Source organism: Rhinopithecus roxellana, chromosome 19, assembly GCF_007565055.1.
Source record: "Rhinopithecus roxellana isolate Shanxi Qingling chromosome 19, ASM756505v1, whole genome shotgun sequence".
Taxonomy (NCBI): Eukaryota; Metazoa; Chordata; class Mammalia; order Primates; family Cercopithecidae; genus Rhinopithecus; species Rhinopithecus roxellana.
Genome location: NC_044567.1, coordinates 80,125,198 through 80,196,917, shown reverse-complemented (window position 1 = coordinate 80,196,917; position 71,720 = coordinate 80,125,198). Strand labels below are relative to the sequence as shown.

The 71,720-nt window shown below is 47.7% G+C and overlaps 1 protein-coding gene across 1 annotated transcript; it reads right to left on the bottom strand.

Annotated features, from left to right (window-relative positions):
* Positions 1-16,589: 16,589 nt before the first annotated feature.
* Positions 16,590-69,014, bottom strand: CACNG5 (calcium voltage-gated channel auxiliary subunit gamma 5). Its single transcript, XM_010379984.2, has 6 exons — positions 68,537-69,014; positions 24,758-25,056; positions 23,236-23,322; positions 21,609-21,749; positions 17,405-17,547; positions 16,590-17,093 (listed from the first exon to the last, which is right to left on the bottom strand). Exons 2-6 carry the CDS (start codon positions 24,951-24,953, stop codon positions 16,836-16,838), a joined length of 825 nt encoding a protein of 274 aa, XP_010378286.1. The 5' UTR covers positions 24,954-25,056; positions 68,537-69,014; the 3' UTR covers positions 16,590-16,835.
* Positions 69,015-71,720: the final 2,706 nt, after the last annotated feature.

Sequence of the window (71,720 nt, the reverse complement as noted above, 5' to 3'; positions counted from 1 at the left end):
CTAAAGAATTTAAGGATGACGGGGCACCAAGCTGGCAACTTACTAGTCCAGAACCACGGTTCTCAAGTCATGTTCTGAGGTGCCCCAGGGCACTGCAGTAAACTTTCAGGAGTGCCATAGGATACTTTATTTTATTATTTTATTTTATTTTATTTTATTTTGAGACGGAGTCTTGCTCTGTCGCCCAGGCTGGAGTGCAGTGGTGTGATCTCAGCTCACTGCAACCTCTGCCTCCTGGGTTTAAGTGATTCTCCTGCTTCAGCCTCCAGAGTAGCTGGGATTACAGACACACACCACCATGCCCGGCTAATTTTTTTATATTTAGTAGAGACGGGGTTTCACCATGCTGGCCAGGATGGTCTCGATCTCCTGACCTCATGATCCGCCCACCTCAGCCTCTCAAAGTGCTGGGATTACAGGCATGAGCCACTGCACCTGGCCAGGATCCTTTAAATGTTTGACGGAAGCATAGCAACATCTACCAGACGACCACTATTAAGCCTCCCTGAGAATGGCGTCTCCAAAACCTGACAAGGAAGTGGTCATTCTCAAGCCATTTAATCAGGGCCGACTGCATAGCGGGGAATGTGTGATGTGGTTGTTTCGTGGCCTTGGAGCAGGGGCAACGCACAGGGGCCAGAAGCATAATAACATGAATATTCACGACTTCCAGAGTTGTGTCTAAAATGAAGATAAAAGAGTGGCTTCTGGAGGAGGGCGGGTAGATGCTACATGTGGATGTTTTTGCCGGAAACGATCCCCATGACCCTCCACTGGGGCCTGGGTGCTTCCACACAGCAGACCGTGTGCAGTTCCAGGGTAGAATGAGGACCAAGGCACAGAAAACTAACTACAGATGCTCCTTGTCTTACTATGGGATTATGTCCCAATAAACCTGTTGTAAGTTGAAAATATCATATGTCAAAAATGCATTTTTACTATTTATCCTTTTAATCAATTCTTAATTAGAGACAGGGTCTCACTATGTTGCCCAGGCTGGTCTTGAACACCTGAGCTCAAGTGATCCTCCTGCCACAGCCTCCCAATGTGCTGGGATTACAGACGTGAGCCACCACGCCCTGCTGAAAATGCATTTAATACACCTAATTTGATGAGCATCATTGTTTAGCCTACTTCAAACATGCTCAGAGCACTTACATTAGCCTACAGATGGGCACCATCATCTAATAAAAAGCCTGTGTTAGGATTAAGTGCTGAATATCTCATGTGGGAGTATTGTACTGTGCATCCCTGGCGGGGAAAAGATCAAAATTCCAAGTATGGGTTTGACTGAATGTGTATCACTTTTGCAGACACCACCGTAAAGCAGAGAAATCATAAGTGAACCATCGCAAGTCGGAGGCTGTTTGTATTTGATAAATAGAACTGTTAGGTGCTTTTGGCCTAGGGGTGCTGGGAAAAAGTTTCTGAGGCCCGAGGGTGCCATTTACCGTAAAAGCCTGGGAGCCCTCCTTTATAAAAGAGTTCTTTGTTCTGGCCTTGCAACTTTTCTGTAAGTTTGTTTCTATAAGATTGTTTCAAAATTAAATAGGAAGCACCGGAGGCTGATTCCTAGTCCTTTTGGAGGTTCTTTGTAGATAAGTTTCTCCTGCCTTACAGGGCAGCCACAGTTGCCAAGCATAGTGAGTGGATGGCTAGGGCTGAGGAGCCAGGCTCCTGAAACTACCCTCACCGGCCACCTTATTACAGGTTCTTCTCCATTTCCAGCAGCAGATGGGAGCTATCCTAAATGAAATGTGTGCTACACGATGTCCAAACCATGTAGGGAATCCGCTTGTCCCATTCTGTTCCAGGAAAATAGGTTAAAGAAGAGGAAGATAATAAATTGGCCATAAGAGGACAGAATTGTTAGCTTTTTTCCCTGATAAAATTGGGTAAGCATATGCATTTGGGAGAAAAAATGACTCTTCGAGGGTGCACGTGTTGTGTTCCATGGTCAAATGTATAATTTGGTAAAGGGGTAAATGTAAAGTATTGACTTTTGGCTCTGCAAACCAATTTTCCATGCACAGGCTGGTGAAGAGAGCTTAGGCACTGCTGACCTGCACAGCACCTGTGCGTTGGAGATTACAGGTTTAGGTCATTTTCTTAATAAAGAAAATGAGCAAATACGTGATGCCCACATCAAGAAACATGAGAGTCCCTGGCATTTGGTGCTGGAGTTTTGAATCAGTTCTGGAAATTATATTTTAGAGACATTGCAATCTGGAGGTTCTATAGAGGACAGTAACCAGGATGATGAAACATCCGGGAAGCACAGCACCCACAGGAGGGAAAAGAGGGAGGGGACATGTTTGGCCACTCAGTGAAGTCAGGTAACTACCCTCAGGTGCTAACCTGAAAAGCAAGGTCTACTTGGTGTGGTTCCTAAGGGCAGAGCAAAATCAGTAGATTGAAGTGACTTGAGGCAGACAGAATTGCATGCGGGAAAGGTCAGCTGCTTGGAGCTGTCTGATTCCAGAACCACTTCTGTGTGGAAAAGTCAACATGACATTGGGGAAATCAAGCACAGGCTGCCTGAGATGCCGGTATAGGGAGGCATCCGCCTGGCATGTGAAATCCGTGCAGGTTGAGTTGCCGCCGTTGAAGGCTGGGGAGCACCACCTACTCAGCCTCCTCTTCTCAGCCTCCTCTTCACCTCCTCCTCACCCTCTTCTCTCCAGGGACCCCATGAAGGTCCCAGAGCCCCTCGGAGCCCCATGTGAAAACCACTGGATCCCAATCCCACCACTCATTAGCTATGTAATCTTGGACAAGTGACCTCTTTAATCCTGAGAGATGGGGACCCATGACTGATGTGCTTAGATGCAGTCATGTTCGTAAAAGGCCTGACCTGGTGCCTGGCACTGCAGGAGCTGCCCAGGCTTACCCCTCACCAGCAGAGCCGGGATGAGGAACTATAACCCAGCCTGAGTCCTTTCCTCACTCCCTGGCCAGAAGAAGGGGAGAGGGGCCCTCGGGCAGGCAAAAACTAAAGATGTTCAATATGGCATGTTGCTGCAGCTGCCTGCAATTTCTCTCAACTTAGGCTTACCTGCAAGCAATCCTGGGCGACATCATCAGCACTTACATAATTATAGTGATAATATGTTGCAGGTTGGATACCTCAGAAAGCAGGCACAGAGAAAGAGCTGGCAGGGGATTGGGGATGTCCTGGAGCCAGGCACTTGGGAAAGGAAGGGTGGGAGGGGCGATGGGCAGGGGGAGGAGCCCAGCTGCAGAGCAGGCCCCACTCCTAGGGTGCGCTGGAGGCAGACCAGCCCTTCAGAGTTATCCTGAGTCACCTGAGATCACCAGGCCTTTATTCCCAGCCCACTGGTCCCTAGATGTGGGCTGCCCAGGGCAGGGGATGACCAAGGGTGAGGTGGTGCTCTGCAGCTGAGGCAGCTCCCAGGGTAAGGGCTGATGGCTGAGGGTCACCTGAGGACAGGCCTCCCAGCAGCCCAGAGTGCCACAGCCTTGACTGCAGGGACATCCGGGTGGGCTCACGGCGTCGACCTCATGGTGATCACGGGAGTCATCGGGGCAGCATCATGGCTTCTCTGCTCGCTGGACAGCTTCTTGAGGACAAAGGGGCAAGACCTGGGCTTGACTGCTGTCTCCACACCCAGCTTCAGCCCAGAGTGTGGCTCCTGGGAAGGCCCTTTATGGCTGTATCCCCAGTGATATCCCTAATGGGCACCTGTCACATGCATCCTTTGCATAACGTGTGACGTTTATAGCCTGACACAGAGGCAGGCATCATGCGGAGATGGAGGTTCAGAGAGGGGGACTGATCCGCCTGTCAGAGCGAGAAGCGGGCTGCTACCAGGACTGGCCCCATTTGCTGCAGGACACAGGCTCCTGCAATCATGTGCGCAGCCTGGCTGGAGAGATGTTCAGATCTGTGCTTGGGGCTCCCCCTTCCCAGGTTTCTCACCTCCCCCATGACCTTGTGTCCTCACGCCAACTTGCCAGGAAGCTGGCCTCTGCTGGCACCTCACCCCTCCTCGATCCCCACTGTTCTGCTCTCCTGCAAGGGACCCTGGCCCAAATGTGGCCCTGGGCACTGGCCACCCCGAGCAGGGAGATACGGAGCTCCACGGAACACAGTGGCTTTCAAAAGCCATGGTGCCATGGGCAGGTACTTTGAGGTGAAGCGTCTCTAGAGAGACAGAGGAAGATACTGGAGAGAGGAACATTTGGAGCAGCAAGGCAAAGGTCACAGGTTGCTCAAGCCCAGGCATTCATATCCTCAAGCCCAGTGACCGCAAGGCAAGTTACGTGGCCTCTCTTGGACTCAGCTTGCTAATCTGTCTAATGGGAACAACAGCATTCCCTTCAATAGGTTGTAAATCGAGTTCCATATGTAAAGGGCCTGGCGCTTAGGTGTTGAACAAATCTTAGCTCCCATGATTTTATCATTTCCCAAGGAAACAAAGAGGTTCTGGGAGCTTGCTCAAGGCCTGTTTGCTCTGCAGCATCTTGGAGAGAAGGGAGGAGGAAGGACCACAGGAGCAGAAACAGCCCTGTTTTCGGGGGGGGGGGGGGGGGCGGCGGCGAACAATAACACCCTGAAAGTTCCAGATTGAGCTACTGTATGGGAGTAATTATGGCTGCTATTTTTGTGCATTTGTTTAATAACGTTAATTTGCCGACAGCCTGATATTATAACATCCTCTCCCACACAGAGGTGGCTTGAGTTCTCTATTCACCAGAATCCATTTGCATTTCTTCTGTGGGGTTTGGGGCTCAGGAGCTGGTGACTCACAGCTGGCGGGGGCTTCCAGGAAAGGCCCCTTTCCACATAGGAGCAGAAGTGGGGGTGTTAGCTCCCAGCAACATCACTCTGTTCCAGGGCAAACCTGAAACCCTCCCAGCCTCCCTGGGAATGACCTCCAGCCTTGCCCTGGGCCTCTCCAAAACCTAGCAAAGAAGTGGCCATTCTTGAGACATTGAATCAGGGCAGACTTCTTAGGGGGGACATCTCGATGTGGTGGTTTCATGGCCTTGAAGCAGAAGAAAAACACAGGAGCCAGAAAGGATAAAAGGACACAAATAGTCACGATTCAGATTTGTGAAAAATGAAGATGAGAGTGGCTTCTGGGGGTGGGGGCGCAGGCAGAATGCTACAGGTAGATGTTGTTGCTGGAAACCACCCCCTTGTCCATGCACTGGGGCCTGGGTGCATCTGTAGGGCAGTTGTGTGCAGCCACAGAGTGGAATGAGGACCGAGGCACAGAAACTCAAGAGCAGTTGAAGGGAGGTTTCTCTGAACAGCAGTACTCCAGCTCATAATGAAGAAAGAAGGGTGTCAGAACATCACCTCTGTGCAACCACTAAGAGTAATGAACCTGGGCCGTGACTATCAATGACTGCTAACTTCCTGGAAGAAAGACAGTCATGGCGGAGTGTGGTGGCTCACACCTATAATCTCAGCACATTGGGAGGCTGAGGCAGGAGGATCATTTGAGGTCAGGAGTTTGAGACCAGCCTGTCCAACATGGTGAAACCCTGTCTCTACTAAAAATACAAAAATTAGCTGGGTGTTGTGGTGGGCATCTGTAATCCCAGCTACTTAGGAGGCTGAGGCAGGAGAATCGCTTGAACCCTGGAGGCGGAGGTTGCAGTGAGCTGAGAGGGCGCCGCTGCACTCCAGCCTGGGTGACAGACCAAGATTCTGTCTCAAAAAAGAAAAAAAAATACAGCCAGATGGCCAGGTGTCACATGCTTCCTGAAGGAGTTTCATTGTCAACAGGTCAGACCTGCATCCAATCAAGCTTCGAGATCCGTCTACCAAATCACAGGAAATGCAATGGAAAGAAACATCCACCAACCCCAGGGTGATACAGTCAGAACATTCTGGGCTATGTGATACTATATGGGCCAACTGATAATCGGTAAGGAGGAGAAACTCATGGATGAAATGTAAGAGACCTGAAAACAATTGCAAGGCCAGGATATTATATGGGTTTTGATAAACCGTAAAGCACAGACACATATGCATGTTTTAGATAATAAGGAAAATTGGCTGGGCGCAGTGGTTCACACCCATAATCCCATCACTTTGGGAGGCCGAGGCGGGTGGGACACGAAGTCAGGAGTTTAAGACCAGCCTGGCCAGTATGGTCAAACCTAGTCTCTACAAAAATTAGCCGGGTATGGTGGCAGGTGCCTGTAGTCCCAGCTACTTGGGAGGCTGAGGCAGAAGAATGGCTTGAACCTGGGAGGTGGAGGTTTCAGTGAGCCAAGATCGTGCCACTGCACTCCAGCCTGGGCGACAGAGTGAGACTCCATCTCAAAAATTAAAAAATGGGAAAATCTGAACATTGAACTAGACATTTGACATCAAGGAATTATTAATGTTTTAAGTGTATTATTGACACTGTGATTTTAAAAGAATCCTGATTTTTTGCTGATACGGCAGGAAATCATTGTAGAAGAAGTGATCCAATGTTTGGGATTTGCCTCTAAAGAATCTGGGGTCAGACATGAGTTGGTCCTCGTGGAAGCTGAGTGATGGGTATCAGGGAGTTCAGCGTACCATCTTCTCCTGGCCGGGTACTAACCAGGCCTGACTCTGCCTCACTTCTGTGATCAGGTATTTTGAGGGTAGTTTGGCTGTAGGATTGCTGGGAATGTAGAGGGTGGAACCCACTAGACTGACAAAAAGGAGAAAGCTAGGGAAGCCTAAGTAGCTCACAGCTGGAGACAGTTTTCTGCTCAGGGGACATCTGGAGATTTTGGTTGCTATAAGCAGAGGATACGGATGCTACTGGCATCCTGTGTGTAGGGGCTAGAGATGCTGCTGAACTTCCTGCAATGCAAGGATCAGCACCCACAACAAAGAATGTTCTGGCTCAAAATGTCAGTAGTGTTGAGATTGAGGAATGCTAGGCTGTTTTAGTGGGGATGGGGGACACTGGGAGTATGAACTAGAGCATCTGTGTTGGAGAACAATGAGAACGTGTTGATTAAATTAAGTGTACACATAGCCTGTGATGCATTACATCCACCCCTCGGTATAGCCATAAAAAATGGTTGCCAGGTCTGTAAGGGGAGACAGACAGCTGTATTTTCAGCAGTGCTGTTCGATGCGTGTGTTGTGGGGCAGTTGGAAGCAACGTCACCTAAGAGAAGTGCTGGGGGAATTGGTGTCAGATCCTAAACATGAGTCATGTCAGACTCTGGCCTCCAAATCCCACTTTCCTGGTGTTAATTACTGGGATTTTCATGGGGGGTTAGGTAAAAAGTAAAGGCTGTGGAATACTTGGCAGCAGTTAGAAGCAATGAACGATATGTTCATGGAGGAAAGCAGAATGTTGTAAAAGCAGTGCTGGATGAAAAATAAAGAGAGATGCATATATAATGCAGTACCCTTTATTTAAATTAAAATACACATGCCAGAAGACAATATGCATTTAAGGAGCACATAGAAACAAAAAATATATATATTAACCACATCTGAATGGTTGCTCATGGGGTAGAGGGGGAAGGAAAAAAAAGGATGAATGAATAAAAAATCAAGAGCCAGGCCTTGTGTGAACGAATAATGGCTGTACATCATGAACTGGAGAGAGTAACTAACTCAGATTCTGCACTAGGATTCAAAGCAAATAAAGAAAATGAAATCGCACTGGATAACAGCCCAGGACAGAAGCTGTTATGTAATAGGTGCTAAAGAAATAGTAGCAATAACCAAAATAATATATTAGTACTAATTTGTTAGTAATAGGATCACAGGGTAAATTATTATGAGTCCTTCATTTTCCCCATCTCTTTTTCTTCCCCTAATCCAGGCAAAAAAGCCCACCATTGAGTTTCTAAGGACCCACTGAGGAAGGATGTGCAGGACCCTCCCAAGGGGGTGGCAGATTGGAAGGAGTCCTTGAAGGAGGTTGGGGTAGAGCAGTCAACCCGTGGGGACAGTTCCCACACCTGGAAGGAAATGAGTGAGGAGGTACAATTGATGGGTTCCTAGAGCAGCAGAGACCAGAGTCCTTGGCAGGGTCTGAGGGGGTGGCAGGATGGTGTTTGCGAGGACACAGGACACCAGGTGTCAAGAACCCTGGCACCTACACCACTGGGCTTTGGATTTCTAGCCTGGCAGCCACTGCCATCCCCTCCCCCATTGGATTCCCATGCAACCCTGGGGAACACTGAATTTCTCACCACTCAGGTGAACAGGGGCTCAGACAGATTTAATTTGATTTAGCACAACAAGGTGACACTTCTTGCATCTAAGTAAAATTCATTCTCACTACACTTTTTTTTTTTCTTTGCACCTCACACAGCCATCAACCCAGGAGCTCACACTTCCGGTGCTTCAGGAAACATCATGAACAAATGAAAACACCTCTTCCTCCTCCAGCTGATGGGCTTCTGAATGCTGGGGGGCGTCTCACCTCCCATGGCACACCCACTGGCCATTTGCTCCATGGTGCCCGGGGAGTCAGCCAGGAAAATGGATTCTGGAGGCCAGAGTCTGACATGAGCTCATCTCTAGGATCTGAGCCCAGTTCCTCCAGCACTTTCCTTAGGGTTACATTGGTAGGATGCACCAGATGACCCCTAACCACACACTCCAAACAGTGCCATGGCCAAACATGTGTCATAAGTCTTTCTCCATTTGCTCCAGTTTCTCCAGAACAAGAGTGTGGTGAGGTTCCACCACTGGCTGACCACAGTTAGGAAAATCCAGAGTTTTTCTGGAGCCATTTCCATTACTCATGATGCCATTGGTTGGCATCATGAGTAGAGATGGGAGAGAAGAAATCAGGATTAATGTGTAGAGGCTTTCAGGAAATGATACATCACTGTTGTTTGCATTTAGAGCTTTCCTTCCCCCATTTATCTTTGGATGGGAACCTGGATTTCTCTGATTATAGAAGAGGATACATTTACCATGCTGAACATTTAGGACTGTAGGTGCCAGGCTCTTGGGGGTGCATTTGAAACAGGACTTGTAGAGCAGAGCAGTGCAAATATTACCAGCTGTGTGGTCATGAGCAAGTCCCTAAACTTTTTTAGGTCTCAGTATTCTATGTACAGGATGGAAAGGGTTACATGAGATAATGCTTGCAAAATACCTATTATGTGCCAAGGATTCTCATAAAGACTTTAGATGCATGTTGGTGGTGATGACGTTGGTGATGAACTGCTGGGTTTGAAGCTGAGGTCGTAGTATCTAAATCAACATTCGCAAGAGACTGTGTCTGGGTTGAAGATGGTGAATCCATTCTTGGGTGAATCCCAAGCCTGTGAACTGACCTTGTAGGATGCTCTCCAGAATTGATAATTTAGGACACTGAGAATTGCTACAGATTGAATAGCTGCTACTCACCTTATGCGGTTAATTTAATTTAGTCTCTTCACCATTTTGTTAAAGAAAATAATTTAATCCAAGGAGGACTTTACAGTTTACATGGTGTTTTCACACACATTGTTGTATCTGAAATAGGGTGGGAGGTGTATGAGTGTGGGTGGATTTAAAGTAAAAATTGACCCAAGTTAGTCAGCTGGGAACATCGTGATACGTGGTTCCTTTATTGCCTAATCAGAAACCTCTAAAGCCTTTGAGCCTTGTTCTTTTTTACAACTGCTGAGCACAAAATGAATTATTCAAAGACCAGTGATGAAGATTGACCTGAACTTGATAGTCAGAGCCCGAGACCAAGAGATCATTTCTGAGGATTTATCATCCCTGCTTACAGCCCGAAGTTCATCCTTGGCCCTGACAGTGGGCTGGAGGGCACGTTGGCTCCAGAATGCTGACCTCTACTATCCTCTTTCCAGGGGCAGGCTCTAGCTGCATACCAGTGAATACCAGCTCCTTGAGGAAAGGGCTCAGGAACAGAGAGGCTGGGCATGAGCCCATGAAGTTGGCATTTGCCCCAGGCACAGCCTTGTCGAAGGAGGTGGGGCCTGTGCAGGCTGAGACAGAGCAAGGGGGGGGGGTCCCTGGGCCTTCCACCCCCTCAGGGGTCCACCCACCACCATTCTCCCTTCTTTTTCTGCATTTTGTTTGGGATGCTACTACTCCCCAGCCAGACTCAGGAGAAGGTGGCCTTATCCCCAGCTACAGTGATAAATGCCAGTAGATCTAAGCCAGTGGTTCTCAACCCTGGTTTCACATTAGAACCATCTGGAGAGCTTTAAAAAAAATTCCGAGATCTGGAACTAAACCCCTAGAGCCTAGAGCCTGTCATGGCCTTGACATCGCCTAGAAGCTTGTTAGAGAAACAGACCCTCAGGGCCCACCCCACAGTAACTTCAGAATCTCCAGGCTGGGAGAATAACTCACTGGCCAAAGCCAATCATGGTGCTTGAGACTGTGTTTCTCAAAGATGGTTGCTACCATAGATCCCATCTCTCATGCACTCCTCACAATGGAACTCTGACACTCCTTACATCTGAGATGGTGGGATCTATGTTCTCTTCTCTATAAATCTGGGTAGTCTGGGGATTATGATGGAAATGACATCAGGTAATTTCAAAGGCTGCTTCCAGAAAGGCAATGAAGCTTCTTCCTGTCTCTTGGGACCCTTACTCTTAAAACCAAGCTGTCAACCTATGAGGAGGACCAGGCCTTAAGAAGAGACTGTGTGCATAGGTGGTCTAGTGACAACCTTAGCTGAAGTCCCAGTGGACACCAGTTGCCAGACCAGTGAGCAGGGAAGCCTTTGAAATGACAGCCACTGTCTGCTCCTACTGCCTGGGAGAGCCCAAGTGAGAACTGCCTTGCTGAGCCCAGCCAACCCCTAAAGCTGTCAGAAATAATCATGATATGGGCCGGGCACAGTGGCTCATGCCTGTAATCCCAGCACTTTGGGAGGCCAAGGAGGGTCGATCACAAGGTGAGGAGATCGAGACCATCCTGGCTAACACAGTGAAACCCCATCTCTACTAAAAATACAAAAAAAAAAAAAAAAAAAAAATTAGCTGGGCATGATGGCTGGCACCTGTAGTCCCAGCTACTCGGGAGGCTGAGGCAGGAGAATGGCATGAACCCGGGAGGTGGAGGTTGCAGTGAGCCGAGATCACATCACTGCACTCCAGCCTGGGCAACAGAGCTCAAAAAAAAAAAAAAAAAAAAAAAAAAAAGATTGTTGCTGTCTTAACCTACTAAGTTTTGGGGCAATTACTTGTATATTAAGAAATAACTGGAGCACATGGCCACTCTGTTCCCCTTGCCAGATGGTGGTTTAGGAATGGGCATGTGACTTGGTTTTGGCCAATGAGACATGACATGAAGTCTGCTGGGGTTGCTTCTGGGAAAGTTGTCTTTGTTCCTTAGAAAAACATAGAGAAAAAGACCACCCTTCTCTTCCCTCTGATGCTGTTGCGTCTTGATAGGATGTTTGGAATCACTGTTGCCATCTTGCTACCAACTCGTGGATAAAGGCAACAGAATTCTGCCTTCCTCCCTCTCAACCGTCTCCCCACTGCTACTGCCTGCCATGTGCACTCTGTTATGCGTAAATCTTATTCTTCCTTGGAGTGCCGTGAGTATCTTATCTCTTAGCTAAATTCCACATTCTTTGGGGTGTTGTCATCTGGGTGCCTCCATCAGGAGGCAGGGGCTGGGAGGAGTCTACTACTTGAGCTTGGCTGCATTTTGCTTGTAAAACTTACGGCCTCTAGAGTTGGGGATAGAGTCTGGGGACAGAGCCTGATGAGGTGATTTTACCTATACCCCACCATTATAGGAATGAAAAGACAGAAGTCTGGAGGGCTGCTGGTAAGACACAGAGCTCAGCAGCACCTGATAGAACTCAGGCCTCTGAACCAGCAGGACAGGGAGCCCATGCATGCAAACCTTCAAGGACGGGGCCACCCAGGCAGAAAATCTTAGCCTCACAGCGAGCACACAGGGAGTCCTGGCTTCACACACCAGAAAGTGGAGGCAGGCCCAGCAGGTTGTGACGTGTCCAGGGTCACAGAGTAGAGGCCCAGGATCCTGGTTCAGGGATGTCAGACTCCAGAGACCTCAGCTCTGCCAGTATTAAGGACATGAGGCCCCATTGCCTGTCCTGGGAGACGTGGATGCTAGAGGGGCACCTGCTCAGTTCCTATTCACTCATCTGCATGCCTGGAACCCAAAGAGCAAAAGCAGCCCTCGTGGGGGCTCTGGGTGGCTCCAGTGTACCACCCTCCACCCCCTGTAGTGGTGACCACCGAGCCTCATCTTTTCTATGGCACATGGAGCAGCCACTGCTGCCGTGGATGAACCCACACTCACAGTGCTAGCCAGGCCCCAGGCACAGGCGCATTAGGCAGAATCCACTCATCCATCCACTTGTGCACCCACTCCCTAGGCAGAGTGCTGTGTTCCAAAGGCAAGTTAACTTCCAAGTGTCACACGAGCATATGAGAGTGGTTCACTGAGTGTGGGGAGAAAGTCAAGACTTGCAGAGCTGCCAGTGGGCCTTTGTACCCAAAATCTAGGCAGCTGGTGAAGGAACAGCCCAGGCACCAATTTGCTCAGGCCTTGGTGGAATGTGGCTCCCCTGGCCTCCACTGTCCTTTCTCCACTTACAATGGTTAGTTTTATGTGTCATTGTGGCTGGGCCACTATGCTGCCCAAATATTTGGCCAAACATTTTTCTAACTGTCCTGTGAAGGTGTGTTTTGGATGACACTAACATTTAAATCAGTGGACACCGAGTAAAGCAATTACCTTTGCTAACGTCGGTGGGCCTCAACCATTGCACTGAAAGCCTGAATAGAACAAAGGCTGACTACCCCTGAGCAGCCAGGATTTCTGCCAGGAGACTGTAAGTTTAGACTCAAACTGCAAGTCCTCATTGGGTCTCCAGCCCACCAGCCTCTGCCATCATATTTTGGTTGTACTCACCAAGCCTCCACAACTTCTTGAGCTAAGTTCTTAAAATAAATCTTTCTTTCTATATATTCATCCTATTGATTCTGTTTCTCTAGAGAACCCTAATAGACCCCCTGTATCTAGGGAGAAGGGAGAGTTACTCAGACATTAAGGAGGGGTGCCCCCCACATGCAGTTCTCTAGGGACATCACTGATAAGCCTGTGGCACCTGTGGATTTCCCCCACACCCCCACCCCAGCTCTGCATGCAGCTCTGGTAACACATAATTCTTCTGAAGGTCACTAGTGGGGCTGGGAGGACATCATTGACTCACCCATGGGACAAGAAAGAGGGTAGGGGACGGGCACAGTAGCTCATGCCTGTAATCCCAGCACTTTGGGAGGCCAAGGCAGGCGGATCACTTGAGGTCGGGAGTTCAAGACCAACTGGCCAATATGGGGAAACCCCATCTCTACTAAAAATACAAAAATTAGCTGGGCATGGTGGTACATGCCTGCTATCCCAGCTCCTTGGGAGGTTGAGGCAGAAGAATTGCTGGAGCCCAGGAGGCAGAGGTTGCAGTGAGCTAAGATCGCACCACTGCACTGACAGAGCAGGAGCTTCACCATCTTATATAAGCACTGCCATTTTAAAGTTCACCTTGATCAAAAACCACCTAAATCCAAAGGATGTCAGCCTAATGGGTAAGGTCAGCATGACCATAAACCACAAATGACATCTCTGACTAGAACTATTCCGAACCCCTCCCCGACCAGAGACATGCCAGCCCTGAGATAACTTCCCCTCCAGCCAGAGAGATGTCAGCCCCAAGATAACCTCTTGCTGACCAGAGACATTCCAACCCTGCCATAAACTTCTCCCCCACACAGAAACATTCCAAGCTCTTTCACCGATAAATACTCTTAGTCTGACCTAAATCATCCAGAAGCCCCTCTCAGGTTTATTCTCCAAAATAAACCTGTCTTTGACTGTTGAGCCACTTTTTGTGGTTCTTTCCTCTTTCTTTAACTCTTATATGCACTCCAGCCTGGGTGACGGAGCAAGACATGGTCTCACAAAAAAAAAAAGGGTAGTGAGTTCCAGGTGTGGGGGAGGCAATGTCAGATTGTTCCCTGTTACCCCAACTCATTTTATTCCATAATTCATAACACTTGGGTTTATTAGTGTTATTAGTCCCCTCCCATTTTTTACAGTGCTTGAGGAAACAAAAGATCAGAATGTATATTGAAGAAGAGACCCTAATTTATGATTTCTGAGTTGAGTTTGTACATGTTTAATGCTTGGTAAAAATCTCCTGATTGAGGAGAGGCTGCAACTAGGCCCTGATTCTGAGATGAATTTATAGACAGAAAGGAAATTGTGATGGTGGTGTGATTATTGACACATTCACCCACCCCCAATGGGGAAAAAAATGGCCCAGAACCTGTTCCTAAGATGTGTGTAAACCACATCTTCCCAGGCTAAGGGTTCCTTCATTTAGCAGCTCAGCATCAGGGCCAGTAAAGACCGAACCTAGTGATGTCTGAGTCCACAATCAGCTTGTATTTAGGAGTGGATTCTATTTTCTCCAGGTGCACAAAAAACAAGCCTGGCACAGTGACAGAGAAAGAGTGTTCTAGAGAGAGAAAAGTGCAATTAGGAGCTAATTACATTGATAAAAATTGGAGTAGAGCTCACCTAAATGATTGTCCAGTTTAGAAATGCTATCTAACTGTCTCCAAGCACAAAAATGGATTCCTTTACTTTGTTGTGGGGAGAACATGGTTTCGGTATTATTCTGTAAACAGTAACTGAAGAATACAACAGTCATTGCAAGGGTGCCAGTGGAGAGGGAAGGGGGCCTCGCAATTGCTATCAGTTTATAGGTAAGGATTGAAAAGTCACAAAAGCAACAGGGAGCCTCCCACAGGAGGCTGAGTCATTGGCGTTGTGGGTGGGTAGGAGGAGAGTGGGCTTGGAAACCATTTAGGCCAAGCCCCTCAGAGTGGAAGGGTGTTGCTCAAGGATTCGTGGTGAATGAGTGGCTAAATTGGGACCAGAACGGGCTTCTCTTATCTTTCTCCTCTACCATGCTGTGAGACACATGGAAGAATCCAACAACAAAATACCTGTTATGGGCTAAACTCTGTCTTCCCTAAATTCATTTGTAGAATGACCCTCAGTACCTCAGAATATGACTATGTTTAGAGATAGAGCATTTAAAGAGGTTATTTCATGAAAATTAACCAATTAATTGGGGATGAACCCAAATCCAATCTGACTGGTGTCCGTATCAGGAGAGGGAATTTGGACACACTGAGGGACACCGGGGACACGGGCACACAGACCACATGAGGACACAGCAGGAAGGTAGCCATCTGCAAGCCAAGGACAGAGGCCTCAGAAGAAACCAATCCTGCCGACACCTTGATCTTGGACTCCGGTCCCCAGAACTGTAGGAAAATTCATGTGTGTTTTTAAGCCACCCAGCCTGTCGTAGTTCATTATGGCAGCCCAGCTGCCTAACACACAGCCCCTCCAAGGCTGCACACACTGGACGTGCAGCTTTCTGGACTACATGCTGGAGTCCACGTATCACCATCATGGCTTTCTGTTCTCAGAAACTAATGGCGTCTTAAAGAGGGCAAGAGGAGAGCAGGCAGAACAGCGACACACAGCATTGTTTTGCTACTCAAAATCTCAAAACCAAAAACGTCTAAGCTGAGCCGACACTTGGAGAGCTAAGGGGTGCATGGCTTGCAGTGGCTTCTGTGGACTTTCGGAAGGTGATTAAAACCCCCCTAGGTCCAGTTTCCCACCAGAAGAATGGGTGTCACACTGCCTGGTCTTCTGAAAAAATCTGATTTGCCTACATCTGTCCTACACCCAGGAAGCAGACACTCCTCTATATTAGGATTAAATTGGCAACCCCCAAATGTTCACAGGCAGCCTTCGGAGAGCAGCTGGATTATTCCAAGTCTGCCTTTGTTTGAACTCAAGACCACCAGGTGTCATCAAATCCAGCTCCCACTCCCAGGCAACCTCTTCAAAGGCTACCTTCCACTTAGGTGGTTTAGCTGTCTACAAGATTCCGTCTTAGGGCCTTGGTCCAGAAATATTGACCTTGTTAAGGGGACAGTATCCCCAGGACCAGAAACAGTGTCTGGTAATAGGAACTCAGACCAGCCCAATTCTAAAATTCTCATTGTCAGAATCAGTTATTTGGGTTAAGGCATAAAAGGCTCTTGTAAAATATGTTATCAAAGGGCCATACATATTACGATGTCTTCAGCCATTAACACCTCTTTGTGACTTCATCAGTGTGACCTCAGAGCCACCCTTAGTCCCTTAGGGCCAGGGCCCAGGGCAGCTGAGTTCTGGTGTGAGGCAAGGAGAAAAGGTTCACAGCCTGTGTCGGGGAGGGAGGAGCACGGACAGGTGTGTCACGTGGAGGGACATGGGTGACAAAAAAGGAGAAAGGGTTCAGAAGGAACACTGCCAGCTTGACGTGTCTAAGCCAGCCAGACCTCTGTATCAGAGTCACCTTTCGGCCGGATGGTGCAGATCTTGAACGTGAATGGCCAGGCCAGTTGGCAAGTGCACAAGTCCAGCTGCATCTGTGTAAGGAGCTTGGCATCTCAGAGCTGGCCCTGACCTAGGGCCATGAAGTTGGGGGTGCAGGAAGAATATACAGAGGGAATATCAGTTTCTCCTGGGCTTGCGGGGAGCTGCTGGCTTCCTGGAGCCACTGCTGTGATTGGCACTCACATGGGCGGGGCTTCTCCCATGTTCCCAGACAATCAGCTTGCCCGCAGACTCCAGACTCCCACACCCACGCTGGGGCGGTTAGAGCCCTTCTGGAGAAGCAGGGAGAGGACTGGGGTCAAGTGACAACATCTAAGCGTGGGTGGCCTGGGCCTGTCAACCACAGGCCTGGGGCTCAGGGGTCACCTGGAGAGAACAGGAAGGGTTGTTTGGCCGCCCACAGTCCAGGGAGGGGGGAGGCCGAGGCTCAGCAGGGCGAAGAGGACATCTGGTCATAGTCAGGGCACTTGAGCAAGGCGGGGTAGTTGCTGTTCATCTGAAGGGAGGCCTCGCTGGAGATGTCGGAGGGGCTGCGGCCCCTGACCCAGGCGTCTGGGTGTAGGAACTGGCCTGAGTAATCGGAGCAGTTGCTCAGCCGAGGGCGGTAGAAGCCAGGGTGGGGCCTGTACATGTCCTCCGCGGTGTACCGCTTCATGAACAGGTACACAGACATCACCCCGGCACTCTACAGGGAGAAGACAGCAGAGGACGGCTCGCTGCTGGGGCCTGCCTCATCTCCCCTGGCTGGGGTTTGCACAAGACACAGCTTGAATAGGGTGGAAAGTGAATGTGGGGACAGGAGCAGGGCCCTGGGTACATCCTGGCTGGAGGAGACCCAGGAAGGTAAGACTGACACATTCTGGGATGAGGAAGGGAAGTAGGGTGGGTGGCCCAGGGTCCAAAATGCTTGTGGAATGTCCCCTCTCCCCACTCTCCCCGGCTCAGTGGAGCGATGCCCAGCCCCAGCCTATCCCTACTTAGGGTGATGGGCTTTACCTCCGTTAAAAGGAAGGAGATGGCGGCGAAGGCAAACGACCACCCATACTTGTAGTTGAAGGTCTCTGCGTCCTTGGTCCTGTTGAGCATCTCGTCGTTGATGCTGGAGATGTAGAGCACCAGGCCCACCACGAGAGAGAGGCCTGGTTGGGCAGCAGGGAAGAGGGGATGCTCAGCCCAGAGGCCCTGGAAGTTTGCTGAGGTGGCACCCACCTCCCTTTGCAATTCAGGAGCAAAGCCGCCGGCCTTGGGGTAACGATGCTCTCAGTGGAGTTCAAAGGAGAGCAGAAACTTTCCTCCCAAGCACCCTGTTTAGACCAGCACCTTCTAGACAGCAGATAGTTTCAGGGAAGAAGCTCCTATATACCTGCCCTCCTAAGCCATGGGCTAAGCCCAGTGGTTCTCACCCTGCTGTGCGTATCTGTCACGCAGGCCTGAGCCCCAGCTGTGGACATTCTGATACACCTGGTCCGGGATGGGGACCTGGCACTATATTTTCTTTTTTTGAGGTGGATTTTCACTCTTGTCACCCAGGCTGGAGTGTAGTGGCGTGATCTTGGCTCACTGTAACCTCTGCCTCCCAGGTTCAAGTGATTCTCCTGCCTCAGCCCCCAAGTAGCTGGGATCACAGGTGCCCGCCACCATGCCCAGCTGATTTTGTGTTTTTAGTAGAGATGACGTTTCTCCATGTTGGCCAGGTTGGTCTTGAACTCCTAACCTCAACTGATCGCCCGCCTCAGCCTCCCAAAGTGCTGGGATTACAGGCGTGAGCCACTGTGCCTGGCACTGCATTTTCCTTTTTTTTTTTTTTTTTTTTTTTTTTTGAGACGGAGTCTTGCTCTGTCACCCAGGCTGGAGTGCAGTGGCCGGATCTCAGCTCACTGCAAGCTCCGCCTCCCGGGTTTACCATTCTCCTGCCTCAGCCTCCCGAGTAGCTGGGACTACAGGCGCCCGCCACCTCGCCCGGCTATTTTTTTTTTGTATTTTTTAGTAGAGACGGGGTTTCACCGTGTTAGCCAGGATGGTCTCGATCTCCTGACCTCGTGATCCGCCCGTCTCGGCCTCCCAAAGTGCTGGGATTACAGGCCTGAGCCACCGCGCCCGGCCAGCACTGCATTTTCTTAAGAGGTCTGTGAACCACTGAGCTAGAAAGTGGCTTTTACAGAACTGAAGAGTAAAATAGGCCCCCTGGGCAGAGAGAGTCAAGATGGTAGGTGGCACCTATCATTGTGGTGTGCCCCCATGTGGCCCATGGTCTGTGCAACCCACCTGACCACAAGGTGTGGCCTGTCTGAGATCTTTAGGTAGGGGAGGTTAAAGTGAGTTTGTCCAGATTTTGGCAAGCTTTAAATCAAGAGGCCGGGGGGGACCAACCTCCTCCTGCCATCGTGCAAATGACTGCCTCAGGCATCAGTTCTATCAATTAGTAGCTGTAATTGAATCAAGACATAATTAATTACTCTATTTTGAGCTGTTCAGGTTTAATTCCACTCACATTATTTTATGAAACTAGGGCATCTGGAAGGATGAATGCTAAAGGAAAACTGGTGTGACTGAAACCTTCCTGGCACTTATGTTTGAATCATTGGTGCCCTAAATGAACCCTCTTTATTGTTATCATTGAAATGACTTCATGTGGCCCATCTCAATCCTAGATTTCTGATCCTGTAGCCCACTGCTGAAAAACCTCATGTATGTCAAAGCTACTGTTTATAGCTTTGGCTATCATGAAGTTCACAGAAGGAAAAATGAAAAGCTTAACCCTAGGTCTGTACCTCTTGGACTGTGTGGAAATACCACATTTCCACATAGGAAAGGCTGGGCTGATGACATTGCTGGTGCTCAATAAATATGTGTTGGGTTGATGCATGGAAGGGTGGAAGGATGGATTGATAGATGGAAGAATGGATGGATGATGGGTTGGTGGGTAGATTGAAAAATGGATGGACAGATGGATGGAAAGAAGCGTGGGTAGGTGTGTGGGTGGGAGGATGGATGGATGGATGAATGAATGGAAGGAGAAAGAAAGAGTGGCTCTTGGGCATCAGACTTTCTGACTGCCATCTGGCTCCCAAGCTACGTTGACAAGAAAACGTTGGGAAAAGGATCCTAAAATTACTTAGGAGTCAGGTGGTAATCAGAATGCTTGGTATCCAATAGCTGTTTTTCCTTTCTTTCCATCCATCCATCAATTATTCAAGCTATTCACCCATCCATTTTCCATCCAGACATCTTCTCCCCAGGATCCCTAACCAGTCAGTCAGTCCAGGGCACCTAAATTACATGCCCCAAGAGCCACTTCTTTGGCCCAAGTCATTATCTCCAAAAGAAAAGGTCTCCACAGGTCACCTTGAAAAGGAGAAAGAGTCCACCTTTATTTACTGTTTTCTTTCCCCTTCTCACTCTACACACCAGCCATGAGTAATCTCATCCATGTCCATGGATTCCTTTCGCACTCCCTAGGCTGGTAGCTCTCCAATCTCTATCTTTGGTCCAAGCCACTCCCATGAGCCCCAGACGCTGACCTCTGGCAGCCTTCCGGACACCTCTTCCCAGATGTCATAAGGATACCTCAAACTCAGCATTTCCTACACTAAACTCGTGATCTGCCCAAATCTGCTCCTTCTCTCTGTGATCCCTGAATCAATGATGTGATATGCCATCCACCCAGTGCTCAAGCAAGAAATTGGCACTCACCTTGACTCTTCCCTGGAAGCCTCATCCTAGTTCTGTTGAGTTCACCTCTCAAATGTCACTCGAACCCTCTCATTTCTTTCTTCTCCACCATCAACCCCCTGTTTGGGCCATCACCTCTACTATTGGAATAGCCTCTTGCCTAGTCTCCCTGCCTCCATTCCCCAGCATGGTCATTCTAAAATCCAAACCCAATCGTGTCATCCCTTGGCTCAAAATCCATCTAAGGCTTCTCCTAAAGTCCGAAATCCATAAGATGACCTCAGATGCCTTCCCCAGTCTCTCTTCTCACTACAGTTTTCCTTGCACCTGCCATGATGAGCTATGATTACACTCAGTTCCCCCACTGCTTCATCCTCCCTCTTCCCTCCAGGCTACTTTTCCACCCCCACCCCCAACCTCACTTCTTTGCCTAATTCTTACTCATCCTTTAGCTTGCCTCCTCCTGGTAGTCTTCCATGACCAATCTTTGCCCTGAGTTTCAGCCACTGGTCTTGACCCCCCACTGCAGTCCTTGCTGGCCACCATTCATAGTCCTATTCACACTGGGTTCCTATCTCCTGTCTACTGTTTGTATCTCCCATTACACTGCCCTTTTTGTAGGCAGTGATGCCAGTAGCCAGAATAAGGCCTGGTAGATATCATGAATGAATAAAAAGAGGAAAACTGAAGTACAACCTGACATCAGTCCAGGAAGACAAGTCCATGTTGAAGGGGTCTAGGAGGGTTTATGGTGTGGTGTGTGACTGGAGAGGGAAGGAGAGAGCAGGAGTCTCGGGAGGACAGCTGGGGGATGGGGGGGGGGGGGGTGAAGTATCCATTATTCCAAAGGCAGATTGTGTTTAATATTCATGCACAAATATGAAGACATAGCCCTTCAAAAATAGGAATACTCAAGACAGTGGGAATTAAAAAGTCCTTAGGGGTAGTGATGTGTGGAGTGAGGAAGGAACCCTGGGTTCCAATCCCAGATTTGCCCGAGGGGAGCCTGTGCAGTCACCCCTCCTGTGGAGCCTCTGTTACTCTTCTGGAAGGTAATAATGGGCCCAGGGTCCTCAGATGTTTCCTCCAGCTCTGACTCAATTCTGTCTGGATGACTGACTCAGCCTGTCCTAATTCCAGGAGTTCCCAATGCAGAGTTGTTGGGAGTTAAACAGCAAAAGTCCAGGGTTGCCGGGCATGGTGGCTCATGCCTGTAATCCCAGAACTTTGGGAGGCCAGGGCAGTTGAATCACTTGAGCCCAGGAGTTTGAGATCAACCTGGCCAACATGGAAAAACCCTATCTTTACCAAAAATACAAAAATTAGCCAGGTGTGATGGCAGGCACCTGTAATCTCAGCTACTTGGGAGGCTGAGGCAGGAGAATTGCTTGAATTCAGGAGGTGGAGGTTGAAGTGAGCCGAGATCATGCCACTGCACTCCAGCGTGGGTGCCAGAGCAAGACCCTCTCCAAAAAAAAAAAAAAAAAAAAAAATGCAGGGTGCAAGAAAAGAAAACAACACAACTTACCTGAGAGGATAAAGAAGATGCCAGAGACAAAGGCCAGTATCGTCCGGTGGGGACGGATGTGTCCAATGTTGCTCAGGATAAACCCAATGAACATGAAGAAGAGGCTGACCAGAGGGAATGGTGTGGCTGAGCGGATCATCTCTAATTAACAGGACAAAAGGGCAGCCTGTTAGTCTCCAGGCCTGACTCATTCCTCATCATTTCAAGTTGAGTGTTCCTGGCAGTATCTACCAACAGGTCCTCAAATCTCCACCCCTGCAGGGGTTCCCCAGACTCTACCCCCATCAGGTGGCCTGGGGATCTCCCATTATTAGCAGGACTTTTGTCCCTGAGGTGGGCCTGGAAGGTCTGACTTCAAGTGTCAGCATCTTCAGGGCCTCTGTCATTTCCCCCGGGCATAAGCTACTACCCTCCTGGGGGTCCACACTGTCTACCAATATGGAGTCCATCCTGCCTGCAAATACGGCAGCTGTGGAAGGGCCAGGTCATTCCATCTTGCTTCCTCTTCCAGGCGGATTCACCATTTCCTTGGGCAAGAGGTTGCTCTGAATGGTGCAGGGGACGGTTACAGCCTCTGTTTTCTTCAACTTGTAATTACTTGGGTAGCAGTTCTGTTGGGGCTAGTCTTTGTCCTTGGTTCCTGAGAGGTAACCTCTAAATTCTTGGAATTTTCCAAGGATGGGAGTGTCTTCATTATTCACGGTAGGTCTCTCAACCACACTTGAGTTTTTGCTAACCAGGTGGCTCAGGATGGGGGCTAGAAACACCAACCACGGGATTAGAAGATTGGGGTTTTGAGCCAGGTTATATCAGTCTGGCCTCTAGGGAAGGTAAGGGGCTGGAGGGTGAGTTCAGTCACATGATCAATAATGTAATCAATCATGCCTATGTAATGAAACCCAATAAAACCTCTGGACACCAAAGCTCAGCTGAGCTTCCTGGCTGATGAACGCATCAGTGTGTGAAGATGGTGACACAGCCTGATTCCATGGAGAGAAGACTCTGAAGCTCCACATTCAGGACCCACCCCCAGACCTTGCCCTATGTGTCTCTTCATCTGGCTGGTCCTGATTTGTGTCCTTTGTAATAAAATTGGAATGGTAAGTATAGCACTTTCCTAGTTCTGTGAGTCATTTTTGCAAATTATTGAACCTGACGGAGTTACGGGAGCTCCCATATTTGGAGCTAATTGGTCAGAAGTGCAGGAGGCCAGGGACCTCTGAATTTGCAGCTGGCATCTGAAATAAGGGTAGTCTTGCTAGGGGCTGAGACCTTAAACCTGTGGAGTCTCTGTTAACTCCAGGCGATTAGTATCAGAATTGCATTGCAATATCGCAAATTCATACTGGGGGCAGAACTGACTCTGTTGAGGTCAAGGCCATAAAGTCAGGCTCCCTGGGATCCAGAGAGCTCAGTTCCCTGATTGATGCCTGGGTCAGTAGACTGGGAGACTCCAGCAACCTGTTTTCACTACTGGAAAATTAAGCTGTAGTGAACTCAGGTCAGCATACCCAGTGGAGTCTAAGGGCATTCCTCTTGAGAAATACGCTGGCACCCTGACTCTTCCCTCTGCCCTGCTCCTCTCTGTCCAGCCAGTGGCCCAGGTTGCCAGACTCAAGGCACTTACTCAGAACATTGACCGTGGACTCAGATGTCAGCTGGGTGTTCATGGGCATCACATATTCAATGGTGAAGCAACGCCCCCGCTCCTCACCTGTGGAGACAAGAATCGTATTTCCAGGTCCTTCTTGAATATGGATTTGAAGTTAGTTCATTCAAATGGTATTTCCAGGTGTTTTTAGCATCTTTGACCTGCTGTGTCTTTGCACCTGAGCTGGATCCAAACCCTATGGGGGTCCTGTCCCTGGCTCATAGCCCACAGCAGGGGTGGAGGCATGTCCTGACATGACAACCTTCCTGGAGAAGCACCTGTGTGAGGATGGACCCAAGCACCAAGAGTCACATGAAAAGAGGTTGGTATTGCAAACTCTCCATGCTGAGTGAACAACTGGTGCCATCTCATAGCATTTGGCCAGATGGGGCTGACAATGGTGCATAGCTGACTTAGATTGTCCAGTGTGGGTGTCATGGAGCAGAACTCCAAAAGCCTTGTCAACTGCCCTGGAAACCAGATCCTAGTGACTTCAAACTCCAGATTTAAGCACAGACCAATGCCACTCAGTCTGGGGCAGAAGAAGTCAGAGTTGGATGCCATTCCCATGGCAGACTCAACACCTTGAGGTATCTTCCCTGCTAAATACTGGTGGGAACCAATACCCACTCCAACCCCCAAAGCTGTACTATCAAGCTGGGAGGAAAAAGGCTGGGAGAGCCAAACTGTGTGTCTTCCCAATGCACACATAAGTTACAGGTCCCTACCAAGAAAAGCCCAGTGACCACACTGTGGCAATCCAGGCCAGCCCAGGCTTGCAGCTAGTCTTGTATGACTTGGAGATGCTTTTCTTGTGCAGGCAGGTCTTGGGCCATAATAAAGGGATAAGGGATAGAATGCTTGGGGTGGTAACTTGAAGGGTTACAGAGAAGCCCCTAGTGAGTGAAAAGGCAGGTCCAGATAAGTGGGGTCAAAACCTCTACCATGCAGCAGAAGCTGGAGGGACCTGCTCATGCATTTCCTCTGTGCCATTTTATGGAGGAACAGAGAAACTGCCAAGTATCTTCTATAAACTAGTGAATGCAAGGAAGCTGAGTTAAGGAGACTTAACCGCTTTGAATCTTCATTTCTGCATTTGCAAAGTGGAAATAATGAGTCCTGTGTTGCAGTACTGTTGGGAGGATTATATGGGATCAATACTTCAATGAGCTAAGGCATGCATGAACATTTGAGATCTGTGCAGTGTCATTCGTATCTAGTCCTGGGAGCAGAGTGTGGGGAAGGCATAGTTACATGCATCTTTCAGGAAGGAAGACCTGGGAGGTGAAAAGACTGGCTCAAATGAACATCGAGAATCAGGACTTGAGTTTGGAACAGGGTCCCAGTCACTGCAGGGAGCACCACCCGCCATATATAGGGATCATCCATGGTGAACGGTCTCTTTCCAGTATCTCTTGGCCATCTCTTCCCAGGGAGGGACCTCTTGGGGCAGGTGATGTCAGGGGGCAGGGCTGTCCCCAACCTTGGGTACCTTTACCTGCAAGGAAGCAGACCCGCCAGAGGCCTGAGTGCAGAGACATCTTGATCTCAGTGCTCTGGTTCTGGGGCACAATCACACCCTCTTCCAGGTACAGCCAGTAGTCAGTGCTGACCGCGATACCCAGGAGGCCCAGGCCACAGACAGCAAAGACGCTGCTCAGCAGGGTCAGGGCCTTCCTCCCGCAGGCACTCATCTTCCTGGACCGTTGCTGGGCGGCCAGTTGTCACACTCCCACCAGCACGGACTGTGCTCTGGGGCCAGGGAGAGTGGGTGAGCAGGTGGCAGTGCTCACGGCTCTGAGAAGACAAAGATGAGGAGCCAGTAACTAAAGTCAACCCCCAACCTGGCTCAGTGGATGGGTAAAGACCACCAGGCAACCCCCAGGACACCGAGTCACCGCAACAGAGGTGCCACCCTCTCCCCAACCCTGCAGCAATTCAGAGCATTCTTGGCATGCCACTGCAAGGACCCCCTTGTCCTCTCTGGGAGTCCCCTTGCTGGGTACTTTCATTCATTCATTCATTCATTCATTCATTCATTCATTCAGCAACCCATTGTGCCAGACATTGGAGATACAAAAATGAACATGACACTATCCTTGTCATTGAAGGGCTTCCCATCTAGAAGAACAAATGCACCCCCAAAGCAATTAAATGCAGCCCTTTGAGGGCTGTGGTAGAGACCTGTCCAGGAAGTAGAGAGGAAGAATGGAGGAGAGCACTCTGCTGGGTGAGCTTCTCTGTGTTGAAAAGGATTCTGAGACTCCAGTACACTCTGTGAGAGATGCTGGCTCCAGACAGGACACTGGCAGCAGCCTTGGGAAGGAGTAGAGGGGCAGGGAAGACTTCTTGGAGGAAGGTATCCTCCTCATGTGACACTAAGTTGCAGGACTGGGTCAACACAAGTAAAGAAGCCACACCACAGTCCAAGTGCAACAGCCTCCTAAATCCACCTAATCAGAAATGGGCTGACTCTTGCCTGCTCAGCACACTATGTTGGCAGGGGCCAGCTCTGAACAAGAAAAATAGAAGCTAAGTGTCTATGCAAGGTCAACCACAAGCCCCACCTGCTGATACCTGCCAGGGTCAGGCACTGGACTTGGAGCTAGAAAACAGTGGACAGCGAGGCAGATGGATGCCAGCCCCCATGGAGCCCATAGCCAGTCTCAGGGCTCCTGTGCTCTGGCTGTAATCTAGAATCACCTAGGAAGTGTCTAAAAATCCCTGATACCCTGGCGCTGCTCCAAGAGATTCTGATACAGCTGGGCTCAAGTGGGGCCTGGGCAATGGTATTTTTTAAATGCTGCCAAGTGATTCTAATGTGTAGCCAAAGTTCAGAACAATTGGTCTTTGCTACTCCAGGTATGGTCCCTAGACCAGTCACACGGGCATCACCAGGCAGCTGGTTAGAAAAATAGATTCTCGGCCGGGCGAGGTGGCTCAAGCCTGTAATCCCAGCACTTTGGGAGGCCGAGACGGGTGGATCACGAGGTCAGGAGATCAAGACCATCCTGGCTAACATGGTGAAACCCCGTCTCTACTAAAAATACAAAAAACTAGCCGGGCGACCTGGCGGGCGCCTGTAGTCCCAGCTACTCGGGAGGCTGAGGCAGGAGAATGGCGTGAACCCGGGAGGCGGAGCTTGCAGTGAGCTGAGATCCGGCCACTGCACTCCAGCCCGGGCGACAGAGCAAGACTCCGTCTCAAAAAAAAAAAAAAAAAAAAAAAAAAAAAAAAAGAAAAATAGATTCTCTGGCCTTTCCAACATCCTAAATTGAAATCTGCATTTTAACAGGATCCAGGTGAGTTGTCTGCCTACTAAAATCTGAGAAGTGCTGTGCCAATCAAACAGGTGATGGCATTGTAATGTAGCAACTGCGATGATGGGGGAAAACCCAGGATACGACAAGGGCCCAGAAGGGGTCATCCAGTGGGGTTGGAGGGGGCAGGCAGAGCCATCTCTAGAAGAGGGTGAGGCCTGGGGCAACTCAGAAAGGTTGTGTCACCCAAGCCAGCCGTGGCTGCAAGTTCGCTATACACTGTCAGCATCTTTCACTGGCTCCTTGCAATATTGCAAAGTCAGAACTTTTGAAACAGGATGTTAGTGATGTTTAGGAAAGAGGTGCAGCAGTGCTTTGGTGCAGTCCACCAATATCAGGGCTCCAGTGGTGTCCTAGGGCCCTACCCCAGGGATGGTATCATGTCCCAGTTGAGATCCGAGGCACGGGTGGGTATTGAGACAGCTGAAAAGGGATAGAAGCCAGATTTGTCTACAGAGTCTGAGTTTAGGAGGAGAGTGAGAGAGATTAGAGCCTCTTTGTGAGAAGGGGTTGGGGGGTGCACGCTGGCCCTGATTCCACAAGTCTGCCCTGCCCTAGCAGTTGATCATGGGAAAGTTGATTGATCTACAGAGTGAGCCACACATTGGCTTCCCAGAGGCATGCATGAGTCTATGTCCACGTTTGCAAGGCTGAAGAGGACAGGGCTTTAAGCCACAATGATCCTTTCTGTGTTGGCTTTGACAAAGGAGGAATAAATGAAACGCCAAACAGTCAGCCCTCTCCATGCAGCCAAGTCATTCTCCATGCAGGCAGAGGGGAGCAGGACAGCTTGTATCTAGCACAGGTATCTAGTAAAGTGCCTATAAGCCCTGTGCTTGCGGCTGCGGAAGAGGTGACAAAATCAGAGGTATTGCTGCTTGCAGAGTTTGCGAGCTGGAAAAATGGGAAACCACAGCATCCCGTTCTGACTGAAGGTAGGGTAGCATCGTAACAGGCAGAACCCAGGTCCTGAGGAAGAGAAGCCGACTCCTAGCAGAGGCCCCGGGCAAGGCTGCTGCCAATTGGTGGGAAGCAGTCGTGACATTGTAATGATAGTATTTTTATATTAATAGTAGTTAGCCAAATACTGTCATTTACACTTGAAGCTCACAAAGTCCCAACATCTGCCAAAGGAAATGGAATTGAAACTCCAAAGATGGTTAGCAGGGGTAAGGGGAGCAGTGGAGAACAAAGGGATATGGCTCCCATAGGCGAACAGAGCCTTGAACTTACTACACTCAACCATGCTACTAAACGTCCATGTAAGGTTGGGAAATTAACCTCTCTGCTATAGTTTGGATAAGGTGGTTTTTTTGTCCCCACCAAACCTCATGTTGAAATTTGATCCTCAATGTGGCAGTGTGGGGAGGTGGGCCTAGTGGAAGGTGTCTGGGGTCATGGGATCCCTCAGGAATGGCTTGGTGCTGTTAATCATGGTGGTGAGTTCTCACCCTGGAAGACTGGATTAGTTTGAGGGAATGAATTAGTTCCCTTGAGACAGAGTTGTTATAAGGCCTCAGGTTTCCTCCGTTTCCTTCTTGCCCTTCTCTGTTGTGTTGTGATGCCATATGAAAGCCCTCATCACAGGCCGGGGATATGGCCTTGAATGTTTCAGCCTGCAGAACCAAGAGCTAAATAAACCTCTTTTCTTTGTAAATTATCCAGTCTCAGGTATTCTCTTATAGCAACACAGAACAAATGAAGACACTCTCTGAAGCCTAATTTTCTCCTGGATAACATGGAGGAAGAGACTAATAATAAAAGCTAAAGTATATCAAATGTTTATCATTGTTAGGCATCCTGTTAAGTACTTTACTCCCTATTCTAATCCTGGCTATTTTATTACCATCCCCATTTTACAAGTGAGCAAACTGAGATTAGAGAGGTTAAGAAGCTTACATAAGAGCACTCAGCTGGCAAACGGTGTTACCTGCATTTGAACCTTACCTTGCCCTACTCCCAAACCCTTTTACAAGGCTTGCATTCTCAAACTCCGACCCCCATGAGTTTATCCAAAGTGGGTTATATGGAGCAATAATTCCATGGAATATTCTAGAAAAAGTGACTTTGGTTAAAAGGAAAAAAAACCACCTTGTGAGAAGCACTGCACCTAGCTCTTGAAGAACTGCATTGCACATTATGGTAAAGACTTTGAAAAGCCTGATTAGCTTTGCTTATTTCAGTATTTTCCAAACTTAATTGAGAGAAGAAAAAAAAAAAAAAAAGACATCATGTTCTGTGAAACCCGCTTTGGGAACCACACTACCTGCCAGAAAGAATAGGAAGACCTGCCTTGCTCACTCCACAAAATTGCTGGTGTGATTAAACGTGACAGCAGATACCACTATGCTTTGAAAAAAATCTAAAGCATGATCCTGGCATAAGGTATTGTTATTAAGCAACAGTGGACTAAGCCCCTGCGTCTTGCAAAGAGAATGGATCAGAGCTTCCGAAGCATGACTGCTGTTGCCTGGTTGAAGCTGAGCAGCCAATCTTAATGCTAAGCTTGGCAGAGAGATGAAAAAGATTCATGTCTTGGAGATTTGAAAAGATGAAAGTGGAGAGGAGATTGGATCTTAATCTACAAAAGCAAGAAATAAAGGAAGAGGCTGAAAATGACCTTGCCTGCCAGACTCTACAACAGCAGATCCTAAAGCCTGGAATAGACCTAGGAAAACCAAAAAGTTTCATCTATTTCCAGAGTATGTAATACATTTATGGAATGCTACCTGGGGTGAAAAATAGCAATCTTATTCATTACAAAATTATGCTTCTATTATGTAAGCCTATTTATTTATAAATAAATAATGTTATTGACTGAGTGTGGGTTAGTCCCCAGGCACTGTGCAAAGCCCTTCATGTACAGGGTTTCATCAGGACCTCACGATAACCTCATGAGTAGGTGGGATTAGCCCCACTTTGTGGATGGAGAAACTCAGGGTTAGAGATGTTGAGTAGCCTACAGGAAATCATAGGTGAGCGGTAGGCTGGTTTTAAACCCAGGTCTAACTCCAAAGTCTATGCTTGGACTACATTATCTCCCTGCTGAAGAAATATGGGTTCAAAGAGTGTTGGGAAGAAGGAAAATCATCCAGAGTAGGTCACTCAGGCAATCTAGAAATGCATGAGACACAGTATTCGGAAATGTTTCTTTAGAAGTGGCCAAGTGTCACATAAAGGCTTCTTGTTTGATACTATAGGGCATATTGTTGGGAGTCATGCAGCCATATCTTCTAGTAGCTTCTTGGAGGTGCACTATGACCCAGGATTTCTACTTCTGAAACCCACCTTGTGGGGTGGCAGGACTAATATTTCCCTCAAACCACACACAGGAAACCAAGGTCCAGAAGGGAGAAGTACCTGGGATTACCCAGCCAGTTACTTGGAAAGATAAAAGTGTGCACTAGAAGTATTTTAGATCCTGACCCAGTACTTTTTTTTCTGTATTGCACAGAAAATTATATAACACAGAAAATGAAAATTACCTGCGCTTTCCCACTCTGAGAACACCATCATTATTAATATCTTAGTTCATTGCCTTTTAGTCTTTTTCCTACATAGTTGTGCATATGTTAAATATTCTCCCACCCAGTGTCTTCAGTAGGGACAGGAGTGACCTTGAATGCACCCTAGTCTGGACTGCATTCCTAGGCCCTTGTTCGAGCTTCTGCTTTTACACGGTTCCTTCTCTATCCCACGAATCTCACGTTCATTTGATTTTTCTTATAGGAGAGGAGCCATTTTTTATAAGTTGCTACCACAAGATAAATGTTTACACTATAATAGTAAATGAATGAAGTTGAATGCAACATCACGCTTTTAACTTAACTGTAAACAAAAATCACAGACTGGAAAGAAATAACCCAAAATGTTGATGCTGGCTGCTTCCAGGTAATTAGGTTATGCATTTTTTTTTTAATACTTCTTTGTGCTCAACAAAGTTTCTCAAAGAACATGTATTGTTTCCAGAATCAGAGAAGAAAACTAAATCAAAGATTAGAGTGATCTATTCTCCAATCACTGCCCTTGTATACAAAAGTGCAGGGCTCCAGCTAAACTCCTGGGGTAGAGATGCTAACATGTAGTGTCGTCCTTTGAGGACTGGGTTCCAGAAGCAGGCAGCCTTCTTGAGCTTTTTATTTTTATTTTTATTTTTATTTTTATTTTTTTGAGACAGACGGAGTCTCACTCTGTAGCCCAGACTGGAGTGCAGTGGCGCGATCTTGGCCCACTGCAAGCTCCACCTCCCAGGTTCACACCATTCTCCTGCCTCAGCCTCCCAAGTAGCTGGGACTACAGGGGCCCGCCACTGTGCCCGGCTAATTTTTTTTGTATTTTTAGTAGAGACAGGAGCTTTTTAGGATGATTATCAAGGCACCATTACCTCTAAGTATTAGCTTGTTAATTATCAGGAATTAACAGTTGCTAATTATCATCCATGACTAGCAACTAGGGAGAAATGTCTTGTGGAGATTAATTCATTAATGGCACATTCCCCTGCTCAAGTCAATAATAAAAGGACTTGCAATGAAGTGCTTAGGTGCCCAGAGGTAGATAGAGGTTACAGGAGCAAGTGAGAGCCCAGTTATCAACTGCTGGGAAGGATGGATAGGGTTTAACTGGAGAGAAGGAGGAAGAAAGTGGAAAGAGAGTCAAATACAGACACCCTGATCTCAGTTTCCTACTGGTCCAGAGAAAACTCAGAGTGCTTTGATAAAGTGTTCATGGTGTAGGGGTTCTTGACAAGGCTTTGGAGTCAGTGACAAGAGCTGCTCCTGGGAGCTTGTCCAGTGACTCAGTGTCAGCGTGGCCAGTGTCCAGCAGGATGGGCTGGTGACCAGAGGAAAATCCCCAGTGCTTCTCTGGCCCTGCCTGCTTCCCACCATGCTGATCCCCATTATCTTCCTTGGTTGTGAAAAAATGACCACAAAATCTTTGACACTCCACTCCTCTCACTAAGAGGAGGGGGCCCTGTCTCCTGTACATGAGTCTAGGCAGCATTGTGACTGCTTTGACAAATAAAGAACACAGAAGTGATGCTATGTGACTTTTTTTTTTTTTTTTTTTTTGAGATGGAGTTTCATTCACCCTGTCATCCAGGCTGGAAGTGCAATGGCATGATCTCCACTCACTGCAAACTCCACCTCCCAGGTTCAAGAAATTCTCCTGCCTCAGCCTCTCGAGTAGCTGGGATTGCAGGTGCCCACCACCACGCCCAGCTAATTTTTATATTTTTAAGTAGAGATGGGGTTTCACCATGTCAGCCAGGCTGGTCTCGAACTCCTGACCTCAAGTGATTTCACCCGCCTCGGCCTCTCAAAGTGCTGGGATTACAGGTGTGAGCCACCATACCTCACATTATGTGACTTCCGAGGCTGGGTCTTAAGAGGAGGTGTAGCTTCTACCAGGTTCTCTCTGGAGTTCCCTCAGGGGAAGCCAGCCTCATGTAAGAAACCTGACACTCTGGGACCACCATGCTTTAGAACAGGGTTTCTCCACCTTAGCCCTATGGACATTTGTGGCTGAATATTTCTTTGTTGTTGGGGGCTGTCTTGTGCATTGCAGGATGGCATCCTTAGCCTCTATCCACCAGATGTTAGTAGCACTCTAGTTGTGATAGACAAAAGTGTCCCTTTGATGGGAAAACCATCTCTGGTTGAGAACCACTTGTTTAGAGAGTATGTGCAGGTGCTCTGCTTGACAGCCCAACTAAGCTTCCAACCAACGGCCAGCACTAGCTGCCAGCCATGGGATTGGGCCATCTTGGATGGACGTCCAGCCCAGTTGAGCCTTCGGATAACTGCAGCCCCAGCCAACATCTGACTGCATCTGCATGAGAAACTCCATGTAAAAACTGCCTAGTTGAGCACTTTCCAAATTCCACACCTACAAAATCATGAGCACAATAAAACAGTTGCTGTTTTATACCATTATGTTTCAAGATAATTTGATACACAATGGAAGTTACCCAAATAACTTCTTTACTCACTAACTTAGCTCCTTCTTACTACCTTGATGTCATATAAATTCCAGGCATGGCCTTGTCCAGAACGTGACAGTGACGGAGGGCCTGGGGGTCATAGTTTAGTCCCCAGAGTTTACAGCTATATGGGGGAGTGAATGGCACATGGAAGTAGGCAAATCTGGGATGTAATGCTGGCTCTCCCATGTACCATCCTGGGCCAGTCACATGACCACGCTGAACCTCAGTTTCTTCATCTGTAAAACAGGGATAACTTCATAAGAGTTGTTGTGAAGACTTATGAAAGACTTGTCAAGTAAGTCTGGGTTACCTCATGCCATCTCAGTACAATGCTGCAATAAAAAAGTAGCACAACCTGGCCAGGCAAGGTGGCTCACACCTGTAATCCCAGCACTTTGAGAGGCCGAGTCAGGGAAACCACTTGAGGTCAGGAGTTTGAGACCAGCCTGGCCAACTTGGTGAAACCCCGTTTCTACGAAAAATACAAAAATTAGCCAGGCGTGATGGCACACACCTGTAATCCCAGCTACTTGGGAGGCTGAGGCAGGAGAATCACTTGAACCTGGGAGGTGGAGGTTGCAGTGAGCTGATATCGCGCCATCGCACTCCAACCTGGACGACAGAGTGAGACTCCATCTCAAAAAGATTTTAAAAAAAGAAGAAGAAAGAAAGAAGCACAACCTGATACCCAAAAAGTGATAACAAGGCAGATTTAGTAAGGTAAATTTGCCCCTGAAAAGGGCAAAATGGCTCAGACTTTCTCATCTTTGTCCAGCTCTCCAAATTCCATGGCAGTTGCTCCCTGCAGAATTTTATTTTCCATCTCTGGCAAATTTCAGCCCTCCTGTCTCCTCTCTTACCTCCATATCAACGAATTGGAGAGATTTTAGTTTTTTCTGATGTGAGGAGATAAAAATGCTCTGTTTAATGATGTAAAAATTGTCTTCATGGTGGGCAGAGTGGCATCTCAGTAGACAAAGGATAAATATAATGTTAGCAAACATGGGTCAAGTGTGTACTAAGGACGTGTCAAGCATAGCAGGGACTCAGCATCAGAAGCGGATGTGTCACCTGGAGACTGGAGACCTCTAGGTGTCATTACAGTCCTGCTCTTTCAACCTGGGATCCTCTTAGTTAGAGACACTGGCCCCTAACAAGTGGTCATGAAGCTGCCAGCTAATGGGGGAGGGAGGTCCTGATGAATGACCCCTTTTCCCTGCTGGCCCCGCCAAACTCTCTCTGCCACATTGTTGAGGCCCTTTGGAGAGTGAGCATTGCCAGGCAGGGATTCCTGTCCTTTGACAAAAACAAAACCTCAGGATTATGCTTTTGGAATGTGAGGCTCTCTCTGCCCTGAGACTAAGAGCAAAGCCACAGCTAGCCTGTCTGCCAGGAGTCCAGGCTACAGAGCTGAGGATACCAAGCTCTGGCATACCCCTGCCACACTGCATTCCAAAACTTCCTGGAGTGGAGATCAGTGTCTAATACAACTCCTCTCATCCTTGGTTTGGCACGAGGTAACTGATGGTCCAGTTTCCATAGGGACCAAGGGGCATGATGGGCACCCACCAAGGGTCACTGCTCTTAACAAAAGAAGAAGTCCAACTGGAGAAAGAGCTGACAATGCCTTTACTGAAAGTCCAACAAGATGTCTCATAAATATCACAATATTTCCCCAAAGACATGGACATAAACACCAAGTAGGAGGGTCATCTAACCAGGTAGCACTAACTGAGTAGTGATAATAGTAATTCTATCATTGTTTTCTTTGCAGAAATTTTCTATGCATTTAAAATAGAAGGTCAATTCTAAGAAAAAGAACAAAGCTGAAGGCATCATGCTACATGACTACAAACTGTACTACAAGGCTACAGTAATCAAAACAGCATGGCACTGGTACCCAGACACAGAGATCGATGTAACAGAACAGATATCTCAGAAATAAGATCACACATCTACAACCATCTGATCTTCAACAAACCTGGCAAAAATAAGCAATGGGGAAAGGATTCCTTATTTAATAAATGGTGCTTGGAAAACTGGCTAGCCATATGCAGAAAACTGAAACTGGACCCCTTCCTTACACCTTATACAAAAATTAACTCAAGATAGATTAAAGACTTAAATGTAAAATCCCAAACCATAAAAACCCTAGAAGAAAATATAGCCAATACCATTCAGGACACAGGCATCAGCAAAGATTTTATGATGAAATCACCAAAAGCAATTGCAACAAAAGCAAAAATTGACAAACGGGATCTAATCAAACTAAAGAGGTTCTGTACAGCAAAAGAAACTATCATCAAAGTGAACAGACAGCTAACAGAATGGGAGAAAGTTTTTGCAATCTACTCATCTGACAAAGGTCTAATATCCAGAATTTACAAGGAACTTAAACAAATTTACAAGAAAAAAAAGCCAACCCCATAAAAAGGTAGACAAACGACATGAACAGACACTTCTCAAAAGCAGACATTTCTGTGGCCAACAAACATATGAAAAAAAGCTCAACATCACTGATCACTAGAGAAATACAAATCAAAACCACAATGAGATACCATCTTGTCAGTCAGAATGGCGATTATTAAAAAGTCAAGAAACAATAGATGCTGGCAAGGCTGTGTAGAAATAGGAATGCTTTTTACACTATTGGTGGGAATGTAGATTAGTTCAACCATTGTGGAAGACAGTATGGATATTCCTCAAGGATCTAGAACCAGAAATACCATTTGACTCAGCAATGCCATTACTGGGTATATACCCAAAGGAATATAAATCATTCCATTATAAATATACATGCACACGTATGTTTATTGCAGCACTATTCACAAGAGCAAAGACATGGAATCAACCAAATGGCCATCAATGATAGACTGGATAAAGAAAATGTGGTACATATACACCATGGAATACTATGCAGCCATAAAAAGGAATGAGATATGTCCTTTGCAGGGACATGGATGAAGTTGGAAGCCATCATCCTCAGCAAACTAACACAGAAACAGAAAACCAAATATTGCATGTCCTTACTCATAAGTGGGAACTGAACAATGAGAACACATGGATACAGGGAGGGGAAAAACACACACCAGGGGCTGTCAGTGCCAGTAGAGGGTAGAGGGAGGGAGAACATCAGGACAAATAGCTAATGCATGCAGGGCTTAATACCTAGGTTATGGGTTGATAGATGTGGCAAACCACCATGACACACGTTTACCTAGGTAACAAACCTACAAACCTTGCATTTGTATACTGGAACTTAAAATAAAATGTAAAAATAAAATAAAATGGAAGGTAAAGTGTGGTGGAGTGCTATAATCCCAGTGCTTTGGGAGACTGAAGTGAGAAGATCACTTGCACCCAGGAGTTCAAGGTTATGCTATGATCGCACCACTGCACTCCAGCCTGGGTGACAGAGCAAGACCCTGTCAAAAAAATAATTTTAAAAAGGGACTATACTGCACATATCATCCATAGTGGGGCCTAGTTTTATTTTACTTAATAGCATCAATATTTTCTGCACTGTTTTTAGTAGCTGCAGAATATATATAGTTGCTGATTTGCATATACCAAAACTGATGTAGCCATTTCTCTACTCTAGAACATCTAGGTTGTTTCCAAAATTTCCTCTATTGTAATCAACAATAAACCATACGTACAGCTAAATATCTGTGGGCATCTGCAAGAATTTTCTCAGGATAAATTCTGCAAGTGAAATGAAGTGGAATTTCTAGCTTAAACAACAGAAATTTTTTTTAGCATTCTTAGAAATTTTGTCAGACTTGGCCGGGCACGGTGGCTCACACCTGTCATTCCAGCACTTTGTGAGGCCGAAGCAGGTGGATCACGAGGTCAGGAGATCGAGACTATCCTGGCTAACACAGTGAAACTCAGTCTCTACCAAAAATATAAAATAATAATAATAATAATAATAATTAGCCGGGCGTGGTGGCGGGCGCCTGTAGTCCCAGCTACTCAGGAGGCTGAGGAAGGAGAATGGCATGAACCCAGGAGGCGGAGCTTGCAGTGAGCTGAGATCGCGCCACTGTACTCCAGCCTGGGAGACACAGTGAGACTCCATCTCAATCAATTAATCAATCAATCAATAAGTCAGACTTTATTTGAAAGATTTTAAAGGTATTTTTACCCCTGATGCCTGGGGTACAACAAATGTCCTACTATATAGACACAGAGCATTTGAAACAGCCCCGCAACAGAAGAGTCCTTATTTCTACTGAGAATTTGGAACCTGGGCTCTGCTCAGCTCTGACTGTTTGCTGTATCTACATGATTTGCTAGATTGAGACTTCTATACTATTGATGATACTCCAGAAAATTCCAGGACCTCCTGCATAAAGCAAAATGTCTTACATCAGTGATTTGAAACTTCTTGGGGTACATCATCACCACCTGTGCAACACTGTAAACATATGGATGCCCAAATCAAAACCAGCTGAAAAAAAAGATAAGAAAAAATACAAGTGTTGAGATAAATGGCTGTACACAAAAATAACATTAAAAAATAAATAGCTCTGCACTAATAGTAGCCAGTCGGAAAATGTAATGCATTAGAAAATAATAGCTATCTAGTAACAAAATGATAAACTATTGGAAATAATAAGTTATATACCAGTGCTACATAAAGAAAACCTTAAAACTACTGTTGAATGACCAAGACACAGTGGCTCATGCCTGTAATCTCAACACTTGGGAGGCTGAGGCAGGAGAATGGCTTGAGCTCAGGAATTCAAGACTAGCCTGGGCAACATAGTGAGACCTCACCTTAAAAATATATATGGATGAACATAAAACAAGACTGATAAATAAAATACCACATTTTAAAATAGGAATACAATGTTATAAAAATATCAACTCATCTTTAAATTAACCTATGAATTCAATGCAATAAGTTTGGTTTAGAAGATGATGCATGGTTCTGGGGTTAGTCTAAAAGATGCATTTTAGAATAACCAGGGCATTTCTTTTAAAGATGAACATAAGTGAGTGGGAACTACCAGCTATTCATGCTTATTATGCAGCTACAAACATTTAAGCAGTTTGATGCTGATGAAAAAATAAATCAATCAATGGAAATAAAAACAGAGTTCAGACTTCCATTTCTGGCTATAATGAACTAGCTTATATAGCATTGGACCAACCTTCTTGCTGAAAATAATTGAAACAGTTGGATTAAATCTATTGGAAGACATTGGAGAGCAATCAAGGAAACCAATATTTTAGAGGTCAATAATTGAAGATGAAGGAAATGCATCGAGATAAGCCTTACATTTTGTACAATTCTGCACTTGAAGTATGTGCCAGTTCACACAGAATATGAGTCTGAGAGGCAGAACAAAAGGTTGTCCAGATGTTACAGCAATCTTATGATGCTACAGACTCAACATTGGAGTTTAGAGCTTGCCAAGGAAGACAGGTCTGGTAAATAGCTCAGTCTTTCAAATGGGGGTCTGGGAAGGCTCCTACTCTAGGTGAGCAAGTAATAGATCCGCCTTTACAAAGACTGAAACCCATCTTCACATCAGCTCAATTTGTGACTGGATATAGGCAACCTTCTCCTATCTAACAGATTGCCAAAAGCAAAAGTGAATCCTACTTTGGGGAAGATGACAATGCCAAAAACTTCTACTGTGTTCCACACAGATGTCTAGCATTCAATCAAAAGTTACTGGACATATCAAGAGGCATGAAACATCAGACACAGGAATGATGAATGCCAGAACAAAACATGAAAACACCTTTAATATGCTTAAAGAAAGTAATCGTCCACTTAGAATTTCCTGTCCAGTAAAAATATTCCTCAACATTGAAGGCAACATAGAAATATTTTCAGCAAACAAAAATGGAAGAAAGTTGTCATCAGCTGACTTGAATTAAAAAAATTACTAAACAGATTCTTCAGGCAGAATGATTGGCACTGAAGCATAGAAATGCAGAAGAGAAGAGGAGCAATAAAAAGAGTGATTATGTGTATAAATCTCAATAAACAGTGAGTGTATGCTGGGGGTGGTGGCTCATGCCTGTAATCCCAGCACTTTGGAGCACAAGGCAGGCAGATCACCTGAGGTCAGGAGCTCAAGACCAACCTTGTCAACATGGTGAAACCTTGTCGCTACTAAAAATACAAAAATCAGCTGGGCGTGGTGGTGCATGCTTGTATTCCCAGCTACTTGGGAGGCTGAGGCAGGAAAACTGTTTGAACCCAGGAGGCAGAGGTTGCAGTGAGCCGAGATGGCGCCACTGCACTCCAGCCTGAGCGACAGAGTGAGACTCCATCTCAAAACAACAACAACAACAAGAACAGTGAGTATAAAAAGGAAAAAAGGAATAATAATACTGTCTTGTGGGTTTAAACTATATGTAGAATTAATCTGAAGTTAATGTGCCTTTTGTTCTCTGACTAAGACGTTCTCTTTGTCTGTTGAACTGAATAATGATAGACACGAAACTTTTAAAACTTGTTGGGTAAAGCAAACTTAGCTTAGGAGGAAAATTATAACCTTAAGGGCATATATTAGAAAACAAAGAAGGGCTAGAAGTAAACCATCTAACTACCTAGCCCAAGAAAGTGGAAAAAGAATGTAAATAAACCCCATAAGAGGAGAAAGGGAATAATAAGACAGCGGAAATTAACGAATAAAAAAATACAATATCCACCAGTAGAATTGGTAAACCCCTTCTGAGACACACACATACACATACAGAGAGAGAGAGAGAGAGAATATGCTGGCAGACAACGTTGTAAGACACAGCACTCTCATATATTCTTGGTAGGAGTGAGTGTACAGATCTATTTGGTGGAATCCTCCAAAATTAAACATGTAATTATTCCATGACCTAGTAATTCGATAGCTAGGAATGTACTCTATGGCTATATTGGGAAAACTATGCTAAGATGCATGTGGAAGCATATCTCTGCTGCTTCAATGACCAATGCTGGGGAGGGGGGCAGGGGATGCTGGTTAAATAAATTAGGATTCAACCATATAATAGAATATTCTGTAACTATTACATATGAGGAAGTTCCATATGCTCAATGTGGAAAGTGTGATATTCTTGGGTAAAAAAAGTAATCATATATACTACATAAGCATTTTATACATTATATATGTGTGTGTGTGCGCACTTTTGCATACACACGTGTGCATGTGTGTGCACACACACAGATATATAGAGAGAGCTCTCTAAGGCAGTTTGTACGTGACAGTTTGGATTCATAGCTGGGTATGTGTAGCCCCCAAGCGCAGACTCTATTCACGTCTCCCCAACACCTACACCTATGAAGAGATGGAGACCAGCTTTCTTTTCCATTTAATCCATACATTTAAAAAAATTCTGCCTTTTTCCAACAACATAGAGATGAGTTCTTGAGCAAGTATTTCTGCTTCTCGGAGCTTTCTGCTCCTCTGACTAATGACTCAAATCACTCCCAGACCCACCATCAGCCATGCCCTGCAGGTACAACCCAACTCTCTGCCATGCCAAGTCACACAACTCAGCCAGAGGGCACACCAGGGACCCCAGCAGCAGGAGAGACACACCAGCCCAAAGACCAGCCCTAAGGTGAAGGGAGCCACCACCTAACTCCCACCACACCAGACATTGATTTTTAGTTTTCAGCATTTGCGGAAAGAAAAACACCCTTTAGAAAAGGCAGGATTGCATACTTTCTTCTTCCTTTAGATTCTGCTTAAACATAGTGGCAATGGGGGTTGCAAACCTCATAATTCTGTGACATGAAGTCTAACTGTTGGCAGTTAGGAGCCTGCTCGGGCCACTGCCTCTGGCAGCTCCAGCTGAACACCCAGTGCTCACAGACCCTGCGGCTAACGGGTGCAATAAGAGCCAGCAAGAAATGGAAAACAATTTGGTACCCTGTGTGTTAGTATGTGTAGACAGAAACAATGTTCAGACTTGATCTAATTCTAGTGACACTGGTCATCTACCAGGCCCAGGCTTCAGAAGCCTGCAAGGAAGCCACGCCAGGGCTTTTTCACCCTTCCTCAGCCTCCCTCACCCATGTACATCTGCACCCCTATTCCAGCAGGATGACATTTATTGGACCAGGACCACATGCCAGACACTGTTCTAGCAATTTACACACATTAATTCACACAATCTCTCAACAACACTTTGCAGTAGGCACTATGATTAAACCAGGGATAACAATGGCATCTTCTTTAAAGGGTTACGAGGTAACACATGTAACAAGCTTAAAATAGAGACTCTAGCCTGGCACATGGTAAGTACACACAGGTATTCTTTTAAAAAATATTTATTACATTAACCTTTTAATTAATTATTCTGGTTCTCTTCATTTCTTCCCGTGTATATGAGTTACCACTTGATGTCATTTCCTTACTTCAGTACAGCCTGGCTCCCCCTTCCCCGCCTCTTTTGTGCTGTTATTGTCAAATATTACAATTCCATATGTGATAAGCCCAACAATTCAATTTTGTACATATTTTTATACAATGGCTTTTTATATCTGTCGAGAAGAAATATGCAGTTATACTTCTTTTGTGTGCATGTGTGCGTGTGCACAAAATAATACGTAAAATGCTTATGTAGCATATATGATTACTTTTTTACCCAATTATCTACATCAGGGTTGTCTGATCTTCTGAGCTTCCCTGTGCCACATTGGAAGAATTGTCTTGGGCCACACATAAAATACACTAACATCAACAATAGCTGATGAGGTAAAAAAAAAAAAACAAAAAATCAAAAAAGTCTTACAATGTTTTAAGAAAGTTTACGAATTTGTGTTGGGCTGCATTCAAAGCTGTCCTGGGCCACGTGCCACCAGTGGGCCGTGGATTGGACAAGCTTGATCTATGTAATTATCTTTACTGGTCCTCTTTTTTTTTTTTTTGAGACGGAGTCTCGCTCTGTCGCCCAAGCAGTGGCGCGATCTCGGCTCACTGCAAGCTCCGTCCCCCAGGTTCAGGCCATTCTCCTGCCTCAGCCTCCCGAGTAGCTGGGACTACAGGCGCCCACCACCACGCCCGGCTAATTTTTTGTATTTTTTAGTAGAGACGGGGTTTCACCGTGTTAGCCAGGATGGTCTTGATCTCCTGACCTCGTGAACCACCCGCCTCGGCCTCCCAAAGTGCTGGGATTACAGGCGTGAGCCACTGTACCCCGCCCCTCTTTGTTTTTTATGGGAATTCAAATTAATGTCTGATGTTACCCGCTTTCAGTCTGAAGAACTTCTTTTAACATTTTTTTTTTTTTTTTTTTTTTTTGTCAAGTGGCTTTTCCAGCAACACATTCTCTCAGTTTTTGTTTATCTGGGGTATTTTCATTCCATCTACATTTTTGGAGGATCGTTTTATTGCTATAAGATTCTTGGCTGACGCTATTTTTTTTTCTTCCAGCACTTTAAATAGACGGACCCACTGCCTTCTTGACTCCAGTGTGTTTGATGAGAAGTCAGCTCTTACTCTTATGGGGGAGTTCCCTTGTGTGCAATGAATCACATTTCTCTCCGTGCTTTCAGAATTTTGTCTTTGTCTTTTGACATTTTGACTAGGATGTGTCTGGGTGTGGCATAGTTCATCTTCATCAAGCTTATTGTCCCCACTTTACAGATAAGGGGGTTGGGACACAGAATGGTAAAGCTATTTGCCCAAGGTCACCCAGCTAGAAAGTGGGGGAGCTGGGATTTGAACCCAGCAATCTAGCCCAATTATCTGCTATACTAAACTGTCTCTCATTCACCTCTCAGCCTGGTTCTCGTGAGGCTGCATAGGTAAGCTTGGACAGAATGCTTAGCTCACCACCTTGAAAACTCTCACTTCTGAAAAACAGATTCCTGAATGGCAAATGGAAGCTCTGACCTGATTTTTCTCAACATTATCAGCTTCTTGCCTAAGATAAGTGAGCTAAAGATTCAAGTCCTTTTCTCCTGGGCCTTTGCATCATGCGGGTGGATGGACGAACCCAGTATTTTCCTTATAAAATAGTGATTATGGAGGAGGTGGACAAGAAAGAAGAGGGGAGGAGGGAGAGGGTGGAGAGGAAGAGAAGAGGGGAAGGGGGAAGAGAAGGAGGAGGGAGAGGGGAGAAAGCAACCAAGTGTTTCTTGCTGGACAGTGAGTTATTCTTGATCATGCCCAGCCCCCTTCATGATTAGAGCCAGTATTTCTGTTTTAAGAGAAAATTTATTTTTCTGTTGATTCTTCCTTTTGAGGTGAAGGGAGGAAGGAGGGATTGGAGAAGCCTGGGGAGGGAAAGCAATCTGGCTTTAGAAAAGCTCCCTAGAATGCACTTGGAGCCAGCCTCAGTGCCATGCAGAAGACACGCCCCTCAAGAGAAACACGGTGCTGCCCAAGGAGGATTCTCGCAAGACAACCAAATATGGCCCTGCCAGGTTACAAAGCTCTGTGCTGCGCTTCTATAAATACCTCCTCCCAGCATCGTTTTCCTGCCTCCAGCACATTTTACTGTAAACCAGGATTCTAATGATATGTAGGACACATATCCAAACCTCTCCTTCCCTCCACCACACTCTATCCCTCCCCTTCTCCCCCAAAGCCAACTCAAAGAGAGGAACTAGACAGGTTGTCGGGGGTCCAGATGCAACACCCATAAGCCCTGAGTTCTAGCCCCCAAAACATGAGTACAGGAAGAGAAATGATGTACCAGCCACTTCAGGCTGAGGCTCTTGAAGTAGATGCAGAAGGAGAGAAAAAAGCTTTACAATAGATGATGTCTTTCTCAGAGGTGTCAGTTCTCAGCGTGGTGTTTTCTCCTCCCCATCTCTGCCCCCGTGACTTCAGATGAAATGGTGTCTGAACACACCTGAGCGCCCCGCTGCCTGGGTTGGAGCGTGTCCCTGCGAGTGAGGAAGCCCAAGGTCATATAGGAGCCACAGCAAAGGCCATCGCTTCTCATGGCCCAGGAAGGTGGCTCTCGGAGGGTGCAGCTGCGTCATCACAAGGGTGTGCCTTGGCAGATGACTGGTGACTCTTGAGAGATGAATTCAAGGTATTTGCACCTTAACCACCTCTCTTTAAAGAACACTGTGAGTATCTTGAATTTATCTCTCAAGAGTCACATTAAAGAGCAGGTACTATCTCCTGGCTAGATGGCAGAATAAGAGGCCTGGGGAGGGACCCCACTGCCGGAATGGAGGGGGAGATTTCACTCTTCACGGGGCCCTGGGAGACAGTAGGTGAGAAGATGTGGGGAGGGAGGGGGCTGCAGCTTGACCTGTTCCTCAGCCAGCAACGTGCTGCTGGGCATCGGAGAGCACTGGTCTGGAAAAAGAAGCGCAAGGCAGGACAAGCATTAACCTCAGCCTGGCTCATGCCACACCTCCTGCTTGTCGCTCAGCTGGAGATCCCATCAGGCAGATGCAGAGGTGCTGGGGAGGGCGTAAGGGGTGGGAAAGCCTGGGACTCTTAGTCATGCCAGTTGAGGAGCTGGGGCCATCAGAGAACTCAGCCACTCAGAGCCTCATCAATAATACAGGAATGGCCGTCCCTCTGCAGAGCTGCTATGAGGATGTAGGCCTTGGGCTGTCATCAAATGGCCATCTTTACTCCCGGATCCAGAAAGGAGGCAGGTTGACCACCAGGCTGCCTGAGCCCAGGGTGGAAAATACTGGGCCTCAGAAGATGGCGCTCATGGGTTGGGAGCAATGGGTGGGGAGGCTTGTGTGCACCTCAGTCTAAAACCAGCCTTGTTCACTGCCTCTAGGTGAAGGAGGCAGAGATTTGGGGTGGGCTGGGGAGGTGCAAGGCCAGAAAGCCCAGAACCTCCCAGAAGCTGCTAGACAGGAAAGTGTCTGCTTTCCAAGAAGTCAGGTAAGGAACTGAGAGGAGAAAAGGCATGGCGTGCCCATGACCTCTCCCAAGAGCCCATGCCCACACAGGATTGGATAGAACCCAACCACAGACCCATATATCAGTTGTCCTTAATCCCCGCTGCCCATGAGTGTCACCTGGGGGGATTTAAAATAATCCCAATGCTGAGTTGCTTCGAGACCAACTATATGTGACCTTCTGGGGGTGGGGGGACATAGGCTGGGACTGGATATTAGTGTTTTTTAAAACTCTCAGTTGATTCTAATGTGCGGCCAAGGCCAAGAGCCACTAGCCAACGTGAGGGCCCCCACAGGCCTAAAGATATGCACACCACGCGCTCATGATCTGATTTTGGTTTACTCTGGACTAGAGCTGAGCTGCCCAATATGGCGGCCATTAGCCAGTCACAGGTGGTTCTTGGGCACTGGAAACATGGTAAGTTCAAAGGCAGACATGTGGTAAGTCTGAACATATACCCCAGATTTCTAAGATGTAGTATGAATAAAGAATGTAAACTATCTCAGTGATTTAAAAAATACTGATTACATGTTGAAATGGCATATTGAGCTAGATAAAATATATGATTAAAATTAATTTAACCTGTGTCTTTATAAATTTTTAGAGTGGCTATAAAAAACTTTCAGTTACATCATGTGGCTTGCATTACATTCCTATTGGACAGTGCTGGTGTATGGACCAGCCAGTTTAAAGACATGTTCTCAGGCCAGGCAAGGTGGCTGATGCCTATAATTCCAGCACTTTGGGAGGCCAAGGTGGGAGGATCGCTTGAGATCAGGAGTTCAAGACTAGCCTTGGTAATATAATGAAACCTCATCTCTACAAAATATTTAAAAATTAGCCCATGTATTTGTAGTCCCAGCTACTTGAGAGGCTAGGTAGGAGGATCCCTTGAGCCCAAAGGGAGGAGGAGGCTGTAGCGTCCCTGCACTCCAGCCAGGGTGACAGAGTGAGACCTTATCTCAAAAAAAAAAAAAAAAAAAAAAAAAAGAGAGAGAGAAAAAAAACTCAAAAATTGAAATAAAACAAAAATGTGTTTTCTGTATTTCTTCTATGGATAAGTTTATTTGTTTTTGATGATAATTTTCTTTAAAACTTCACTTCATGATTCCACTTATATAACATTCTTGCAATGACAAAAATAAATAAATGGAGAACAGATTAGTGACTGTTAGGGTCAGGGACAGAGAGGGGAGAGGGGAAGAGGCCAGTGTGGCTATAAAAGGACAACATGACGCCGGGTGCGGTGGCTCACACCTGTAATCCCAGCACTTTGAGAGGCTGAGGCAGGTGCATCACCTGAGGTCAGGAGTTTGAGACCAGCCTGGCCAATATGGTGAAACCCCATCTCTACTAAAAATACAAAAAGGTAACCAGGCATGGTGGCAGGTGCCTGTAATCCCAGCTGCTTGGGAGGCTGAGACAGGAGAATTGCTTGAACCTGGGAGACGGAGGTTGCAGTGAGCTGAGATAGCGCTATTGTACTCCAGCCTGGGTGACAGAGTGAGACTCCATCTCAAAAAAAAAAAAAAGAGGTGGGGTGCAACACAAAGGATCCTCATTATGGTGGAAATTTTCTATATCCTTGACTGTATCAATGTCAGCATCCTGGTTACCAGGATATCCTATACAGTACCCTCTTGTACTATAATTTTGCAAGATGTTGCCATTGGGTGAAACTAGGTAAAAAACTACATTGAGTCTCTCAGTATATTTCCTACTACTGCAGGTGAATCTACAATATCTCAAAATCAAAAGTTTAATTATTTAAAAAATTTCACCTCTGAAACAATAACTTCCATTCTCTGCTGGCAGGAGCATAAAAGTAGTTAACTCTTTCGGAAAGCAATTTGGTCGAGCATTAAGCATTTTCATTCCTCTTGGTTCCAGTGATTCTACCTCTGGGAATTGCTACTAAAAAATATAAACACAAGTACAAAATACACAAAAATGTTGATTCACTGTTGTTGATAATATAGCACAATGCTCAAAGCCACCAGCATGCCTCTCTGCAAAGAAGAGTTACAGGAACTATGGTTTATCCACTCAAGGGACTATTATGTAGTCATTGATGGAAAATATGGTAAGGTGATGTTAAACGACAACAGCAACAAAATGTTGGGATACAAAGCATCAATGGTTTGTTTGCTAATTCCTAAAAAAGAATCTTTTAAAATGTGGGATGATGAGTATACAAATATTAATAATAGTTGCTTTGATAATAGGCTTATGGATGAATGTGTTTATTCTTTCTACTTTAGTTTCTTTTCCTCGATTTTGTTTAATACTTATGCATGGCTGGGTGTGGTGGCTCACGCCTGTAATCCCAGCACTTTGGGAGGCCGAGGCGGGCAGATCACCTGAGGCCAGGAGTTCAAGACCAGCCTGACCAACATGGTGAAACCCTGTCTCTACTAAAAGTACAAAAATTAACCAGGTGTGGTGGCGCATGCCTGTAGTCACAGCTACTCGGGAGCCTGAGGCAGGAGAATCATGAGCTCTGGAGGCAGAAGTTGCAGTGAACTGAGATCACACCACTGCACTCCAGCCTGGGTAACAGGGCAAGACTCTGTCTAAAAAAAAAAAAAAAAAAAAAAAAAGTATGTACAACTTTTTAATTTAATGACATAATGATTATGCCTCTTTTTAAAATTAAGGAGTTTCCTGGAACTGTCTTCCTGGAGCTAAGGGGCAAGGCCGGACCAGGGAAGAGGGTGGGTAGCTCACTCGCCCCCTGCCGGCTGAACATGGTGGTGCGGCCCAGAGTCCTGAAGAGCCTGAAGGCACAGCCAGGACAGAGCTTCCTCGCTTGGGGCCAATTAAGGGCAGATTTAGGATTCCCATTCCTAACGCAAAGCCACTCAAAGAATCGCTGCCTGTTAAGAGAGCAGAAAAAAAAGAATTGGGAACATTGTAGCTTATATGAACTCTGACAAGACTCTTGAGCTTCCTGAGTCTCATTCAGTAAAGATGTTAAATGGTGGCAATAACCTGATCTCTGTATTGGGGGATGTCTGAGGGGTGAAATGGGCTTTATTTTGCTAGGCAATGTCAATTGTTTTTCAATGTAGTTCTACTACCTGCAGTATGTAAGAATTCTCATGCCTTCATATCCTCATCAACATCTGCTATTGTCACATTTCTTAATTTTTATCAATCACAGTGAGAATCAAATGATATCCCATTGTCATCTTAACTGGCATTTCTATGACTGCTGGTGATATAGAGTATCTTTTTATGCTTGGCCATTTTTCTCTTCCTTTTTCTGTGAAACACCTGTTCATGTCTTTTTCTCACTTTTTTTTTCTACTGGATTCTTCATCTTTCTTATTCATTTATAGGAGTTCGTGAGGTGTTCTGGATATTAATATTTTGCCATATGTATGTGCTGAAACATTCTGCACAGTCTGTAGTAGTTTTTCTTTTCTTTTTTCTTTATTTTTCTTTTTATTTATTTGGTGGTGGTTGTTGCTGAGATGGAGTCTCGCTCTTGTTGCCCAGGCTGGAGTGCAATGGCGCGATCTTGGCTCACTGCAACCTCCGCCTCCCAGGTTCAAGCAATTCTCCTGCCTCAGCCTCCTGAGCAGCTGGGACTACAGGCACCCTCCACCATGCCTGGCTATTTTTTGTATTTTTAGTAGAGATGGGGTTTCACTGTGTTAGCCAGGATGATCTCAATCTCCTGACCTCGTGATCCACCCACCCTGGCCTCCCAAAGTGCTGGGATTACAGGCATGAGCCACCGTGACCAGCCCAGTTTTTCTTTTCTTTTATCTTTTCTTTCTTTCTCTCTTTCTTTTTTTCTTTCTTTTTTTTTTTTTTTCTTTTTTGAGATGGAGTCTCGCTCTTGTTGCCCAGGCTGGAGTGCAATGGCATGATCTTGGCTCACTGCAACCTCCACCTCCCAGGTTCAAGCAATTCTCCTGCCTCAGCCTCCCGAGTAGCTGGGATTACAGGCGCCCACCACATGCCCACCTAATTTTTTGTATTGTTAGTAGAGATGGGGTTTCACCAGGTTGGCCAGGCCTCGAACTCCTGACCTCAGGTGATCCACCTGCCTCAGCCTCCCAATCTTTTCACTTTTTTAATGCTAACTTTTGAGACCTTCTTAAATTTAAATTAAATGTATTGTACTATTATTGATTTACATACGTTGGTCTTGTATCTAGCAGCTTTGCTGCATAAGGTTCCTTTGGATTTTCTATGAGGATGAGCATATCGTCTGTGAACATCGACAGTTTTGTAGTTTTTCATTCTAATTCTGATACCTCATTTTTTTTCTTGTCTTGGTGCACTGTCTAGGGACTTGATGACATAGAAGTGATGATAGTGATATTCTCGTCTAATTTGAAAGCGAATGATTCTAACATTTTATCGTTACCTATGCTATTTGTTGGAAATACAGCTTATCAGGGTAAGGAAGTTCTCTGTTAGTTTGCAAAGAGGTTTTGTTTTTGTTTTTGTTTGTTTTATAATTATAATGATTTTTACCATATTTTTCCTGCATTTATTGAAATAATGTGTTTATTTCTCACTTTTATCAATGAAGTAAATTATACTTATAGATTTTGTAATGTTAAACCACCCTTGCACTACTGGGATATAGCTTGCTTTTGTTGTCTTACATATATATTCTTAATCTGTTTAGTTTCATCATCAAAGTTATAGTTGAACCACAATGAGATACCATCACACACATACTAGAGATTGGCAATACTAAATATTGGAGAAGGTTTGGAGAAACTGCAGCTCTCATATGTTGCTGGTAGAAATGCAAAATTGTACAACTGCTTTGGAAAGCAGTTTTGCAGCTTTTTATAAAGTCAAACATGCTCTTGCCACACAACCAGAAATTCCACTTCTAGGTGGGATTCCTAGAAAAATGAAAACTTGTGGTTGCGTAAAGACTTACACCTGAATACAGCTTGATTCATATAGTCCCAAACTAGAAACAACCCCAATGTCCAAAACTGGTGAATAGATAAACAGACTGTGGTATATAGAATACTACTCCACAATAAAAAGGAATAAACTACTCATGTATACAACTACACGGGTGATATCTTAAAAGCATTATGCCAAATGAAGGAGTCCAGATACAGCTGGGCATGGTTGCTCACACCTGTAATCCCAGCACTTTGGGAAGCCAAGGTGAGAGGATTGCTTCAGCCCAGGAGTTTGACACCAGCCTAGGCAAGATGGTGAGATGTGAAGCGGAGGGTAGGGGAGGGTAAGGGAGGGGAAGTGAGGGGAAGGGAGGGGAGGGGAAGAGAAGGAAAGGGAGGGGAGGGGAGGGGAGGGGGCAAGGGAAAGGAAGGGAAGGGAGGGGAAGGGAAGGGAGGGGAAGGGAGGGGAAAGGGAAGGGAAGGGGAAGGGAGGGAAAGGGAAGAGAAGGGGAAGGGAGGGGAAAGGGAAGGGAAGGGGAACGGAGGGGAGGGGAGGGGGCAAGGGAAAGAAAGGGAAGGGAGGGGAAGGGAAGGAAAAGGAGGGGAAGGGAGGGGAGGGGAGGGGGCAAGGGAAAGGAAGGAAGAGAGGGAAGGGAAGGGAGGGGAGAGGAAGAGAGGGGAAGGGAGGTGAGGGGAAGGGAGGTGAGGGGAGGGGGGAAGGGAAGGGAAAAGAAGGGAGTGGAAGGGAAGGGAGGGGAGTGGGGAAGGGAAGGAAGGGAAGGGAAGGGAGGGGAAAGGAGGGGAAAGGAAGGGAAGGGAGGGGAAGGGAAGGGAGGTGAAGAGAGAAAGAGAAGAGAGAGAGAGAAAGAGAGAAAGGAAGGAAAGGAAAGGAAAAGAAAGGAAAGGAGGAAACAGGGAAGGGAAGGAACAAGGAAGGGAAGGGAAGAAGGCAGGCAGGTAAGAGTTCAGACACAAAAGACTACATATTGTATGATTTCCTTTATATGAACTTATAGAAAAGTAAAAACTATAGGAAGAGAAAGCAGATCAGTAGAGGGCAGGGCATTGACTGCAAAGAGGCACAAGATAATTTTTTGAAGTGATTGAAATGTTCTATATTATCATGATTACACGTTTATCAAACTGTATACCTAGAAGTGATAAATATCATTATATGTGAATTATACCTTTTTAAAAGTGATATTCACTTTCTAAATAAGTTTGCATAAAACAGCAATTTTCAGTTTCTTAAAGATTTAGTAAAGCTTGCCAAGTAAAACCACGTGGGCCTGTTTCTTTTGGGGGGTATATTTTAATTCTGCTTCAATTTTGTATTAGGGTTCTCCAGAAAGACAGATATGGGAGATGATATATACATATATGAGAGGGGATTGATTTACTATGGGAATTGGCTCACATGATTATGGAGACTGAGAAGTCCCACAACAGGCCGCCTGCACACTGTGAACTCAGGTATACCAGTACTGTGTCTCAGCCCAATTCTGAAAGCCTTGGAACCAGGGAAGACCACTCTAGTTCCGAGGCCAAAGGCCTGAGAACCTGGGAGGCTGCTGGTGCATGTCTCAGCGTCCAAACACCAGAAAGCCTGAAGCTCTGATGTCCAAGAGCAGAAGAAAGGTGGTGTCTCACCTCCAGGGGAAAGAGAAAGCAAATTTGCCTGTCCCTTGCCTTTTTTTTTTTTTTTTTTTTGAGATGGAGTCTCACTCTGTCGCCCTGGCTGGAGTGCAGTGGCCGGATCTCAGCTCACTGCAAGCTCCGCCTCCCATTCTCCTGCCTCAGCCTCCCGAGTAGCTGGGACTACAGGCGCCCGCCACCTCGCCCGGCTAGTTTTTGTATTTTTTAGTAGAGACGGGGTTTCACCGTGTTAGCCAGGATGGTCTCGATCTCCTGACCTCGTGATCCGCCCGTCTCGGCCTCCCAAAGTGCTGGGATTACAGGCTTGAGCCACCGCGCCCGGCCTCCCCTGCCTTTTTGTTCTATCCAGGCCCCAATTAGATGACGCCCATCCACACTGAGAGTGGATCTTCCTCACTCAATCCAACTCACATGCCAAACTCCTGCCAAAACGCCCTCATGGCACACCCGGAAACAATGCTTTATCAGCTATCCAGGTGTCCCTGAATCCACTTGGATCAAGACCTAAAATTAACCATTATCAATTGTGTTAATGGCTACAATCTATTTAGGTTTTCTATTTTTTGAGTGACTTCCCAGAAAGTCACCCATATTTGCATAAACTCTCATGATATTCTCTTAGGTGTTAAATAATGATCCTCCCACATATCATTTTGGTCTTTTTCTAATTCCCATTATTGTTTGTGTTTTCTCTCTCTTTTTCCCTTTCTGATATTTCCTCATTTGGGCAATTTTATTCAGCTCTTACAAACAACCAGCTCTAGATTTTGTTGTTCATCTTTATTTCATTGCTGCTGATGAGAAATCTGCTGTTATTTTTTTTTTTTAATTTAATTTTTTTTTTTGTTGAGACGGAGTCTCGCTCTGTAGCCCAGGCTGGAGTGCAGTGGCCGGATCTCAGCTCACTGCAAGCTCCGCCTCCCGGGTTTACGCCATTCTCCTGCCTCAGCCTCCCGAGTAGCTGGGACTACAGGCGCCCGCCACCTCGCCCGGCTATTTTTTTGTATTTTTAGTAGAGACGGGGTTTCACCATGTTAGCCAGGATGGTCTCGATCTCCTGACCTCGTGATCTGCCCGTCTCGGCCTCCCAAAGTGCTGGGATTACAGGCTTGAGCCACCGCGCCCGGCCTACTGTTATTTTAATATGGTTTCTACTCCTTTTACCTCCTCGTTGTTTTAAACACATTGGATTTATTTTATGGACTTTTCCACACTGTTCTACAACCAAGCTTTTGAAGTGCTAATTTCCCCATTTGCTGTCTGTACTAAGTTGCCTCAAGGTTAAACCATGCCCTCATGTGGTCTGTAATTTTTACTGTGAGCTCCTCTTCAGCAAGGCTTCCCCCCAGCCATCCCTATGGGAATCCTACATACTCTGGCTCCTGGAAGAATCTCTGGAAAGTGGTTTTGGATTTGATTCAGCTGGGTGAGCTAGAAGTTCCATCAGTCCAGGATCTGATTTTACATTAAATTCTTAGCTCAGGATTTCTCCCCCTTGGGGATGCTAGAAACTTAGATTCTGTACCTGTGGGCAGCTCATTCTTCAGTCTTTGTTTTTTTGGAGGAGACCCTCCTCCACCTTCCTAGACAATGTGGGCAGAGCTAAATGTCCTGGCAATTTTTTGGGGCTTGTAGTTGGCAAATTTTAGCCTCCCCTTCGTGGAGGGGGAGTCTCAGTGCCAACTTCTGGCCCTGCCAGGGCCCAAGACCGCATTTTACAGTCCATGGGTGGGCATTAAAATTCCAGACTTGAGCTATGATGGCACATATCTGGATCCAGTACCCCCTGGTTCTCCTTTAGTATTAGTTCACAAGCTCAAGGCTTTGAGTTTCAGTTCCCTGGGGATTTCCTTCTCGCTTATAAGTCAATGATGTATTTTAAAACCTTCTGAAGTGCTGACAGTTGGTACTCCGTTGCCAAAACTAGAAGTCTCCAATTCAGTACATATTTTTCATCCCCCTCCCTTTCCCAGGGGTGGTATTGCAAAGCTTTAACACCCCCGCCCCACATTATGGATGGAGGACAGGAGGGAAAGCTGCCTCTTTCTATTCTTCTGCATTTCCCAGTATGCTGCAATGAGCACAAATTATTTTTCCAACTGCATTGTGTGTGTGTGTGTGTATATATGTATTTGTTTATGTATATATATGTGAACTTTAGTTTTAAAAATCAACAAAAGATAACCTATATATAAAGAAAAAATATACTTTAGACCAGAGCATTTCATGGAAGAGGGAGGCCAACAGTGAATTTCCTCCCCTCTCCCTGGGATGGCTTTCTTTGTTTCTTCCTGGGGCACAAGCCAGCCTGCCCCAGGCTTTTGCAATGTTCTATTTTTGTTTCATTATTTAACTGTGTCCCATATACACTGCTAAGTGGAGTGCTCAGCTCCATCGTTTAATGGATAACTGACCTCTGTCTGCAAATGCCCAAGTCACATGGAGCTCAGCAGGCCATTAATGGGGTCCTCAGACCCCGTCCCCCAGTCCATTTCAGTCTGAGGCCAAAAGAGCAGGAACGTGGACAAGTCTTTCAAGGGAAGACACAGAAGGGTTACAGAATGGAGGGCAGGAAGACAGGCTGGGGTGGAGTCCACTTACAGCCTGCTTTTGGGAACTGAGGGGCTGCCTGGCTGCAGGGGCTTTCTCACCTCTCCTGACCCCTTTATGATCTACTGAACTCAGCTCCAGGCTGGATTGACTTGGAGCTGTACTGGGACCCACCTCCTGGAGGATTAGGGGATTTTAATTCTTCTTCCTCTTTCTTCATTATTTAATTTCTAGACCTTCGCAGTGATCTAAACTGTATCTTTTGACCACTTGACCCCAAAAAGATCACACACCCAGGAGCTTGGAAAGACAACGGCAGAATCCTCAGGCAAGAGGGAGAAAGGGTACGTCACAGAGGTGTGTGCGCCTCCATTGCCTGACCTTGACCCTGGGATTCACAGTGTTTTACCCAATGCAGTCCTATGGGGTTGTGACCTCCATGGCTCCTTCCATCAAGCCCAGGAAGATGACATTATGGGTGGCGTGATCCATCTCACCTGTGAGAACACAGAAGCTGAGAGGGGTGTCCTGCCCAGGGAGGCTAGGGCAGGACCTGAACTTTGTGCCTTCTGGGGTGTGGTCCCCCACTTGTGTTCAGCCATTCAGCCCGCAGAGGTAGGGTGCATTCCCCAGGCAGATCTCAGAACACAGCCCAAGGCCACTCAGCCAGGAAGTGTAATCCCAAGATTCAGGGTTGGGCACCCTGAGTGAGGGGCTCCAGGCCACCACCCCACTGCTAGATCTGCCCTCCCGGAGTGGGAACATGGCTGCCTTCTGTGTTCCTGCCCTGCCTTCCTGGGCTGGCTCCATCTGGCCTGCTGGCCTCCTCCTCCTCTGCCCCTCCCGTCCCAGTGCAGCTAAACCCACCCCTGCCCCCAACCCCAGCGCCTCAGAGGATAAGTGTTCTTCACCCTCCCCACAACAATCCATCCATCAGGATGGAGACGGCCGTTCCCATCCGGAGGGAAGAGGGGGCGGAGGAAATCGATCACCGGGAATGATGTCTCTGTATTCTGCCTCTCTGGTTTATTTCCCTCTGCAGAGGCAGGCGGGGAAAATGTTGGCTGCAGTTTTGACATGAATTGATCCTGAAGCTGGGTGAACCCAGCGGTACTCCCTTAATGGGCAGCCATGGCCTGCCAGCTCTAGGGCTGACAACAAGCACTCAATCAATGCACACGGCGGCAGCCCATTCATCTGATCGCACCCCAGAAGGCACAAAGTTCAGGTCCTGCCCCGGCCTTCCTGGGGAGGACACCACTCTCAGCATCTGTGTCACCCATAATGTCATCTTCCTAAGCTTAATCGAAGGAGCCAAGGAGGTCACAGCCCCCTAGGAAAACACTGGGTAAACACCGTTAATTGCAAGGTCAAGGTCAGACCTCCCGACTTCTCCTTGCATACAGCACTGGGGCCTGCTCAGCAGAGTCTGAACGTGGGTCACCAGCTGGCATAGGGGCTGGGGGAGAAGGTCAAAGGAGGGGAGCAGGGCCACTACCAGGACCTCAAATTCATCTCCCCTGCCAAGGTAAAAGCTCCTACCCAACTTGGACTCAAATGCCTTCAAAACTGAGCAGAAATCCCAGTGGTGCAAATGGTCCTATCAGCCAGTAACACTTTAGTCTGAATCTGTAGAGGCTTGTCCTCAGTCAGGATGGTCCCAGCGTTGTTTCAGGGACGTGGTAGGGTATATGAGGTGACCGTGTGCAGGGCCCAGCCCACACCTGGGACTGTCCCCCCTGCTGATTAAGCCGGGTTCTGGCCTTGGCCCTGCAGCCTCCATCTGACGGTGTGACATTTGATGGTGTGCTCTCCCTGAAGCTTCAGTCACCTACGGAGCCCTCCGTCTTCTCACCTGGGACCTGCTTCCTTGGTATTCCCAGGTGAGACAACACTGGGAGATCACACTTCCTTGCAGAAGGGCTAAGACCATGAAACATGGCAGTGTATGTGGAGGTGGGCACAGTGCCTGGCACATGGCCGCTGCTCTCCTGTCAAGCTTCTGGAAGTTTCCCTCAGTCCTTGGAATAAGGGGAGAACACAGGGACACCCAGAAATGGAGCAATGTCCCTTAGGAAGGATTCAGAGTGGGCAGCAACCAGTCACAGAGGGCTGGGCTGTCGGGTTCAGATTCAGAAAAAAAGATCAAGAACCCCTGCTACCGGCGGTCTCAGGTAGAGCCGGAGTTGAAGGTGGGTGGGAGCAACCAGGTTGTCTCGACATGAAGGGTGAGAAAAAAAGATATTTTCCATGCACAGAGCAAATCCCACCCTTCTCTGGGAAACAACACTCCTTCCAGGAAGCCGGTGGGGGCCCACCTGACCCCATCACTCACAGCCCACCCCGGCCAGGAGTCTCGGCTCCATCAGAGACATGCCTTGTGCCCTGGAAGGAGGGAGCTGGCCTTGGTGCTGTGCATCTGCCAGCCCCAGAGCACCTGGCATGCCCTTTCTGCAGAGCAAGGGTGAGGTTGGCCCAGACATCTTCACCTCTGGGATGAACAGGTGCAAGGGAGGGCTGCCCACCAGGGAACAGATACCTATTTTGAGACCAAGTAAGATTTATATAGGAAGTCCCCTGTCTCCTAGGGCCCTGGCTGGGGGAAGGTGGGCGAGGGGTGTCTGGATGTATCACCCTAGGGTGATATGGTTTGGCTGTGTCCCCACCCAAATCTCATCTTGAATCGTAGCTCCCATAATCCCTATGTGTCATGGGAGGGACCCGGGGGGAGGTAATTGCATCATGGGGGTGGGTTTTTCCCCTTGCTGTTCTCGTGATAGTAAGTCTCACGAGATCTGATGGTTTTAGAAAGGGCAGTTCCCCTGCACACACTCCCTTGACTGCTGCCACGTAAGATGTGCCTTTGCTCCTCCTTCCCCTTCCACCACGATTGTGAGGGCTCCCCAGCCATGTGGAACTCTGAGTCCATTAAACCTCTTTTTCTTTATAAATTATCCAGTCTCAGGTATTTCTTCATAGCAGTATGAAAAGGGACGAATACAGAAGCTATTGCTTTCTGGCACACCAACACTTACTGCCCATGAGTGGGGTCTCTGGAGGGCAAGTTGTGTCCAGGTACAGAAGTCCAAGGGACACTCTGGGAGACAGAGGGTACACAGACAGGAGCCAGGAACAGAATGGAGCTCCTTCAAGCCTCAAGCCTCTGACTTTTCAGCCTCACATGAGCCATGAAGTGAACAGGTTGGTAGCTAAGTGTGCACAGTCCCTGAACGCAAACTCTGGCTCTGCCACCAAGCAGGTGTGTGGCTTTTGACAAATTTGCTTCACTGCTTAGTGCCTCCACGTGTGTATCTGTAAAACATGGGTAACCACACTTCCAAAGGTTTTCAGGAAAATCGTAAGTTTTGGCGAGGATGTGGAGAAATTGGAACCCTCATACTTTGCAGGCTGGAGTGTAAAATGATGCAACCACTGTGGAAAACAGTTTGGTGGTGCCTCAGGAAGTTGCACACAGAGTTACCAGACAATCCAGCAACCCCATTCCTAGGGATATACCCAAGAGAATTGAAAGCAAGTGTTCAGACAAATATTTGTACATGAATGTTCATCATGCATTATTCATAAGTCCAAAGGTAGAAATAACCCAAATTTCCATTCATGTGGTAGCATGCATGACTAGTACTTTGTTCCATTTTATGGCTAGATAATATTCCATTTCATAAATGGACACACTGTGGTACGTCCATAAAATGGAATATTATCCAGCCATAAAATGGAAGGAAACACGTATGCATGCTGCAACACGAATGAACCTTGAAAACATTATGTGCAGTGAAAGAAGCCAGACACAGGGGCCACACGTTGTATGATTATAATTCCATTTATGTAATGTGTCCATAAAAGGCAAATCTAGAGGGACAGAAAGCAGATTAGAGGGTGCCAGGAACTTGGGAAAAGAGGGAATGGGAGTGACTTCTTCACGGGTGATGAAAATATTCTGAAACTAGAGAGTGCTGAGAGTTGCACAACATTTGAATGTATTAAATGCCACTGAATCACACACTTTAAAATGGTTAAAATGATAGATTTTATGTTATGTGTATTGTGCCACAATAAAAACCCCTAAATATTGCATCTATTTATATCAAAGAATATGATTCACCATGATTTAAAAAATGCATACCCAAAGTGTAGGCATATAAGCAATTATGAGGGGCAGGGAGGTTGCTGGGGGAGGATATTAAAGGAGACTGGAAGCAAAGTACTTGGCATAGAGTGAACCATGAAGTAACAGCTCAGTAAATACCAGCCTCCCTCAGCTACCCCTCATGTTAGAGAATGTGCCTCTATTGGCCACGCCCGTTCACACATCACCTGGTCTTGGAGCCCCAAGACCAGGAGGTCAGGTCCTTAAGGTCTTGCAACTGCACATTGTGGGCCAAGTGACCCTGCCTCCCAGAGTGGATGGAGACGAGACCCCAGGGATGGGACTTGCCTTGAAGGTCTTAATAACTCACCTCCATGGAGGTCTGTGATTAGCACTGGGGGACACAAGCTTCTTGGACCAAGGCAGATCTCCAAAGGGCAAAGGAGACACTGGGCATTGATTTCAGTGACCGTGGCATGAATGCTATTCAACAATCAGGTAGTAAATATCCCTTTGGTGAGTCCCTGGTCTAGTGGGGTAGCTGGGAAGGCACCGATGTTGGCAGTGCAGGGGCAAGTTGGCTGATGGAGGTGTGCTGGGGATGCCACAGGAGCACAGACAAGGACCCCTAATTGGGGAACATCTGGAAAAGCTTCTGGGAGAAGCTGATCTTTGAGCTAGTCCATTCCATCACCTGGTTCTCATATGGAGAATAGTTTTTTGTTTTTTTAAAAAAATTTTACTTTAAGTTCTGGGATACATGTGCAGAACGTGCAGGTTTGTTACATAGGTATACATGTGCCATGGTGGTTTGCTGCACCTATCAAGCCATTATCTAGGTTTTAAGCCCTATATGCATTAGGTATTTGTCCTAATGTTCTCCTTCCCCGTGTCCGCAACTCCCCTGCCCCCGACAGATCCTGGTGTGTGATGTTCTCCTCCCTGTGTCCATGTGTTCTCATTGTTCAACTCCCACGTATGAGTGAGAACATGTGGTGTTTGGTTTTCTGTTCCTGTGTTAGTTTGCTGAGAATGATGGTTTCCAGCTTCATCTACGTCCCTGCAAAGGACATGAACTCATTCTTTTTATGGTTGCATAGTATTCCATGGTGTATATGTGCCACATTTTCTTTATCCAGTCTATTGTTGATGGGCATTTGGGTTGGTTCCAAGTCTTTGCTATTGTAAATAGTGCTGCAATCAACATACATGTGCATGTGTCTTTAGGGGAATAGTTTTTGTTTTAAATGAAGAGAAGAGAATTTTGGAAGAGTCAGACCCTGTGCTAGACATTTTGGTTACATTTGCCTTTCACAAATTCCAAAGGTTCAGAAAGAACATGGGGCTCCTGAGGTTCAAATCCTGGACCTATGAGCTTGGTGACTTTGGATGAGTTACTTAACCTCTCTGTGCCTCAGTTTCTTCACCTATAATATGTGTTTCATGATAGTGACCCCACAGACATTCAGTAGAGCACTCAGTATGGGAAATCCAAAGTAGGAACTTGTCATCATCAGAGCCATTCCCTTGCACATAATGGCTTTGGGGCCGAGATCACTGACACCATGATCACTGACACCGTTGTCTATAAGGACCCGTTAACTTCGCTCTTCCCAGCCACAAACTTCAGCTGAGCCTCATTCAGACAATATGGAGAGGATATGATGAACTCTGTGTCCTCAGCACCAGGAAGACACAGTGAGTGGCTGTCAATATACTGAGGACCTCTTGCATGACATCTGTCTTCTCCTTTATAATTTTATCATCATGTCTATCTTATATAGTAGCTGCTCTCCTTCTCATTTTAGAATTAAGGAAACTGAGGCTCAAAGAGGTAAAATGACTCATCTAAGGCCACATGGAGCAGTTGAGCTCCAAATCCCACATTCCCTCTGTCCACTGCACAGTGCACATGGCAGGGGCCCAGGACTAGTGATTAATAGCCCAGGTTTGAATTCCCAAGCTAATGCTTACAGCAGAGCTGGATGCCTGATCTGAAAACACACATGATGATAAGGTGTACCTCATAAGAATGAGACAACAGGATGCTTACAAAGACTTTGACAGTGATAAGCACCCAATGAGTATTAGCTCCTAAAATTACTCTATCATCCTGCTACCTCCTATCAGAGAACTACTGGTGACCCATGCTCCTGCAGGCATCTGGCTCTGGAAGGGACAGCACAGATCTGCTGTCTGGTTCATCACTCCAGACCCCAGAGAGTATGGACAACCCCCCAGCCCAGGCTCTCTCCCCCTGAGTCAAGGTCCTCTTTCTTCCCAGCTGTGTCCCCCATGCCAAACTGCACAGACACAAATTCCAGGAGCAGCTCGTACTCTTTCGCTTGATATCACCCAGTGTGAGAGCAATTCCAACACTGGCTTATTCCAGTGGTTCCTGCCTCCCCCCACCCAGGACCAGGCTGACAGCTGGCTTCCTTCCAGATAGGAGCAGCACCCTTCACCTGACCTCCACCACTATGCCAGCTGCCTTTTAGTTGGGAGCAGGCTGTTTCCACCCACGAAGGGCTCATGGAAGTCCCAACTCCTGGAGCAGAACCACCCCCGCTGCGGCATCCTTGCTCCACAGTGATCCAGGCACCCTGGGTTTAAACACAGGGGAAGATGGGAAACTCCCCATCAGCCAACCCCATGTGAGCAGAAGTCTTCCCACGACTGCACCATGTCTACCTCCTGGTAAGGTCTTTTCCTACCAATTCAGATTTACTCTCTGGGATTATGGAGATAGGTCACATTTCCCAAACATTCTGCCAGAAACAGAAATTACTTCAACAACCAGAAAATAAAAACCAAAAGGAACAAGGGTCACTGAAGCATGAGCAACTTCCACCCAACCTGTAGCTCTTGAAATGTCCTGTCCCCCTATGCCCTCCAAGCTTTTCCTCTCCCTCGTTTGGTGCCTTTACTTCTTTAGGTGCTGGACTTCAGAGTGGCGCAGTGAAAGCCTGCCCCCATTAGCATCAGAAGGGCCTAGGTTCAAATCCTGGCTTTGCCGTTTATCAGCCATGGGATTGTAGGCAAGCTGAGCCTCGGTTTCCTCATCTGTAAAATGGGAATCATAATACCCTCAACCAAGATTATGGTAGAGGATTCCATTAAATAGTGCAATACATGTCAAGTACAAGCTAGATGCTCCCAAAGTGGTGGGAGTTTTTATTGGCTACCATCTTTCGGAAATGTCCTAACACATCAGCCTCTTTCCAGTTGCTGGCATGTGGGACTGAAGACAGTGCTTTAGAAAATTACTCAGCCAACTCATAGGCCATTTGTTCCACTTGCCCACTGGCCTGTTTGCCCCCAATAGTACCTGCTCTTTCCTCAAGAACTGACCCCTCTACCCTAGGAGTGGTCCTTATAGGCACATCACCTGGTCCCAGATGCTTGGCCAAAGGTGAACACCTGATGCAGCCAACTCCATCAGATACTTCCTCTCAGGAAGGGCCTGGCTCTTTTTAAGATCCAACAGACTGCCTGGGGCTCTTATGGCCTGAAGTCTACAGAGGAAACTAGGTCTGCTGGCCTTGGCGTTAGAAATGCTGCAAGAGTTGTGGGTCCTGCCTCTCTTTAACTCCGGATTCTGGGTTCTCATGAAATCGGACTGTGAGGCCCATCCTTGAGTTTCAGGACACACCTGAGGCCTCTAATCAACTCTGCCTTTTTGCTTGAGCTACACTGAACAGAAGGAGCCTACAGGCTTGACTTCCAAGAGACCTGGGTTCAAATCTCAGCACTGCCACTTATTAAGTGGGTAACTGTGGGCAGTGGCTCAACCTCTCTGAGCCTCGGGCTTCTCATCTGTAAAGTTCCTTTATCTGCAACAACCACAAACCCTCCCGACAGTGCTCTCATTATCTGTCTTACCCATGTAGAAGACTGAGCAAGAGTCAGCAAGGAACCTGGTTAAGGTTCTGGGGTAGTGGGTGGTACAGGTCAGATATAAACCCTCCCAGGCCAGGATGCGACCCTCTCACCACCTTGCCTTGCCTGGTAGAGGCTGATAAGCCACTCCCCAACCCTGGAATCACTTTTATATTTCACAGGCCTCGCAGACCACCAGCCCAGCCCATTTGGCAGTGAAGGTGAGGGCATGGCGGGCAGTGGGGCCGGGGAGAGCAGGGAGTTGAAGCCCCCCTAAACCACACTGGGAAAGTGGCACCCTCTTCTGGCCTTTACTTTTTGTGTGATGAAAGATACTCTGATTTCTCGCTTGGCTCCACAGCTCCATCTGCTCCGTGGTGCCTATGTCCAGCTTGATTTTCAAATAATCACAGTCCCTTGAGCTCTGGAGCTGGAGGACCTGCAGAGGTTCTGGACTGGAAAACCTCTAAGGGAGGGACAGTTTAATTCCATAAAACACACCTGACCCTTGACACAGAGCAGATGTTCCAGAAATAGGTTGTGGAGAAGATGAATCCTCTCCCATCCCGTCCTTTTACAGATGGGAAGCAGAGGCCCAGAGAAGTGTGGGGACTTGTCTAAGCTCATGCACAGTGAGAATCACTGGGCCTCAAACCCCTGTTGCCCATCCTGAAGCCAGGGCTCCTCCTGTGGCAGCCCCCTGAGAAGATTCCTGGGCAGGAGGCCTCCCTGCTGTCCTGCCCGGCTCTCCTTGCCTAGGGCAGTGGGAGACAGCTTGGAGGATGCTCCTTTGGGCAGGTACAGAAAGGGCTGCCACCTGCTGGGCGTTACCTTCAGGTGAGTGGAAGGAGCCAATTCCAGCAGTGGGCATTTGGGGATGTTTTCCTGGATGGGCTGGGAAAGGAGAATAAATCTTGGAGCCCCCAAATCACTAAGCTAAAGGGAAAAGTCAAGCTGGGAACTGCTTAAGGCAAACTTGCCTCCCATTGTATTCCATGTCATCCCTCTGCTCAGAGATAGGTGCATATCTGATTGCCTCTTTTGGAACAGCTAATCAGAAACTCAAACAAATGCAACCATTTGTCTCTCACCTACCTGTGACCTGGAAGCCCTCTCTGTGCTCTGAGTTGTCCTGCCTTTCTGGACAGAACCAATGTACATCTTACATATATTGATTGATGTCTCATGTCTCCCTGAAATGTATAAAACCAAGCTGTGCCCCAACCACCTTGGGCACGTGTCGTCAGGACCTCCCAAGGCTGTGTCACCGGCACATGTCCTCATCCTTGGCAAAATCAACTTCCTAAATTAACTGAGACCTATCTCAGATACCTGAGGTTCACAGGCCTGCCCAGCAAAGTCACGTGGCTGTAACATCCCATCGTCATCAGAAGCCACAGGCTCTGGAAGACACACCACCTCTGACAGCCACTTACTCAGGGATCAAACAGGGCAAATGCACAAAGACACACTGGCAGACACACACACCTCCTGAGAGGGACCTCACACATCTGGAGCACACAGAGACACACCAGTGTGCCCGACAGTCCCAGAAACCTTCCTTCCTGGGGTCTCGCTGTCACTGCGGCCCATCCCCAAGGAAGACATTCCCACGCAGGAGGAGCAGGGGGGTTCAACCATGAGAGTTATCAGGGAGGTGTCTGTGGATACCAGCAGCTGCTCCTCTTTTTTCAACTCTGGGGTATTTTTAAAACCCACATTTCCAGTGATGAGCCTGCCTCTGACATGTGCCTCTGGAATAATGTGAACCTGCCAGATGGGTTCATTGAGGCTCTCTGGATTTAAGTCTTAGAGGTTCTGAGGCTGCAGAATCTTGCTAACAGAGCCTGTGCTGGCTGCCCCTGCTCAATCCCATGATGCTTCACTTGGGTTCAGGCTTAGCTTCCTGGGGAAGCCGGGGCAGCATCATCAGAGGGAACTCAGCAGGCTGGCCCTGAAGACCCTGGGAGATCCTGACTCTGAAAGGGCCAGACCTCCTCCTTAGCTCCGGAAGAAGGAGCGCTTGACTTCCCCCGACCTTCTGGGATACTGGCTTTGACCTCAGCAGATGGCATTGCTGCAGCTCGGTGAATAGATACACAAGTCCAGAGCACGCACCCGTGGCTGGGCAGATTGGGACAGGGCCACCTGCCCTCTGGCTTCTCGCTGACACGCGTGCACAGAGAGGGGGCATTGAGGACAGCATTCCCAACAAAAGCCCTGCAAAGTGGGGATCACCAGTTCCCAGAGAACACCGAGGGTGAGGGAGATTCTGTGGCTCGTCTAAGGCCACCCGGCTAGTAAGAGACTGTGCTAGGATTTGAACTCAGTTCTGTGTGGCCCCGAAGTCCACATTTTAGTGTGGACAGTAGACAGTGGGCTGCCCATGCTCATTCCCCAACAGCGCTGCCCGAATTCCTTAACCCTTCTGGGCCTTGCTTTTCTCAATTGAGCAATCAAGTAAAGGAGTAACACCCGATAGCACTTCAGTGCACATGCGCGGAACAGCCCTGGAGTGGCGTTTGTGCCTAGCAAGTAGTGAGCGCTCACTGACCTCCCCTTTTTACTCACAGAGAAAGCTCACAGCCCTTGGTGATGAGGGACCCATCAGAGCCCACCCAGTTGCTCCCACATTGTCCACTCCCCAGACTCACTGTTCCTCCGTGTTCCTCCAGTTTCTCTTGCTGCAGCTGCTTGGAAGCTCCTTCCCAGACCTCTCCCTCTCACTCTCTCCCCACCTTCCCATCTCTGATAAATGTCACCTGCGCAGTGAGGCCCTTCCTGGCGCTCCTTTTGAAAATGGCAACCCTGCCTCACCTGTGCTCTCTAAACCCTGACCCTGCTTGGTCTTTCTAGCGTCTTCGCCATGCAGCCTCCTCCATTTTCTACTCCTACACCACATGTATTGTTCATTTCTCTCTGTGAACTGCTTGCTCCTAAGAAACAGGATTGATTTTTGTCTTTCTTTCTAGCTGTATCCCCAGTGGTTCTCAACAGCAGACTACTTTGCCTCCCAGGGGATTTTTGGCAAGCTCTGGAGACATTTTTGGTTGTCAGAATGGGTGGGGGTGGCCTGGCGTAGTGGTTTACACCTGTAATCCCAGCACTTTGGGAAGCCGAGGCAGGTGGATCATGAGATCAGGAGATCGAGACCACCCTGGCCAACATGGGAAAACCCCATCTCTACTAAAAATATAAAAAGTAGCCGGCTGTGGTGGCACATGCCTGTAATCCCAGCTACTCGGGAGGCTGAGGCAGGAGGTTTGCTTGAACCCAGGAGGTGGAGGTTGCAGTGAGCCGGGATCGCGCTACTGCACTCCAGCCTGGGTGAGAGAGTGAGATTCTGTCTCAAAAAAAAAAAAAAAAAAAAGAATGGGTGGGGGCCTGGGGTGCTACTGGTATCTCATGGATAGAGACTAGCACTGTTACAGAGCATCCTACACCGCCCAGGACAGCCTCCCCTGCACCAAAGAGAAGAACAAGGCAGCCCCAAATGCCAATAATACTCCAGTCATATCCCTGTTACTTAGAGCAGCAGCCAGCACATGCATAGCAGGTACTCAGTAAATGCTCATTATGGAAGAATGAGGAGCTGCTATCGTCATTGTTGTCATCGTTACTATTATTTAAGAACAGATGTGGTCAAGAATCATCCTTAAGGAGAGTCCCTTGGGTGCTCATGGCCAATAGGTCACACTGGTGACTTAAAACATCGTTCTTTTGGTCTAGGCTCTGCCCCCTGGAGCATCCAGAAAAGGCAGCAAACTGCTTATTGCTGGGGCTTCACCAGCCAGGACCAGTCTACATCATCAAGCCTCCCGAGCGCCCAGGTGATACCAGCCTTCTCCTTCCTACACGGAGCCTGGCTATGGGCTACCGTGAGCAGGGACCCTCAGTCCTCACCCGTCCATCCCCCGTTCCGCTTGTCCCCACACTGGAAAATTCAGGACCTTGTGCCCAACTGAGCAAGGAATCACCTCCACAGGCCTTTTCAGGGTGATCCCAGCCGAGCTCTGCTCCCCCCAAGCCACTCTCAGCCCAGGAGACTCGTGGGACTGAGTGAATTATGCCATTTTTGCTTCTTTCAAGAAAGGGCAAGAGGAGTGACAGGGGAATTTTCAGGGAGGCACAGCCAGGCAGGGGATACTCTGTCATTTTGCTGACCTAACAAATTATCACTGAAAATTTTAAACAGCCAGCGTGACCAGGCCAGCCTCTCCTAATGCAGAGGGCACCACCCATAGAACACACGAAACCCCACGTGGTGTGTTCTGAGCGGCGGGTAGAGCAGCATGAAAAGAAAGGATGCTTTTGCATCGGGGACTATTTCACCTCTCAAACACGCTGCCGGAGCCCAGCCCAGCCACAGGCCTGGCACCCACCCTGTATTCACACGGAGAATTCCCGCTTGAGATTCACAACTTTCCCTGCCTGAGGCCTGCCCCTTCCCCCTCACCCCAAGCCTCTCCTTCTCCCTGGGGCCTTCTTGAGCTCAGCAGCTGGGCCTGTCTCTGCAGAACTGTGAGGCTGACAAAGTACAATCTTCTCTCTGCTACACTCCCCAAGCTTCTCTTTCCCTCCTCTCTGTTCTGCCTTCTCTTTCTCTCCTCTCCAAGGTCCTGAAAGCTTCTAAACAAGTCATTGATGCTAAGGTTTAGTAACTGACATAAGACTATGAACCACAGGAATAAGTCTCTAATGGTGGGATATTAAGCATCAGATGACTAGGTTGGGGAAACAGGATGATATTTGGTGGGCAGGGCTTGTCCTGGTGCCCCTGAAGTCTCAAGTGGCTAGTCCCAATTCTGCCAGGGAGTAGGACTGGCTCAAAACTCAGAAAAGATGACAGAGCAGGCACGTGCCAAGTGTCAATGAACCAGGAGACTGTGTGGGGTGGGCCCAGGACACCAATGGCTGGGGGCAGAAGCTGGGGACAAAAGTGCCAGCTCCCCGCAGAGGCAGGGCTTGCTGGAGACTGGGTTGCATCCTCCATCCTCACTTTTTGGGAATCCAAGCTCAATCTGTGAACTACCCTGCTACTAAAATTCACACCACTTCCCCCACCTCTAAGGATGGCATGAGGGATCCTAGCTACACAGCCACTTCCCTCAAGTCCAATGTCAGAGAGTCAGGCTGAGGGCTAGAGAAAGCAGAGGTCACAACACCAGCCCCGAACCTTTGTGACCTTACTTGATTCTCAAAACACCCTGCCAGACCCATCTTACAGATAAGGAAGTTGAGCCTCCAAGCGTTCTGTAAGTTGGACAATGTCACACAGTCAGGGACCTAGCAGGGTTTGGAGCCCATGTTTTCCACAACAACCTAAGGCCAGTCTCTTCCGAACAAGCGTGAACAATTCAGCCAATTTCTCCATGCACCAAGTCACAGAGCCCCAGCTTTACAAGCCTGAGAACAGCTGAGCTCCCACAAGCCTGCTGTTGGCTTGTGGGGCCTTGGATGCAGCCAGCCAGGATGCTGGGGCTCTCACATCACCAACAGCCCCAGCCACAGCAGGTCCACATCCCTGTCTTCCGTCAAACTGGACTACCCAGCCCCTCAGCACATCCACTGCCTTTTACATGACAAGAGGGAGGAGGTTTGGGGGTGGGGAGGTCTCAGGCACAAGCACAGATTTCACCCTATTAGGCACACTGGGGACCTGGCCCTGAGATGGGGTGTCCCCAAGCTACCTCCAAGGGCTGTGTTAGCAGAGAAGTGACACAGAGCTAGGGCTTCTCAGGCAGCCAGGACACTTCGGCATGAGGGGCTGGCTACAGCGTCTGCAAAGGGGTGCCACCAACCTGCCACTGAGATGCCTGCGGTCCTGAGATACTCTGAAACCAGGACATCAGAGCCAATCCAGGTCCCATACCCACACCCAGGCAATCCAGGCTGTTAATTGATCAAGACCTGGGGTTTGTGGAGATGAGGGGAATAGGTGTGAGGTGGCCAGGAGGGGAAACCTCATCTTGTGTTCCCCAGGATGGATGTGGAGCAGAAGCCAGCCTTGGTGACAGCTTGCATGTGACATCTGTCAAACTGAGACAGCTCCCACTTGGGGATCCTGTCCTGGGTCCTGCTCTAATCCAGTCACTGATAATCCATTGCAAAGTGGGTGAATCCCTTCCTTTCTGGGAACAAGGGCTTCCTCAACCACCGGTATGCCTGGCAGGTACCGGGGCAGCCCGGGGGCAGCCCTGGAGAAGCTAGTCAGAATATGAGCTTCTTTCCTCCCCAGCCAGGCTCCCGGAATTATTTCTCAAATCATTTTCAGTCCTAGGAAGTGATAATTTGATTTCACTTTAACATTTTTAACAAGCTGCATCTTCATCAACTGCCAAATTAGGCTGAGAGCAAAGAGATCGGGTAATCACAATGAGGGGCTTTGGAGTGATTGGGGAAATCAAATTTGGGGTGTGCCTGGGGGGTTGACACTTCACTCTCAGCACCTGCTGTGGGGTCCTCATCGCACCACCCTGATGACCCCGGTGAGTCCATCTCTGCTCAGTGGCTCCTGGCAGGGACACCTCCTCCTATCAACCCTCCCCACAGGCAGGAGAAGGAAACCCCGGGTCCCACAAGCTGGAGAAAGAAGGCCACCCTGCAGGCTGTGATAAGCGGGGAGTCGGACCCGCGTAGGCCGACAGCCCAGCTCAACAGGTGGTGGTGGGCTTATTCCTTCCTGCATTATCCGGATAGTTCTGCCAGCCCCATTCAAGTCCGACGTGGAAAAGTCTGCCCTCAGCTTTGGCGTGGGTAAACTGCCTGGAAGCGACTGCAAAGAGGGGGCGTCATCATCTCCCCCGACACATCCTTGGGACAGACAGATGGACAGACACACACGCACACGCGCACACACACGACCGCGCTCCCCATCACCCTGCCCCTTCCAAGGTGCGCGGTCGCGGGGGCTCTCCGGCCCCTGCCCCGGGCTGGGCGGTCATGGGGGCACAGCCCGGCGCCGCGGCCCAGCACCAGTGGGAGACCGTCCCCCGGGGACCCCCCGGATGGAAGAGCTGGTTTCTCCCGGTCTTCCCGGCTCTTACCTCGCTGGAGCGGCCGCGACCCCCGACCCGGGTCCAGTGTCCTTTGCCGGCTGGGCGCGTGGGGCGGGAGGTACCCCGCTAATCTGCCCGGGACGCCCGCCCCGTCCAGTCAGCCCGAACAGCTCCGCGCCAGCGACGGTGGCCGCCGCCGCCGCAGCTCGCGCCCTGGACCCCGAGAGGGAGGGGCGGGCAGGGGGCGGGGCCGAGGGCGGGGCCTCCCCACCCCTGCGCTACCAGCTGCGGGCGGGGTTTGGGACCGATCGGATGCGGTCTCCCAGCCCCGGAGGTGAGCACCTCTGGGGTAAGCACCCTCGTGGGGGTGGCAGGTGAAGAGTTGTGGGCTGGCGTGGGAGAGGAAGGCTTTCAGAGTCCGCATCGGGCTGGGAGGCCCTGCCTGGAGTCGGACTCACTTTCAAATTCCAGCAGCTGGGGCTGCTGCCTCTGCTGTTGCTGCTGCTTTTAAATAAGGATGATGATGATGGTGATACTAACGATAACAGAACAATGCCAGCTAGTATTTATTTAGCACTTACTAGTGTAAGCGTTCAATGAGCTTCACACGTATTAAGTCATTTAATTCTCACACAAATCCCATTTTACAGATGAGAAGACTGAGGCACAGGGTGCTTAAGTGAGGAGTCTGAGGACACACAGCTGGAAAATGGCAGAGCCAGGATTTCAGCTCAGGCCTGTCTAGGTGCAGAATCTGAGCCTTTAAAGCCCCACTATGCTTTTGTGCTGGGTGGTCTTAAGCTAAGTGTTTGTCCCTCTTAACTGTAAAATGGAAATATGTGTCCAATAAGTGGTGGTAACTAACACTTAAATATTTTTTCCTTTCTTAGGTTCTATGTCTCCTTTAGTCTCTGGGTCCTGGACACCAAATAGGTGCTCAATAGATGTTTGTTAATCTGTGACTAATTTAAAAGTGGCAGCTAGAGCCAGTGTGGTCAGCCAGGTTGGAAGGCGGACCCAAGGGCTAACTCTTCCTGGCTTGCATAGCCGCACATCTTTATTGCTTTGAAATGGCAGCCTGACCGACATTTTTGTCCGGCACACTTGTGCAGATGCTCACAGACCAGCAGCTTCCCCTCAAAGGCCTGTAAAATCTCTGCAGACCATGAGGGCGTCAAAGATGTGGCATGTGGAAATATGTGGGGGCAAAGTTGGTTGCTAAATAATGAGACATCAGCAGTGAACATATTTGTTCAAAACTGTAGGGTAGAAACCCTTATAGAAGCGTCTCTGTTGCTGAGGTTTCCTGACATGGGAGGACTTTGTCACACGTGAATGGGGCCAGGTGGAGTTGGGACAACTGAAGGTTTTTGGAAAGGATACACAAAGTGTCTATTCACAGCATTTTAGGCCTATGCAGTTTTTGCCTTTTCTCCCTTTTCCCACCTACCCCAAGAGTGTTCTTCTCTACCCCCCAGAATACCCTGATGGAAAATCCTCATCCCATATGATGGGTGACCACATCTCCCACTGGATTGAGTGCCCCCATATCTCAAATTCTCAATGCCCATTATCCTCAAACTCTTCCAAATGTGCTAGTTCCTTCTGCATGGATTGCCCTCTACCCTACTTGGAAAACTCCTATACATCCTTCAAGACCTTATTCAGTTTACTCCTTTTGACCCAAGAATGGATTTCTTCTTCGTCTCTGGGCCCAGGAGCCTCTTGCACAGCTCTCATTGGTATGGCGAAGATGAATTTACTGTCAGTCTCCCTAACTATGCTGGGAGCCCCTTGAAAGGAGAAGGTCTGATGCATAGTAGGCACATAGTATTTGCTCGATGATGACTGGAAGTTGGACACATCTGCCCAAGACTAAAGCTGTCAGGGAGAAAACCACCAAACAAAACTTCAGAGGGAGCTGGATCAATGAAATGAAAAGATGAAAACAGGCAAAGCACCCAGGAGATGTGCCTTTCGCAAAGTCTGCAGTTCATATTCCCAGCAAAGGCCAGAGAGGCTGGCCTGGGATCCATGCCCTGTGGGTCACCTCTGCGGGCTGTCGCCATGTCCTCCAGCCACTGAAGAGTATGTGTATGGAGTGGGGGTGAGCAGACTGCCTGGAGTTGGGTGTCAGGAAAGGGGTGGGTGGGAGAGGGGATGTCCTCCTTTGTGGGCTAATTGAACAATCCCACAATGTCCACTTGCCCCCTAGATAGGCCCCCTTTTTGATCTGTGTGATCCTATTCTCTGGATCATCTTGCAATGCTTATGGAGGAATAACAGATCAATTGACTGCAGAAAATACCCTTTAAAAGGGAAGCTAGTGGCCGGATGCGGTGGCTCACACCTGTGATCCCAGCGCTTTGGGAGGCTGAGGCAGGCAGATCACGAGGTGAGGAGATCGAGACCACCCTGGCTAACACGGTGAAACCCCGTCACTACTAAAAATACAAACAAAAAAAAAATTTAGCTGGGCATGGTGGTGGGCACCTGTAGTCCCAGGTACTCAGGAGGCTGAGGCAGGAGAATGACTTGAACCCCGGAGGCGGAGCTTGTGGTGAGCTGAGATTGCACTACTGCACTCCAGCCTGAGTGACAGAGCAAGGATCCATCTCAAAAAAATAAATAAATAAATAAATAAGAAAAAAAAGAAGAAGAAGAAAAAAAAGGAAGCTAGTGTCTGGGGGTGCTCACAGCCTCCTCCCCAGTCATTCTGCTCAAGGCAAGTGGGGAAGGCCCCACAACATGGGTGGTTGAAAAACAGCAATTTGAATCTGATGGAATGAGGTCTTCAACCTGGCTCTGCTCCTAACTAGCTGTGTGACCTTGGACAAGTTACTTAACCACTCTGAACTTTCATTCACTTCTCTCTAACCAAAGCTGGCTTCATGGCTCTCAAAGCCTTGCTCTTAGGAAGGCTCTGTGCCTGGTTTGATGATCTGATTTTGCCGTCTCGAAATTCTTAATTGGTTTTCAACAAGGAGCTACGTCTTAATTGTTGCACCGGACCCCACAAAATTATGTCTCTGGTGCTGGTGATAACGCCAACCTCACTGGGTTGCGACAGTGAGATCGTGTTTGCACAAAGGTCTGACACATTGGGGGCTCTCAGCAAAAGTTAGTTTCCCTTCCCGTGATCTGGCCGTAAATGATAAATAGAAATTCACCAGGTAGGCAGAGGGCTGGGAAGGGAGTTTCGGGCAAAGGGGTCATCCTGGGCGAAGGCCTG

Excerpts from the sequence above, each read along its gene's own strand:
- CACNG5 (XM_010379984.2), bottom strand. The coding sequence starts at position 24,953 with ATGAGTGCCTGCGGGAGGAAGGCCCTGACCCTGCTGAGCAGCGTCTTT. Across the intron at positions 21,750-23,235 it reads GTCCACGGTCAATGTTCTGA|AGATGATCCGCTCAGCCACA; the intron begins GTAAGTGCCTTG and ends CCTGTTAATTAG. Across the intron at positions 17,094-17,404 it reads TCTCCTTCCTTTTAACGGAG|AGTGCCGGGGTGATGTCTGT; the intron begins GTAAAGCCCATC and ends TTCTCCCTGTAG.